General features: G+C 42.3%; 4 protein-coding genes across 4 annotated transcripts; 3 read left to right on the forward strand and 1 right to left on the reverse strand.

The window, feature by feature from the left end:
* The first annotated feature begins 407 nt into the window (after positions 1-407).
* On the forward strand, positions 408-11531 carry ldlra (low density lipoprotein receptor a). The gene is made up of 18 exons (XM_083977588.1): positions 408-636; positions 3815-3940; positions 4055-4177; positions 4283-4663; positions 4752-4874; positions 5002-5124; positions 5248-5367; positions 5618-5743; positions 6078-6249; positions 6346-6573; positions 6666-6784; positions 6918-7057; positions 7228-7369; positions 8062-8205; positions 8322-8675; positions 8919-8993; positions 9121-9284; positions 9399-11531. Exons 1-18 carry the CDS (start codon positions 534-536, stop codon positions 9453-9455), a joined length of 2820 nt encoding a protein of 939 aa, XP_083833714.1. The 5' UTR covers positions 408-533; the 3' UTR covers positions 9456-11531.
* Positions 11532-16451: 4920 nt separating this feature from the next.
* On the forward strand, positions 16452-24639 carry kri1 (KRI1 homolog). Its single transcript, XM_083976629.1, has 18 exons — positions 16452-16631; positions 16769-16845; positions 16951-17053; positions 17146-17245; positions 18163-18217; positions 18297-18346; positions 18427-18529; positions 18612-18689; positions 18779-18888; positions 19543-19771; positions 19868-20038; positions 21237-21312; positions 21688-21803; positions 21916-22078; positions 22194-22324; positions 23431-23495; positions 23587-23682; positions 23770-24639. Exons 1-18 carry the CDS (start codon positions 16547-16549, stop codon positions 24269-24271), a joined length of 2310 nt encoding a protein of 769 aa, XP_083832755.1. The 5' UTR covers positions 16452-16546; the 3' UTR covers positions 24272-24639.
* Positions 24640-25619: 980 nt separating this feature from the next.
* spc24 (SPC24 component of NDC80 kinetochore complex) lies at positions 25620-28521 on the forward strand. Its single transcript, XM_083976666.1, has 6 exons — positions 25620-25651; positions 26392-26574; positions 26705-26849; positions 26953-27057; positions 28073-28149; positions 28261-28521. Exons 2-6 carry the CDS (start codon positions 26409-26411, stop codon positions 28365-28367), a joined length of 600 nt encoding a protein of 199 aa, XP_083832792.1. The 5' UTR covers positions 25620-25651; positions 26392-26408; the 3' UTR covers positions 28368-28521.
* A 1947-nt stretch (positions 28522-30468) lies between these two features.
* On the reverse strand, positions 30469-33935 carry s1pr5a (sphingosine-1-phosphate receptor 5a). The gene is made up of 2 exons (XM_083976602.1): positions 33830-33935; positions 30469-33067 (listed from the first exon to the last, which is right to left on the reverse strand). Exon 2 carries the CDS (start codon positions 32785-32787, stop codon positions 31582-31584), a length of 1206 nt encoding a protein of 401 aa, XP_083832728.1. The 5' UTR covers positions 32788-33067; positions 33830-33935; the 3' UTR covers positions 30469-31581.
* Positions 33936-71432: the final 37497 nt, after the last annotated feature.

The raw sequence follows: 71432 nt of genomic DNA on the forward strand, positions 1-71432 counted from the left end.
ATATTCCTTTGAATATTCTCCATATCTCTGATGTTTCTCTCCTTGTCAGAGATTCTGTTGTGGGGCCCCTGAGGTTGCCCTAACTGGGGGCAACGCCCCTGCGCAGTCATGTTGTGCTGTAGCTGTAAGGTCAGAGACTCTGCCTTCAGGGAATGAAACCAACGTACATATCCATACCTTACACGTGCGTGTATGTGAGTCCGCCTGTCTCGCTGAAAGGGTTAAACTCATAGTAAAATCCATCTCCTCGGAGCTCCGCCTCCACATTGTTGAGGTTGTGCGCCTCAGAAATCACACCACTCCTGGTCCCGCCTTCCCCCTCCTGGGCCTCTCTCGGCCCCACCCACCCCTGGACCACATTGAAATGGGTCTGATGTTGTTGTCAAACATTACAGTGTGCAGAGCATCCCTCCTCAGACCCTCCAGCAGGAGCTTTTCTAACACACAAGAGGGCAACAACCAGATCCTCTGATACTACAGGTGTTGCTGCTGTGTAGAAACACACCTCAGAGCCAACAGTGTATCTCCAGTGTATGTCCAGTTCAGCGTGTATGCATCTTCCAGTGCGGCTGAAAACCATGGGACTGTGTTACCCGTCCGTGCTGCTGCTGCTGCTCTGCTCCCTGCTTCACACAAGTAAGTTCACATTTCTTGCCTCTCCAATTAGCTAATTATATCATTAATTAGCTCAATTTGTTGACTTGACATCTGTCAAATGCTTGAAAATACTACAATACTGCCGTGCTTAGCTGGATATTATTGAATTAAACCTGTTTCTTTTCTTTTTCTTTTTTTTTTTAAGACTTGGACTTTATTATTGCCATTGCACAAGTACAACGGAATTGGTTGCAATCCCAAAGAATAAATATTAAATTAAAAACTCTAAATAATGATAATGAAAATAATTGTTATCATTATTATCATACAAGCACACACATAAAGAACTGTAGCCTACAGTAGCGTTCGGGGCGGAGTAGCCATATATTCAGTGTGTAGGGTTTAAATTGCCCACTCCTCTGACAGCACCGGATGCAAGGTGATGGGGGGAGGGCGCACTGATTCACAGAATGTAGGTCAAATTTCTCCTACTCTCCCTTTTCTCTCACAATAAAAATGTCGAGGAAAACGTGTTGCACATCGTCTCTGCCTCAGACTCGGCCTTGAGTGTATCAGTTAAAATCCTCCGTCCTTTAAGCATGGTGCTCTTTGTTCTGCTTTACACTCATCCGCTTTTTTTTCTCTAACCGGCTTTTTTGAATGAAGCTGCGCGTTTTGTGCTTTTCATTTAGTGGCGCTCAGCTCGCAGCAGGTCCAGCAGCCAATGAGGTGTGAGCAGTGTGTGTGTGTGTGTGTGTACGTGTGTGTGTAAAGGATGTCAAGCCGGGTTTGTGAAAAGCCACTTTTTGAAGCTGCTGCCATTCATAATGTGGGAAAGGCGCCAGTTGCATTTAAATCACTGCTAAGATTGACACACTATAGAAACCCCCATCATGGGAGCATTTGGATGAATTTGGTTTTGCCACTGTTACACATATTCTCCCTATATGATGCAATATCCAGCCTGTTTGCAGGAGCCCCCCCCCACACACACACACACGCCACCATCATGAGTCCCTCAAACCTGAAACTCCCCATTCTGTGGAAATGAGTGGACGTCCTCCAACTCATCCTCCAAGACAAACACCCACATTGTCTTGAGGCAGCATTCCTTTGGTTTTGGTTGTAAGCGCTGTTAGATGTGAAGTCACTGCCAGACCAGTTCCCGGTGTGCTGGTTCTTAGAAACGGTGTGTGTGATGAAACGTGTTGGGACTGGCTGACACCTGGCCACAAAGATGTCTCATTTGTGTCCCCTCTATTGTGAAATAGTTGTCTGTCAACTATACGTGCAAGGAGAAATCCATCAAGGTGTTTCATTGGAATTTGGTTCAACTCAGGATCAAGGCTGGGCAGTTTCTAGTCATTCGTTTTTCTCCTTCAGATGAGAGTGGGCAACAAACAGTATAAGTGCATTGATTATCTTCCCGGCACTGATATTCACCCAATCAATAATGCTGCCATCTAGTCCAGTTTGTCTTTCACGGCCTGAACTTTAAGCCCTTTGAGTAAATAACCAGCATGAACCTGTGGGTTTGAGTGTTGTGTCCTCAGGTTCAGAGAATCAGAGCTGATGTGTAATAAAGTGAAGGGATCCACAGCTCTGTTGCGAAATGGAAAAGTCTTTTGTTCTGTATATTTTTGCTTTTAAGCACCAGGATATCCTCCAGATAAGTCAGAGTTGGTAAACATTACATTAATCATTATCTTCATGACAAGGGCAGTTATGGACAGCCCTTCACGTGAAGTCATAAAGAAGAACCTGGCTGTTCATTCACCTATAATGTGATCATGGAGTCATATAAAATACTACAACAGAAGCCACTTCCTCGACCTGCAGGACCTCGGAGAAACACGGCCTCCGCCTGTTTAACTGCTGCTAAAGCACCAAGCATGACTGATAGCACCAGATGTTTGACTTAACCCAGAGGCAGTTCTTATTTACTATGCTGGAGCACGTGATGGGATACATCATGTATTACTGATCTTTTTTCCATCCAGGACCGTAGGGCATATAGTCAGGAAAATTTAATAACTTGAGCATTAATATTTAAATGTAAATCTGTGGTCAAACACAATATGTTATGAAGACGCAGAACGTGCCAAGCTTCTGGTGGTCTAATTGTTAGACCCCTCCCTCCGGCCCCTGTCAGAAACAGGTGGCCATTCGAGGTTTTGAGCCCCTGGGGCCAAAGGGAGGAATGGCCTTGAGTACCTTTTCATAAAACGCTGTCTGTCTGATGTACAGTCTAATTGGTTCTTCCAGTTCAGTGGCTTCATTGGGTCCATTAAAGGAGGGGGGTTGGGTGGGCGACTCTGTATCTTCAGTGATTTTGCTGCCAGCGACCATAAATGCTGGAAAATTAGAGTTTTATTGTGGTTATGAACTCGTGGTATCAGCGGCTCTGTGCTGATAAATACAGGTTGGACTGCTTGCATAGGCGCAGTATCTGTGTTTGACTTGTCGTTCAGCAATTTATCTGCCCTGTTTAAACATGTAGAAACGTGCACATGTGAGTTTGTTCATGTGTGTGTCATGCCAGATTACATACCTCTCAGAGCTTTGCTCGTCCGGCAGCAAATTTATCATCATCTCTGCCTTTGAAGAAGACATAGTCCCCTCCCATACTGTAATGAAACCCAACTGGGGATGCCAAAAATGCCTGAAGAGCAAAAAAAACCTAAGCTAACTGGTTCAGACTGAAATGTGTTTACAACCATTGATGGATTTTTGTAAAATTTCATACGGACATTCATGGTCCACCGAGGATGAATCCCAGTGATTTTTCCTGTAGTGCCTTCAGTAGGTTCACACTGGTGTGCTGCTATAATTAATTACAATGACATTTATTATCATTTCACTTTTCTGGCTTGCATCATCATCAGATCAAAATCTTAAATAATATGACAAGAAAAAATAAAATATTAGTGACAAATGCTCAACTGTGATGGCTAATATGGTAAACATTTAACGCCTGCTGTTAGCATTGTCCTTGAAAGCCTCTTCCCATGTTAGCATTAGCACCGCTAAAGTCTCACGGGGCTGTTGGCACGGCTGTACATTTTTTTGTCTTGTTTGAAATTCAATGTTACTTTTCTCTCATTCGCAGCCACAGCTGTGTTTATAATGAGTCTTCCTGTATTGGCTCTTGGTCGTCACCAACCAAAACAATCGCTGTCGTATCTGAAGTGTGTGTTTTTCTCTCTGTCTGTCACAGATGCATTAACAACATGTGGAACAAAACAGTTTGAGTGCGGGAATGGAAGATGCATCACGCTCAGATGGGTGTGTGACGGCTCAGATGACTGCGGAGACGGCACAGATGAACTTCCCGGGACCTGTTGTGAGTATCACGTGTCGCTCGAAATGAGAATGGACCTGCTGAACCAGTCTATAACCCATCAGCTTCATTATGACGTATTGTCAGATACAGTTTTCTGTGTGTTTTTCCTTCCAGCTGCTAAAACGTGCAGGCCCACTGAATTCAGCTGCCAGGACCATCTGAACCAGTGTATCCCCAGTACCTGGCGCTGTGATGGAGAAGCTGACTGTGAGAATGGAGCTGATGAGGAAACCTGTGGTGAGTGAATCTGAATTAAAGGTCCACATCTCACTCCTCATTTCCTTATAATGTCTCCCAGTTCAGTCATTACTCTGACCGCCCTGTCTCGTATTACTCTCCCAGCACCGAAGCAGTGCACAGACAACGAGTTCCGCTGCAGGAACGGTCAGTGTGTGTCCGCCTCCTTCGTGTGCGACGACGAGGCGGACTGCGAGGACGGCAGCGACGAGGCCAGCTGCCCGCCCATCACCTGCAGCTCTTCGGCCTTCCAGTGCAACAACAGCGCCTGTGTCCCGCGCCTGTGGGCCTGCGACGGCGACGGCGACTGCACCGACGGCTCCGACGAGTGGCCCCAGAACTGTGGCGCGCAGGCACCCACCCAGGCCGCCCCCCAGCAGTGCCACTCCCTGGAGTTTCGCTGCGGCAGCGGGGAGTGCATCCACGGCAGCTGGAAGTGTGATGGAGGAGCCGACTGCGTCGATCGATCAGATGAAGCCGATTGTGGTACGAATGATTACAGCATCTTCTCCTTTTGATGAGGGGTGTATAAGTCATCATCTCTTTGTACTAACTCCAAATATCTGTTCCTCAGCTCATCCCACCTGTCGTCCTGATGAGTTTGAATGCGGTGATGGCACTTGTATCCATGGTAGCCGTCAGTGCAACCACCAATACGACTGCAGGGACATGAGTGATGAAATTGGCTGCGTCAATGGTACGAATCAGCTCCCTTGCCCTTCTTTTCCTGGTTATTGGCAACTAAACTAAGTAACCACTACATCTCTAGTAGTTTTTGTCCATGTTACCTGATCCCGTGATTTTTGTCCATGTCTCATGCACAGCGACCCACTGTGATGGGCCGACCAGGTTCAAGTGCCGCAGCGGGGAGTGTATTAGCATGGACAAGGTGTGTGACAAGCGCCGTGATTGCAGGGATTGGTCAGATGAGCCTCTGAGGGAATGCGGTGAGTACAGAGCCGCCTCTTTCATAACTGTCTGGGTAATTACACCCTTTATGTAGTTAATGAAGGTGTAGAAGGATGTAAATTATATCCTTAGAATAATCATTTTCTTCTTCCCTCTTGCAGGCTCCAATGAGTGTCTGTACAACAACGGCGGCTGCTCTCACATCTGCAAAGACCTGAAAATTGGCTACGAGTGCCTGTGTCCTGCCGGGTACAACCTGGTGGACAACAAACGCTGCGAAGGTAACAGTGGTTTACTATCAGAAGAGATCAAATATCCATGTACTTTTTCATGCTAATGTGAACTTCAGTCACATTAACAAATGATGCCAACTGATCTGTTTACTCTGTCGCAAACTGGGTGTCCTGTCAGATAAAGAGGGATCTCGTAATACTTGTAAAGGACACAGAGACTCAGCGTCGCTTTTGTTTCATGACACTGTTTCATTTCATTTTTGCTTCATTTTTCTTTCTCTTCTCCTTGAATCCATAGATATCGATGAGTGCGCCAACCCAGACACCTGCAGCCAGATCTGTATCAACCAGATTGGTAGTTACAAATGCGAGTGTGAGGAGGGTTACCAGGTTGACCCGACGACCAAAGCTTGCAAGGCCATCGGTAAATATAAACTGTGTCTCTGCTGGATTATTATGTAACAGTGATATATTGGATATCTTCGTGAAATATGATATTTCCTGGTACATTATAGATGTTTGAGGTTAAAGAATTGAATCCCCCCTGAGCCTGGCTGGGTACCATTGTTGGCCTGTATAGTCTATGACCATTGAAACAATTGCGTTTTCCACTTTGATTGATTATGTATTGTATTTGAAGACAAATCCAGATATCAGATCAATCAGGTTACCGGTAGGGACATAAGTCAGAAAACATCAATGATAGGCTGTTGTAATTGTATCTGAAAACAGCTAACCCATGTGCTCTTATTTTGTAGGTACAGTAGCCTACCTTTTCTTCACCAACCGTCATGAGGTTAGAAAGATGACTTTGGACAAAAGCGAATACACCAGAGTAATCCCCCGTCTGAAGAACGTTGTGGCTCTGGACATGAACATTGCCACCAAAGAGATCTACTGGTCAGACATCTCCCAGAAGAAAATCTACAGGTGAGTGAGGAAGACAGTCTCAGTGGAAACCATGGAAACCCTCTCTGTTTCCTCCTAAGTGCTGCTGTTTGACGCCCGTTTCCACTCCCTGTCTAGAGCTCAGATGGACTCGGCTGAAGACTCCACTCGTCACAGCATAGTGGTGGACTCTGACATCGATGCCCCTGAAGGTATCGCCTTTGATTGGATCCATGATAACCTGTATTGGACCGACAGCATTCGCAGCACTATCTCCGTAGCAACAGCTGATGGTAGCCATCGTAAAACTCTCTTCCATCAAGACTTATCCAAACCCCGCGCTATAGTGGTCGACCCACACAGCAAGTGAGTCTGAAAGAAATTCAGTGTTTTCTTTATTTTTGTGCTAAATTGGTGTTTTCATCAATTTGATTTACATTATTTTTTCCTCCTCCCAGCTTTATTTACTGGACAGACTGGGGAAATCCTGCTAAGATTGAGAAGGCGGGTCTTAACGGAGGGGACCGCACCGCTCTGGTCACTGACAACATTGAGTGGCCTAATGGCATCACACTGGGTAAACTAAACTACGTCAATCATCTCTCTCTGGTTTCAAGTTTGTCTTTTTCCATTCATGTGAATGGCAGTGGCCCCTCTGGTCTGACCTGTTGACCCCCCTCCCCCTCCTCCACCCACTTCCACCTCCACAGACCTGTTGAACCAGCGGCTTTACTGGGTGGACTCTAAGCTGCACACCCTCTCCAGTATCGACGTGCAGGGCGGTGGCCGGCGCACCATCATCATTGACGAAGAGAGGCTGGCTCACCCACTGGGACTCACAGTGTTTGAGGTGCGTATTTACCATCTGATAAACTCTGTTACACATAAACCCACAGTCTGTCAGATACACCGGCGTGTCATAAACCCCTTTGTACATGTGCCAACAGTGTTATTCCTCAGTGCTACTGCTCTGGCCTCGATTTTTTTAAATTATGCTCTTTTATTTTGTCGTGCTTCCAGGAGAAAGTTTTCTGGACAGACGTTAGTAACAGCGCCGTCCTCAGTGCAAACAGGCTGACAGGCGGTGACATCACACCAGTGGCCGAACACCTTTCATCACCAGAAGACATTGTTCTCTACCACAACCTCAAACAGCCTGCTGGTAAGAGGTCTTCCACCAGTAATACACTTCTACTGAAAACTATAGCGCAAATAAGACCTATGTATGTGCAACCATGGTAACAAGTGTTGTTCATTTTCACATCAGATTAGTATTCACCTTTTTTTTCATATTGACAAAATTGTTTAGGGTTGATCTAACATAAAGGCTTCTAAATCCTGACTGGCCCTATGAGCATTTAGTTTACTATGCAAAAGTAAAAGTTGACTAACTACATTGGTTATTACCGACTTTTTTTGCTTAGGGTGGTTGTCAGAGCTGAAGTCCAAATAAAGACTGGAGATTAGGTCAGGGTTAGGATTAGATTTTTTTAATGTAGGTATTAAAATACTCACACAAAAGGGTCCAAATAGCAGACTTTAAAAGAATAGTTTAAAGTTTTGAGAAATACTATATATATATAGATAGTTTTCTTGCCAACGGTTGGTGTTTGTACTGTAAATTTGTCACTAGCTAGACTGAGTATGGTCAACTTAAATTAGATGTACAGTAATTAAAGACTGGAAACAGGGAGGGAAAGCTGAGGTAGCTGTTTCCAACCTTACTTGAATTTAGCGTACAGACATGAGGGTGGCATCAGTCTTCAGTGATTAATGTTCCAAAATATTACTTAATGATGGCTTATGTAAAACTGTTTAACTCTTAACTAATATTTTGTCCCCTTCTTCTTACAGGGAGGGATTGGTGCCATGCGTCCAATGGTGGCTGTGAATTCATGTGCCTGGCTGCTCCTCAAGTGGGCAGACATCCCCCCAAATACACCTGTGTCTGTCAAGATAACATGATGCTAGCCGCAGATATGAGATCATGCGTACCTGGTGTGTAAATCATCAAAGAGAAAATATATAATAATAATTGACAACATGTAGAATATTTTCATTATGTCAATGAGACCCTTTACTGACTCTCTCCCCATGTTGTTCTACTCAACCAGCTGTGCCAACACCTGCAGCTTCTGTAAGGCCTCATGTCCCATCAACCAACGCCCCTCATCTGCCACCAGCGCATCCTAGGACCACCCTCAGACCCACACCCAGTCTCACACCCAGGACCACCCCTCCCAGGACCACCCCTCCCAGGACCACCGCTCCCAGGACCACACCCAGACCCCAAGTCCATACCACCATCACAGAGCCCAATGTCATCACAAGCACTGCAGGCAAGCCAGTACAACGCACCACCCAGCCTCCGGTTAAGACCACCACAGCTCAACCCAGGACCCCCTCAACCCAGCCCATGAAGCCTAAAACCTTCCAGACCACCACAGATACTCCAGCCACCTCCACAGGCAAGTTCCAACATGGTGTTTTTAGTGTATTTCAGATGACTGCAGTCAAATAGCATAGACACGGCACATACCTGGTGACCTCGTTTTGAAGAACTCTACCTGCATGACTGTGTGACAGTAATTTCAAAAGGTTTATGATAAATATCCATGTTGTTGCATGTTGACTTTAACAATACACTGGTCTGGTTTGTACCTAGTTACAGTCTCAGTAGTTGTGTTAACTGTTAATTGTGTTTCCTTCAGATATTCGACATGAATTTGCTGCAGCCATACCTGCCTCCTCCACTCCCATAGCTCTGTACATCGTCTTACCTCTGGGTGAGTAGTTTTAGCAGCTGCCACGAAAGCACTTTCTGTTATTATTTGAAACAATAACAGCCACCTCCCATCATCATCATGTCTGTCATCGTGTCTCATCTCTCTCTCGATCTCTTCCCCCGTGTAGCTATTGTTTGTCTCGTGGCTATTGGTGGCCTGCTGCTCTGGAAGAACTACAGAATGAAGAACACCAACACGATTCACTTTGACAACCCCGTCTACCAGAAAACCACTGAGGACCAGGTGCACATCTGGAGGAGCCACAGCCCTGATGGTTACTCCTACCCAAAGGTGAGTCTTAACAGGGGTTACTTCAATTAAGCAGTTTAAATTTTACTAGAGATAGCAAAAAAAAAAAAAAATGCTTAGAGCAAATCTCTGATGTAATTTTTTCTGTGCTTTCAGAGACAGGTTGTGAGCTTGGATGAGGAGGCAGACAATCCAGCATTCACAGAAAACTGAAAAATGTCGGCGCACAGGAGAGAAGAGCCTTGATGATAAGCTACCTTGGACGTCCTTTTGTATTTTTACCTCACTCAGCACAAAGATAATGGAAGTCAAAGCCAGTCTCAGGCAAACTTGAACCACTATATCCTCACAGGTGAATAAGTGCTCTACAGTGGAAAAAAACAGGGTGAAACATTCAGGTTGCACAATCTTTTTTATTCCGTCCACCAAATCATACCAAATCATCAGCCGCTGGATTCCTCAATATCAAGTTATCTTTTTTTGCCTATTTTTCGTAACTGTGATCCTGAGGATATGACTGGAGAACTTTTAAAGACACATCATGACTTGCTGCATGCATCAATTTGACTGAATCTATTTGATGCAGCTCAAAAAATTCGGATTCTCCTCCAACATGTTGTGTTACATCATGTTACGAGTTTGCAAAAGAGTGTTGTAAATATCACTGTTTAGTATTTTTGTCTTCCAGTGGCACATTATCATATCTGAAACCATTTACGGTAACAAGCAATAGCAAACATTTTGGGAAATATGCATATAGTCACTTTCTTGGCTCAGAATCAAACAGCAGTTAGCCTACTTAGCATAATTACAGGAAACATGGAGGTTGCCAGACTGCACCTCAAAAGCTCTGACGCTCACTAACATGTTTTTGCTTTTGTTTTATCTGCTCACAACCAGAAATGTAAAAATGAAGTTGTGGACTTAAGTTCTTTGAAGTTACTGTGAGGTTGACAGAAACAGAAATCACAGAAAGTAACTTTCTCTAAAACTGCATAACTTTCATTTTCACATATTGGACAGATTAAACAAATGATGTTAATATGTTTTTGAGGGTAAGGGTAACAATTGAAAAGGGCAAGGCAAAAAAACGTAGGCTAGCTGTGTTCCTGTTTTCAGTCCCAATGCTAAACTAAGCTAAGCTAAGCAGCTGCCCTCTGTCCCCTGTAATCTACATGAAAATGTTTTTTCCCGTAATGTGAAACTGCTCTGCTGTTTGTTCACTAGAAACAAGAAAATATGACCAGGTTTTATCCCAAGACAAACACTGACACTAGAGCTGACCATTCAGTAGCTGAATGTAAAACAAATTCCGCATGTGCCGGTTTCAACCAGTGTGACCTCAGTAAGTCTCAATAGTGATTTCTTACACCAACAATACGCCTCAGTAGTCAAAGGAAATATCATCTATAGGAGACCTAGAGTCACTGGTGTAGGTAACCTCAGTGAAAACACACTGTGCCTTGTACACTGTACTCTCTGTTAGCCTTCAGATTTCACTTTTCACCATATGTGTTTGGGTTGAACCAGTTGTTCACGGCGTCCTTCAGCAGCTGTTGGTAGTTTCACAGCTTCTCAGACACTTTTTTTCTGCTCCATTCTCCTGATTTGTGATCGGTTGTCTGTGCACGGGAGAGCCATCTTTAAATTTTCCTTCCCCATGACCCCCCCAAGGAGAACCAGTGCATTCCTCAAAGTCAGAAAAGCTTTGAAGCAGCCACGTGTGAGCAGGGGGGCCTTGTCCAGTGCTCTGTACCATGGCACGTGTATATATTCACATCCTCCCCTTGGACCAGAACTTCAGTTTGCCTTATTCCAGCATTCCTGGCGAAACAAAGCCATGTGCCCCTGTCGCTGTTTTAAAAACGGCTGTTTGAGCTCATTTATTTGTATTTCTGATAAACGTGTGCCTTTTGTAATTACACGATTTTTATCAGATGTTCTCTTTGGTGCTATTGAACTCTGTACAAAATCAATGTGTCTGCCTGTTTACAATGACGTGTTTGAGGGACGAGGCAGCGTTACATGCGGGTGAGGTTACACCTAACAAAGATGTTGTCGTGCAGTTGGCTGATGAGTCGAGAGAAACTAATCCATAAGTGCTAGTGAAGCTGCACATACATTCAAATCCACTAATGTGCAGGTTAAGTGTGTACATATAATGTTCATAAATGTAAATACTATTTGTTCTTTATGTTGTTGTTGTTGTTTTTTTGGTAATAATGTCCATGTTAGCCTTTGTTGTGGACTTCTACTGTACATAAATAAATGCTTCTATTTATTATAGAATCCTATCTCTGAGTTCATTTTTTGGAAAGTTGTGTCTGAATCTACTTTTATGCACAAGTTGTTTCTACTCACATCAGACTCTTAACAGTTTATTCAGTGTTTTATTAATTAATGTGCTTTGTTTGCTCTCTACTTTTCCCATCAAGTGATGCAGCAGAAAATAGAAACTGAATACTGACAAAATAAAAAGAAAACAGAGGAAAACTCAAAATAAGTCTTTAAAAAAAAAATCAATTACTACCAACTATAATTATTAATTATTAAACTACAATTAAGTTAATTAAGTAATTTATTACTTTTTAATTAGTTTAGTTGAGCTTGTATTAGCTCTCCACATAGCTTGCCTTTGGTTAAGAATCTCTTCCTGTACTACAGTACTACATTAGACATGTTTTTTTTCTTCCAAATCTAGTTATTGAGAAATATTAATCCTAAATGATTTGAAAGTTTTTGCCCTACTCTTCCCTTTCCTTCAATCCTACCTGGTGCAGAGTTCAGTTCAGAAAAATGTTAAAACCTCACTTCCCTTTTCCATGTTGCTATACCTACAGTATATGTTGCTGTATAATGCTATATGGGGGCTAAAAAGCTAGTTGACATACGTGGCGGATGAAAACCATTGGAAACTGTACAGTGTTGTGTTTTGCTGTCAAAGGCTTTTTGGTATGCAGAACTGGCCGAAAACGTGAGTCTTTTTTTTCTCCCTCTTTTTTTCTGGGGGGCCTGGCTGCGCTCTTGTTGTTCTTAAAGGGAATATAAGAGCAGTTTCCTAGAAAGTCCAGACGTCACGGTGAAACGCAAAACCACAGTTTCTAAGAAATCATGAACACAGCATCGTGTGACCACCACATGTAGGAAAAATAACAACACTGTCCTTTGTTTTCATTCATTTTCACATAAAATAAAAAGATAGAATAGGACTTGTGATTTTTGTCTAATATGTTCACCAATATCTCATATTGTTTGGTAATATTCACAGTTTTTTCACATTTTGAACAAGTTATTTCATCATTCACATATTGACAGGAGTTAACTTAAATAACAAAATAAACTGATGGCTGAACAGTAGCTACAGAGAGAGAGGTTGGTGGAAACACTGATGACGAGTTTGCGACGTGTTTGTTCATGTTTTGCTGCATCATGGTGAGTTTAGTGGACTCCACAACAACAGCTCTCGGGGAGAGGAGAGGGAAACAAAACAGCTCTGTGACCCTAAAGATCCGTGGTCAAACCAACCAGTAGGTATGTCATGAGCAAAGATCAAGGCCGAGTGAGAGCGGAAGTATTGAGGCGATAACACAAGTCAGGGAAAAGATGCAGTGACACATCTACAGAAGTGTGTACAAAACACAAAGATAAGAAAAGAGCGATTCCTGCTGACTTTCCATTCCACAGGGAAATCGTAAACACTGCTATAATCATTAATACACACATATACATCATGAGCAGGGATGAATCTCTCCTGATCCTGCATTAATACTCGCTGTCTGACTTCCTCTTTTTTTTAACCTACAGTAAAAAAAAAAGAAAAAAAAAAAGAAAATCTGTTTTTCAGACAAATGTTTCCTCTGAATCCTTTGACATGATTAATCATTAACATAAACACAAAAAGTCATGTGCGGTGGGTTGGATCTTTCCAGATACTTCCACAGAAGAAGAGAATAAATACTACTGAGGTCACCTGCAGCACGTTTTTCTGTTTGGAAGAAGACCACAACACATCCCAGTTTTTTCAAAGTCAGGTCTATAACTCCATTTGATGCAAACAGTTATAGCTTCCACAACTTTAGCTGACTTGGCATCTGTGATCAAGTTCAAATTTAGGTGTAGAATACACATGACAAGATATTTTCTGTTTAAAACGTGATCTCCCAGTGGGTGACGATATCACACTGGTGCTCACCTGATCCTACGTAAACAAAACTACTAAAGCTGGGCATCCAGTTCCTGGACCATCACTGACCTTTGACTATGTTTTGATGGAGAGACAGTGTCTCATTCACTCATCAGACAACTTCACAAGTGGTTCCACCGGTAATATTCAATAAAAGTTCAGAGGATAAGGACTATGATTAATTGATCAATTTATAGGAGGTATTTTATGGCTTTTAGAGATGGGACAATATGCAAAAATGTCAAATATTGTTACACAGTAGATACAAAGTTAAGTTTAAACTCTCAAATCAAATCACTCAGAGAATGTTGACATCAGCATGTTACATACTGGTTTTAGAAAAGAGACACAGCTACCTTTGTTTGCTGGGATAGGATAGGATTGTTGTTGTCTGCAGTTGAGGTTAGGGTTGATGAACCAACCTCTCTGCCAGTAGAGACTGGGGGTATTTTTTTTCAGTGTCTGTATACAACAGTGTCATTGGCATACATTTGCAGCTCCTTCCATTAATATGGATATCATGTTTCCCTGATGGCTTCACTGGTGGGTGTGGTGGAGAGATGCACACTGAAGATGTTTGAGGTCATTCTGGACAACTGGGATCATCCACTTCATGACACCTTGATGGACAAAAAAACAACAACAACAGTGGTGGATGGAGAGATATAGAGGATCCTCCACACAGCCATCAGGGTTTTTAATTCTTTTGTTAATGGTAGATGAGCTGACAGGCAAATGGATTTCCCTTTGGTAACTCTTATCTAATCTAATCTTAATAGTGGAAGCTCATAGACATTGTCAGTGTTTTTGGCCCATATTGAGTCACATCAGAGTCACGCCAGTCTGATCCGGTTTGTTCTGGAAACTCTGCCAACAGATCTTGTATGTGCCATGAAGAAACCTGATGTCACAAAGTGTTTTTTTGTGTGTGTTTTTTTTGTACGTCATGCGATTTCGCCACCTCTGCTCTTCCCATGTTGAACAAACATCCGGTCCTATAATCTACCAGATTGGGGATCCTCCAACAGACTCACTTTATTGATCAGTAGGGGGGACCGGGGATGGTTGTAACACTTTTTGTCTCAGCTCCCATAACTTGCAGACTGTTCATGGTAGGGCTCTCAGATTCAAATTTTGACACAGAGTATCCTCATTTGTCCTCTAGCAATGCCCTAAACTTCTCAAAGTATATCACAGAATTCACTATTTGATGTCAAATGCAAGGAGTGCCACTGTTACAACCTATACCCCACTACCAGGGTAGGTTGTAACACAACCTGGGGTAAATTGTAACAGTGAGATTAAAAACTAAAAACTGTGACCAAACCAAAAAAACATGCATCTATGTAAGTTTATTGTGCATGTTCCAACACTAAAGCATCTTCCTATGGTTCAGTATGAACAATAAGAATTCATGACTGACGGCTAAATGAAGAACAGTGACAGTGGTGTGGAGGTCAGAAGAAGATCATACAATTCCAGGAAAGATGGTGACACTTAATGTCATTACAGTAATAAAACAATGAAGGTAAAGGTGTAACAACCATCCCTACTATGCCAGCTATTGTTTGACTAGCTGTACCACCATGGTGGTTTAAATTAAACATTGATGAAATTACTCATATTTTACCTAGGAACCTGCTCCTTCATCTTATACAAGTTACCTAATTCAAACTTCAACGGTATCGATACTAATCAAAATTTAGGCTTGGTCCAAAATATTAGTTTTTGTCCTAAAAAAGTGTTTTTTGGCTGCAAAACCTACACACTTATTGACACAGCCATGCAAATTCACTTGCAATGTCAGGGAGTGAGTGGGTACACATGATATTGATCACATAACTCTAATGTTATCCCTTATTGGTGAAAGTGATGCTGTTACAACCATCCCTTTGTTACAACCATCCCCGGTCTCTTATTTACTGTGGGAGTGGGATATGTTATTCACACACTCACTGTTGCTGGTTCATTGATGAACTCACTGTTTTCCATCAATCAGGAGATAAACATGTGTCTATTCTTATTGAAAATAAAAACCCCACATGCAGTTATAACTCTTGTAATGAGAAGTCACATTGTTGCATTCAAACATTTAGTTCAGTCCTTAAATGTCAATAATCTGCTAATAACACAACACTAAAAAGTGTTGGCTATTAACCCGATTTGAAATGACCATTACTGTTCACAGGAAATGTTTGCATATTTAAATACAGCCAACATTTGATCTGCCCGACCATCTGGCTCTTTGTTCCTCTGTCGGCCATGAAACTGGCAGGTTATTCTGTGAGCAGATCATGGAACTTCACAGATACACGGGAAGGTACCTGAGTATACTGAACCATATAAATAACATTTAATAGCTGATAACTCTAACCACACATTGTTCATCAAACTGTAGCAAATTAATCAGAAACAATTAGTTGTTGGCCCTTCCCTCTCTCTCTCTCTCTCTCTTTTTTTTTTTTTTTTTTTTTTTAACAAAACAGAGCGTGCTCTGCCAGATACAAAACAAATATAGGCTACAATAAAAATGCAATGATAAACATTATACATGAATTCATTTTTCATTAATTTCTAGTAGGCTACATTTGAAGTTTAAATGTCTCTGAGAGCAAAAACGATAGGCTACTGCTTCTTTATGACAACTACTGCTGCTTTGAAATAAAAATAATTAACACAATAATAATAATTAACTGAATTCTATCTAATACCATCGAATTAAAAATCTGAAGGTAGCTCCAGATAATCAGTAAAAGAACCAAAAGTGTTGTGAAAGTTTGTGAATGAATCTTTTTTCCCCAAATAAAATAAACAGTCATCAAATACTATGACAATATGCTGAAGTCACGGTAAAAAAAAAAAAAAAAAGGAAAAAAAGGGAAAAGTGTTGAGTTGAGAAACATCAAAACCTGCGCTGAGAGAGAAAGCCGTGGTGAGCGGCGCGCGCCCCCTGCAGGACACCGTCTGTAACCTCTGACCTGTGCACCGGAAACCACGTGATCCAGCTCCACAGCTCCACACATGCGTGTGGTGTTGAGCAGCAGCAGCTGGGATGAACTCTCTCCACTAGTGTCTGTAGTTTAATATCAGTTTAAAGTTTGTTTTTTCTCTCCGTTCAAACATGTCGGGCAAACCCGAGCTGAAGATCAACTCCCAGTTCGCGCAGAAATATGAGAAATACCGACAGAGAGAGGAGTTACAGAGACGTAAGTGTTGCTGCCGGTTAGCTAGCCACCGTGCTAACCAGCCAACGTGGGGCAGAGCAGCTCGGTGGACGTTGTTTCCTCTGCTCCGTCGTGTCTGTGACTGTAACCTCTCTGTGTCCTGTGTTGTTGTGGTGCAGTGAAGGACCGCTATGGAGACAGGGCCGGGGACAGCGACTCTGAGACGTCCGAGTCCAGCTCTGACGACAGTGAAGTGGTTAGCATCGCTGCTCCTCTCCTCCTCCTTCTCCTCCTCTCCTCCTCTCATCCCTCTGTCACTAGATAAACAGTCTGAGGTCTCATCTCTCCTTTACTCCTCCAGGAGCTCGACCCTGAGGTTGAGAGGGATTTCTACAGAACACTGTCGCTGCTCAAGAAGAGAGACCCCAAGATCTATCAGCAGGACGCCAGGTTTTACTCTGAAGGTGATGGATACACACATTGGTGGTGCTTTTACAGGTAGTAGGACATCTCAGTTTTCTGTGGTGAACAAATGATTTAACTCTCTCTCTTTCAGATGCATCAACCAGTGATGAGAAGCCATCGACGTCAAAGACAGCAGTGAAGCCCATGTACCTCAAGGACTATGAGCGGAAAGTCATCCTGGAGAGAGAGGGGTGAGTGACTGCATCACACTCACACCTCTGGGCCTGATTCATCCAGTCTCTAAAAGTCAAACTAACTAGCCTAAAATTATGCGACTGACAATGTCACATACCAGTGCTTCAGTAATTTATTTTTACTAAGAAATTCACTCTAATCTGATACTCAGAGTTGTCCCTGGCTGATAGTCAGTGGCAGGAGATGGTGCTAAGGCAGAGATCTATCAATACATATACCAATTAGTGCGTTTCCCATAAAATTAGGGTTGCAATGTAATGTCAACAGTGATGCTGTGGGTATTTCACATCAACACCTTTTCAAAATATTTTCCTCAGACAGTTCATGTGTTAACTGTAGAGCTGAAATGAAGGCAATTAATGAATTAGCAGAACATAATAGTGACAATCAAGTAACAAATTCAGTCATTTATTAGTCATTTATCAGGGAACAAACACTGGTTTCAGTTAGCTGGGCTTCTTGTGTTGCTGGGAGTTGCTGCTTTTTTTTATTATAAGTAAAACTTAACTAATATGTACTTACAAAACAATAACTTTGAAGTCAACACAGTTGGAAACAGTTGGAAATGATAGTGGGTGTTTTCACTTTCAAAGTAATTGAGAAACTAACAAGCAGAGCAGTTGTTAGTTTCAGCTCTCATTCATTAATTCCCTGGTCACTCGGCATGTAGCTGTGAAAAAACAATGATTCACATATGTTACACACCCGAGTCTGTATGTTTTTATTCTGAAAACCTCACACGAGTGTTGAGTTAAGCAGTGGAAGGCATCATTGTTAATATTGTTTATCCACATAGCCACCATAGTTATTTCATTACACCCTACATATAAACATGAAAGCAGCTTCCCTGGTTAACTTTCAGTGTGAATCTTAAGAGTGACTCTGAAACTAAAATCTTTATTTTGTTCTGCAGCAAATACGAAGATGATGACGACAGCGATGACGAGGAGGCCGCCATGAGAAGAGAGGTAGATGAAGTTCTCTAATGATTTTGTTCCCTCAGGGGTTCAGAGTTCCATAGTAACTGTCACTGTTCTGCCTTTTCAGCGAGCCGCCTCTCCGAGCTACATCCAAGAGCAGAAGGAGCTGAAAGAGAGGTAAGACTCAAACCACCCGAAGGTTGTGCGGCGCTGTCGCTCACAGACTATTATTCACACACACTGAAACTTCTCCTCAGCTTCCGGAAGTTCATCCAGGACAGCGATGATGAGGATGCAGCCAATGAGGAGGCTGAAGAGTCTCAGCTGCTGACCAGGAGGGTCAAAACTCAGGAGGAGAAGGTCAGAATCTGCTCCTCCTCTTGGTATGGATTTGTTCAAAAGCAGAGCAGATCAGGATGAAGTGGACTTTGTCTGTTTGCAGGATAAAGAGGAGGCAGACTACGTGGAGTGGCTGAAGGGCCAGGCCGAGCTGGAGGGTCCGGAGGAGGTGAAGGACATGGTAGGTGTGTGTGTGTGTCGTTAAATGGGGGAGAGAGTATCAAAGCAGGTGGGAACATTTATTCTAATGGTGGTTTGTGTCGGGGACAGAAATACCTGAGGGACTACTGGAACGACCCACAGCTGGATGAGAGGGAGCGCTTCCTCAGAGACTACGTCCTCAACAAGGGATACCTCGAGGAAGGCCAGGGCGACGATCGGTACGTTACCACACTCGCCTGCGTGTCAGGTTCACTCTCTCGTGGCCCGTGAAATGAAACTGTACAATAAACTCCCGCAAGGCAAGGCATCTTTATTTATATAGCGCATTTTATACCAAGGCAACTCAGTGTGCTTTACATAAAGACAAAACTTTTTTTTTTTTTTTTTTAAAGAACACCATAAAGCATAAAAACAAAAAACAAAAAAAACACACAGTTAAAAGCAGGAGCAAAGAAGAATAAAAAAGTAAAATAAAATAAAATTTTAAGTTTAAAGTTCTTACAAAGAGCTCAGCTATAAGCGCATGAAAAGAGAAATGTTTTTAACCTGGATTTAAAAGTGCTTACAGTTGGGGCTGATCTCAGTTCTGCTGGTAGTTTGTTCCACTTGAGTGCAGCATCACAGCTAAATGCTGCTTCACCATGTCTAGTTTGAACTCTGTGCTCCACTATCTGACCTGAGTCAGTAGATCTCAGAGCTCTACTGGTTTTATACTCTACTAACATGTCATTAATGTATTCTGGACCTAAACCATTCAGTGATTTGTAAACCAGTAGCAGAACTTATTCTGTAGCTGACTGGGAGCCAGTGTAAGGTCTTCAGAACTGGGGTGATGTGATCTGATCTCTTTGTTCTGGACGCGATGCGTTCAGGATCCCAACCTATGACGAGATCGTCCAGGATGACGTGGAGGACTCCGAGGAGGAAGGGGAGAGCTTCTTGGAGAAGCAGGAGGACTTTGAGAGAAGCTACAACTTCCGCTTCGAGGAGCCCGACGCTCAGCGGGTCAAGACCTACCCACGCAACATCGCCACCTCGGTGCGCTCCAAAGACGACAGCAGGAAACGCAAGAGGGAGGAAGTGAAAGAAAGGAAGGACAAGGTATGTTAAAACACTGATACCTGAATATAAACGTATTACTCTCTCTCTGCTTCGTAACAGTGAATCACACAAACCTCTGTCCCGTGACTATTTCAGGAAAAGGAGCAGAAGCGGGAGCAGCTGAAGCAGTTGAAGAACTTGAAGCGCAACGAGATCATGGAGAAGCTGAAGAAGCTTCAGGAGCTCACCGGCAACGAGCAGCTCGCCTTCAACGATGTAGACCTGGAGGGAGACTTTGATCCACAGCAACACGACCAGCTAATGCAGGTCAGTGAATACACACACTCCTACACAACACACACACGCGACAAAGTATACTTGTAGGACTGTCGGGATTGAATTGATTTGTTGTATATGATTTTGGTGCAACTTAATCCTGACTCTCTGATATGTCACAGGATGAAAAGGCAGCCGCAGTTTTTAGAGCCAGGTGCTGCAGCTGCTCCCCAAAAAACTGCCAAACTTCAAGGCATGATGGGAAATGTGTGGCTTTGATTGATATTAAATGTTGGCCCAACAACAAGCTTTTATAAGAGATTTAGATTTAGATTACATACAGATGGTTCTCACAGGCTGTACACAACATAAGATAGTTGTACAGTAGTCAACAATAGAAACATGAGTGACATAAAACTTTGGATAGGTTGTACATCTGTACAGACCATTAATAAACTATTGTGCCATTTTTTTCTGCTTTCCTCTCCCTGTGTGTTTTCATTATTGATCAATGTGTTTGCATATATTCATGTAGTTTGAGAGGTCCACTCACATCTGGGCAGCTGCTCATACATAAATTCAAAAAGCCTCAAGCACACACTAGAGCATAGGATAGACCAGATTTATTATCAAAAGTTAAAAAGAGACACTTTCTGTTTTTAACTTTTGATAATAAATCTATGCTATCTATCCTATGCTCTAGTGGTTTAATAAATTAAATCAAATTCTCATGTACAATTAACAGTCAGGACATTAAAAGCCTGTGGAGCAGGCATGGGCAAACCATTCCTCAAAGGGCTGATGTGGCTGCAGGTTTTTGTTCCATCCAATGAAGAGTATCAGCTGTCTGAAGTCTGAGATCAGTTAGCCACACAGGCCTTTGTGGAATAGGGTTGCCCATTACTGGTCTGGAGTAATTGAGCTGGTTATCCTGCCATAGAGAAGAATGGAGTCCAAACAGCTACTGGAGATCGATGTGTTTGAGTCATTAAGTCTCAGCTCTAACAGGATCCAACAGTCTGTGTCAGGTTTGATGCCCAGCCAGCCTGGCAGCTCCTAGCACAGACCAAGACGTGCTAAATAACCAGGAGCAATTGAACACATCTTCCTGCTCACACAGGTGTCTGCTGTTTGGCTAATTAGATGTCATTAAGAGCAGCTGCTTCCTCCCCAGAGGCTCAGTCATCACAGCAGACTCACTGAGAGCTACTCACTCTTCTCCACTGACGTTTACCTCCTTGTGTTGCAGAAAGTCTTTGGAGATGAATATTACGGAGATGAAGAGGGCGAAAAGCCTCAGTTTGATGACGACGAGGAACTCGAAGGTAAGCTTGTGTTTCCTTCATATCAGCAGGTGCAGTGTTTTTAAGATGCAGGTGCAGGTTTTATTTGCATGTAGGGGTAAACCCATGTCCTTACACTTCATACTGGCACATTGCTACATGAATGGTCACTCAGATTAGGTCCAATTCATTTAATTCAACACAGCTGGAGTCCAATGAAGGTGTAAAACCATCTAAAAGATTATTTAAAAAATTGATGCCACCTGAATAACTTCCATGAGATTACATCCAGTTAGGATTCTTGTGCAGCGCCATGATCAATCTGTTTATTAAACCTGTTTTGACACTCGGTGGTAGCTTGAAAATTCTTTTGAAGATGTTAATTTATTTGCGTGAACTGTCTTTGTTGTGCCACAGAGCACTGGAACTGGGACACATGGACGGGAGAGAGAGGAGAGGGCGACGATGGTGAGGAGTACAACGAAGAAGAATATGAGGACGCTGGTCCACACTGTGATGACGAAGGCTTCGTTGTGAGTTGAAATGAACCTGAATGAAATGATATGATCCTCACCTGCATGGTGCAGAGGAACACCCTGTTGTAAAGAGACAGTGACTGACCAGAGTTGAACCTGTTTGAAACAGATGGATTCAGACTACGACCCCACGCAGCACACGGCCTCCAAGAAGCAGAAGAAAAAGGAGAGGAAGAAGATGAAGAAGGAGGATATGCCGCAGATGGGCAAAAGGAGGAAGAAGTCTCACTTTGCAGAGGCCATCACCCAAAACAAGCCTGTGTTTGATCCTCGTAAGTGTCTGTAAACCTGAAACCTGCCTCTGAGCAGCAGCCGCCCCGTGTCGTCTGACACACACACACCCATGTGTTGTAGTTGTTCTCTAACTGAAAGCTGTTTGTGTTTCAGAGGAGAAAAGCTTTGAGCAGTACTTGGATGAGTACTACAAGCTGGACTATGAGGACATCATAGACGACATCCCGTGCAGGTTTCGCTACAGACAGGTGCTGGCCAACGACTTTGGCCTGAGCACCAATGAGGTGAGAACAGCAGCATTTTTAACTCCGAACAACCGACTGTTCACCAAACCCTGCAGCTTAGTGTTGTCACGTCTGCCCGGCTTTCCTCTGCACGTACAGTACAGGTCAAAAGTTTGGACACACTCAATGCATTCCCTTTATTTTCATGACTATTTACATTGTAGATTCTCACTGAAATTCCACTAATGAACCCTGACAAGGCACACCTGTAAAGTGAAAACCATTTTCAGGTCAGGTTCACCTCTTGAAGCTCATCAAGAGAATGCCAAGAGTGTGCATAGCAGGAATCAGAGCAAAGGGTGGCTACTTTGAAGAAACTAGAATTGGTGGGGGCAGAGATAGAGGAGAAAGAGGAAGAAGAAAGAGAAGACAAAGAAGAAAAGATGTGTTTTCAGTTATTTCACACTTTTTTGTTAATTCCACATGTGTTTATTCATAGTTTTGGTGCCTTCAGTGAGAATAAAGGAAACACATTGATTGAGAAGGTGTGTCCAAACTTTTGGCCTGTACTGTATGTGTGAGTTACAATGGCAGCAGGTTCACTGCTCAGGTTTTTGTAATGGCCACTTGATTTTGGCAACATAGACAAAAGCAGGTAACAGACTTTTTTTTTTTTTTCTGGCTGACTTTTAACCAGCTGTTGACTAAATAAACTAAAATCCAAATGTTACCACTTAACACCAGGACAGGGCTGTCTTTAAAAAAGGAGCATGAAACAACTTTGTATGTAGAAGAAATAAACACTTACAAATCTCATTGCGGCCTGATGAGGTAAAGAGAACCGAAGTTTACTGTACCTGCTGTACCTATGGATGGTGACTGAGCAGTTTAGGGTTCTGTGGACAGACAGTTATAATATGGTGAGCATGGGGCAGTGGGTTTAATGTTAGCTGGCTGGATGTGGTTATTGATGCTGCAGTGATGAGCTTTGAGATGACTGATCTGGTATTGCTTCCCTCTGGGGAAAGCTCTGACCAGGGAATGATCTCAACTTAATCTTCTCTCTGAGCAGACCACAGTGACCGGACAAAACAGCTCACACAATCTCTGACAAAAAAAAAAAGAACATTTAGTTTGAACTAATTAATGCCTTTTTTCCCCCACAGATTTTAACGGCCGACGACAAGGAGCTGAACCGGTGGTGCTCTTTGAAGAAGACCTGCATGTTCAGGTACGGTGGCTCTTATTGTTGTTTACATCTGTTCTCTAAACTCGGGTTAGTTGCTGCACTTTAACACCTTTCTCTTTTTTTTCCCCCTCAGGTCTGAAAAGGAAGAGGCGTGTGATGTGAAAAACTATCAAATCAAGGCCAAGAATGAAAAGAAGAAGAAGGAAATCCTTGGCTCCATATATACAGAGTGAGTACGAGTCAGTGCACTAAGTAGTAATGAATCCACCTTTACTGCAGCAGTGTGTGACCGTGTTCATCTGACTTGAATCCACAGGGAAGACGAGTCGGAGGCTAAATCCAAGGTGGGGAAGAAGAGGAGAGATCGTATGAAGAATGCTGAGCAGCAGGACAAAGAAGCAGAAGACGCTGACGCAGCCTCAAATATGGACTCTACAGACAAGACAACTGTCCAGGCTCTTACAGAGGCAGGGGACGACATGGAAGAGGAGGAGGTCCTGATACCCAAGAAAAAGATGAGGCAGGAAGAGGTGGAGGAGCCCCAGGTTACTCCTGAGGAAGCAGCAGATAAAGCAGCAGATAAAGCTGGTGAGGTGACAAACAGGACTGAGAGGCCAAAATGGCCCAAGAAGAAGCACAAGCCACAAGGTAGACGTCTCTTATCAGCAGGCTTCGGGGTTAAAATAGGCGGCCGTGAGTTCAGCAGACAGAGACTGAAGGCCTACGGTCTGAACCCCAAGAGACTGTACTTCAGACAGGTGGGCCGACAGAGACGAAAAGAACAGGAGAAGAGAGAGAAGCAGAAAAACAAGGAGTGAAGACGGCCTCGTCTGACACTCCCATCTAAGTACAATCTATAGACTTTTATTAAGACCTGATGAGAGACTGGTTCACTTTGCTGTTTTTATGGCCTCACACTGATCTGTACATTGTGACAAATGGTGAATTTAGCTCTTGCAAATAAAATTGAATATATAAATGTTTCTCACAGACAATGGGACCAGTAGAAAATGGAACTTATTTTCTTTTGATACATTGATTTGTATGAATTAAGATTTCACTAACTGTAATAAACAGTTTAACTTTGATCTCTCCACATTTTTGCCTGTATGACACAATTCAGTGATTTAAGAACGTGTGATAAGTTTTATTAGAGGTTTCATATGTAATTGCTGGGTGTTAGCATCCTCCCACACGTCATTCAAGCAGATGCTTGAACCACAGATAAAATGGTTGCCACATGGTTTGAACCAGTAATATAAGCACATTCTACATGGTGATTTGGCAGCTCTCAAAGTTTAGAGTGCACATACAGTGATTCTATGCTGTTATTGGCAAGACATTACAGATTTGGTTGCTATTTATAAAATGTAGAAATTCAAATGTGTGGAAGAAATAAAATGTAATTATTTTTTTCCTAAATCCAGTGCTTCATAAAGGTCGTAACATTTTTCCCACATTGTTTGGCATTTTGGAGCTGTTAAGACAGACGCATCTGTCCAAATGCGATTTGAAACTACCTACCGGAGGTGGTTTCGATCCGTTTTGCAAAAATCGAATCTCATGTGATTTGGGACTGTTCAGACTTCAAAAGAGTCATTCGGTTCCAATCTGGATGGGGTAAAAATCGGATTTTGGCTGGCAGTCTTAACGCGGCCTTAGATTAAATGGTTTAGCGATGATCTGCAATTTATCTCTTACAGTAATTTTTCAATATGCAGCAACATTGAAGGAAGTTGGACACTTTAAAGTTTGTTTTCTTTGAGTCCTAACAATTTAACGTGTTTGAATAGTGAACTTTGACTTTTTAAAAAGATTTTATCTTGCTCAAAAACAAACCAAACATGTTTAGATGTTATGATAGAAATGCACTGTCACTAATTCTGTGTTGGCTTATGCATGTCCAGATGGAAACCATTCAAACAACTTGTACTTTTTTCTGTATAACACGAACCAGAAATTAAACATACGATTCAGATGCACACACAGGACAGTTTAATTGTCACACTGAACATCATATAAGATTTAAAACCATTGTAGGAAAAGTGTTTGTAGGAAACAGCGACACCCAGTGATTGATGTTATCATGACGTCACCCTCCCGTCCAGCAGGCGGCGCTGCGGCGCGCGAGGCCGCAGGAAGAGGAAACTAAAGGGCGCGCGCAGCGACAGGATTTGAATCACGGAGGGAGCAGCTCAGTATGTGTTTTCTCTGCTTTAATTTCACCAATAATTGTCTTATGTCTCTTAAAAAACATTCTTACTTATTAGACATGGTGTCAATTATATACTTGTAACGTGTAATGTACGGCAGGATGATTTTTATCACTGTAGCTGGCTACGTAACTAACGTCTGTCGTAGTTACCGATGTGAACGGAGTAAACAAAACAACGAGACTAAAAACTGTGTTGTTGTACCTGCTCAGCTGTAAATCTTTCAGACACTGACGCACTGTTATTAGAGTGAGTTAATGTTACTGAAGTTTACGTTTGAGGTGACAATGGTCAAAGTATTCACAGCGTTTACTTTAACAAAGCAGCAGCAGTAAATAGACCGCAACGTAAAAGTAACGTTACCTAATTTAAAGTCAACATGATATAATGAGTACAGTGCATTGTCAATCAAAGAGTCACATATAACTTTATATGGCTTCTTTTTATACTTGACTACAGCAACAACAATACTGTTTGTAAACTGCTGTGCTGGGTTGAGAGCCCAAAAATGTGCCAGGAATGGACCACTAATAATGATTGATTATGCACTACGTTACACTGTACGGTGCTTCTACCTCTCCTGCTGAATGTTTCCTCCCCTGCTGAGCATGGGGATGTATATGTTTAAGTGTTTATTGTCATAAATGTGAAGCTTAACCAGCCTGGATGAGCTCTCACTCTTTGCCTCTTCCACCCAATACCCAAAATGTTTCATCTTTTGTCAGCTGTCAGTGCCAACACAATGGCTCAGGGTCATAAGTTTCAAGACTTGGAGGAGACGGGCGAGGCGCTGCTGTCCTTCATCAACAGCAGCCAAACTGAGAACCTGAGGCGAATGAAAGATGAACACGGGGCCCTTTTTGACCAGCACATAGAAACTAAAAGGCTTGTGACACAGATTCTAAAAGGCGAGTAATCAGATATTTAATGGTCTCCTTTTCCCCCCTCCTTTTTTTTAAGCTGTCAATGTTTTCCATTATTCCTTTTTTTTCTGTATTTATGTTGAATGTATATTTCATCGCTGTCCTTCACCTGCAGAAGCGGCTCAGATCGAGGAGAGTGTGGGTCAGAGGCTGCTGAACATGGAGGAGGAGAAAAAGCAAAGAGAGAGGGAGCTGGAGAGTCTGGATGAGCAGCTGAGGCAGTGCACAGCCAAGAGCCAGATCACCGACTCAGAGTTACAGTATCCTTTTATTTGTCTGCGTGCAATGAAGAGTGAGGTCTTCTCTCTGGACCTCCTGCTGCATTCACTGTTTCCTCCAATAGCAACCTTAACCCTCACCCAGGTTCCTGAAGGGAGAGTTGGAGAGTCTGAAAAACGCAGAAGAAGAGCTTGATACTCTCCAGAGCGAGGTGGATGAAGACACCACAGAGGTTATTCCCTCAGCAGTGTGAGTATCAGATATGCAATGATGGAATTGCTGTGCTTACCTTACAATTCACTCTGAAAAAATCTACAATTTGGTGTAGATTTGACTTGTATTGTGCAGTAGTCCCCGACCAGATACTTTGCTTTCTGAAGGTTCAGTAGTGTCTATGCAGTAGTTCAGAAATGCATTGCTTAATGTGTACATAATATGGATTATTGGGTTCAACCTCTTTATTAAAAAATGGCTAGAAATAATTATCACTTCAGAGTGTTTAGCCTACATCAGTATTTTTGGACTGCCGCCTTTTTGAGTAGTTCACAGATCTCCACATTTCTGCCAACCAGTGTGATTGCAGATGATGATTGCAATAAGCTATGAACCAAAAAAAGTTAAATCCTGTAACCTGATTATCTGAATAAGATGTTTTTGCATGCATTTGATAAAATGGCATAAAGTGCAGCAGAATGTATTTTGGTAATTGATCATTTTAAATGAAAAAAAAAGCCAAATACTCGCTCATTTGATTCTTTTTTTTTTTAATGTGAGAATTCACTCCTTTCTTCTGTTTCATCAGTTTAAATTAAATATAAATTGAATATCTTTGTTCTGGTCGGACCAAGCAGGACGTTTGAACACTTCACCTTGGGCCCTGATGAACCTATAATGGGCATATCTCCCAATTTTTTGACAATTAACAGACAAATGATTGATTGATTTATAAGACTAGAAATAGTCAATCGATTAGATAGATATAGATAATTAGTTTACAGTAGTATAGTTAGTTACAGCATGTGCTGTCAAATCAAGAAGGCATCACTACACTTTTGTTGAAATCAGAGGAAAACTGAACCTGCATTTAACACAAAAAACTATTATTCTCTTTCAAATGAGAAAAAAACTCATTAAACATTATTCAGTTTGAAAAAATCCAGATGTTTACATTTCTGCTGCTTTCAGGTTCCAGTGGCTGCGTTTAGGACTTGAACAGCATGTGATGTGACGTTTTCACCTGTTTTTTAAAATCTTTTCACCACAGGTACGTGGCTCAGGTTTACTACGTAATCACTAGGATCAAGTGGGAATATGATACACCACCCAACGTCTTAAAAGGAGGTACAGCTTTGCTTTCTGTGGTTATTTTGTGCACTAGCTTGTTTGTTGTGTTGTGAACAAGTCTGATGACTCAAATGTGACTTTGGTTTCTTGTTTGTTGTCTTCTTGCAGTGCACTACGGTGCAGACCTGGCAACCCCCATCAACGTCGACACGTCTGCTCGATCTCGGAGTGACGTGAGCGACCAGCTGTGGGACTTTGTCAGCACTGACTGGTAGATGAAGGAAGGACACAGATGTTGTGTACATTATGTATTTGTTTGTTTGTTCATGTGTTTGCTGTTTTTTCCGTGTCCTATGTAACATTTATACCGCTCTAAAATTAAATGTCTCAGACCAGTGGCTTAGCAGTTATTGTCTAATGTATTTCAGCACCATAGATTCACCAGAGCAGATGTAGCGAGAGGGCAGGTCGGTCACTAGGTGTCACTGCAGAGCTGTGTGTGTGTGTGTGTAAATGCCCACATGCTTTCCCTTTAGATAAACTTTAATTCAGTTTCTTCTATAGTTTTTGCCTCTTGATGAATTGACAGCTGTCTCTGTGACAACACACAAAAAAATGTTTCCTGAGGGAAACCTTGGAGATGTCTTTAGGTGGATTAGTCAGACTGTTGTTGTTGTTTCATGGGCATTTTTGTGTGATGAACCATCACAGCTGCATCATGAGATGAAGTGTCACTGCATCTCATTAACAGACAATACGCTGAGTCATAATTAACTCTACTACTAATTTAAATGTGGACATCTTTATACTAAATTTCTATATAATTAAAACATCAGTTTTGAGGTTGCGTTGACCTTGGCCCTGATGATACTACTAGAAGCAAAAATGAACTATTTCAACTGTACGTCCATCACTCTGTCACTGTGTTACCAAATACATTTTACTTAAACTATTTAAGCCTTTTCATCCCCATTGTAAGAAGCCAGTCGTTCATTCTTGGTTTAAATTTTCTGATTTAATAATCTAGTGAACCACTCAGCTTTTCTGCTCGGATACTAAATAGTTTTGCACTGACAGTCACAACATGTGGTGACAGCCGACATTATATCAATTTGAAATCCTGGGTTGCTCTATTAGTTTTCCAGCTCTTACCATAAATATCCAACACATGTTTTAATGAAATCACAATGGCTTCCTCTGGTTGAGTTTTGCTCAGTAGCTCATCTTTTGATGTGGCCTCTGCGTCATAGATATTCAACTGTTTATAATTAAACACTGTAAACAGAGTTTGTTGTTTGACATTGTCTTTCACTGATGTGTTTAGAGCTCGCCGGCTTCTAGTGGGATAATGTGCATCAGCATCTGTAAACGTCGCTGTGTCGTGTGGGGAAATTCAGACACGATACCGATGAAAACAGTAGTGTCACACCGATGCATCAGCAATCAGACCAAGAAGCCGAAGTGTAAACTTATATCCATGCGACATTTCCAGTGCCCACACACAGTTTCTGCTGTGAAAGGCATGTGTGGTAAATTATTATATACCCCATACTCACTGTTTAAGATGTGAAACTTATTCTCTGAAAAAGAGCCACGGCTGAAAACCACCACGCAGCTCATACACCCCAACTTGTAAGACCCACGCACCCGTGTGTGGTTTCCTTACGATAAACAGACTCAACTTTCTGCAACTTCATCTGTTTGTTGGCCCGTGTATTTTTACGTGGTTTGACAGGTGGTTTTAAGATCGAGCTTATGCTAGTGTCACACCTTTTACTGCTCTAACCTTTGTTTTGAGTCGGCAACTGAGGTTTCAATTTTGTCGTTCGATATTAATACTAAACATATTTATCTGCTGTTGCTCGGATTTTACTCGCACTTTATCTCTCGTAAGGATACAATTTATTACAGAATGGCTGGAGATTTGATTTTCAGTGGTTTGTGTTATCTGATCACACTTATGCTTTAAATAGTGCAGTTACTGGTACATGGTAACCCTAAATAAATGAGTGTGCAGAAAAGAAAATAGTTGTTAATTAAATGTGTGACAAAAAAAGATGAACAAGTTAATATACATAGAAATAAAATTAATTCAGTTTTTGCTGCAAGTTTTGATAACATAGTTATGTTACTGTGCTTTGTGATGTTTTGTATTATGTATTTATTTTAGTTGGGTGGTGAGGGAACCGTCCGGATGTTGATCAGTGAGCGTTATGAAACTGTCAGATTATAAGAGTGAGAACTGAGAAGGTGACTAAAGAATATACAAACCTCTATGTAAACACCATTCACATGTTTATTCAGTGCACATATAAAACTGACATTATAACTTAAATGAGGTTTTTACAATACAAAAATGCAGCTCAGAGAAGGCTATAGATATTTACAAAGTATACTAAAAAAAACATTCAGGAAATATATTTATATATTTTTCTCTTTACATTAATGTACAATATTACAGTCAAGAAAGTGTCCGTGTTTGTGTCACATCACCACAATGAAATTTCCCACTACTTGAAGCCCCCGCACTCCTGATGTGTGCAGATTCCTCTTTGATCTGTCTCGTTCCCCAGAACATAGATTATCATCTTTCCCTGGAATGATGAAGTTGATCCCAACAAGAAGGCTCGTTTTTTTTTTTGTCCACAAGGTCGGTCAAGTATATAACTGCAATATTCTAGTTTGTTCAACCAAAAAAGGCATCAACAAACCTCCACTGTCAGCTTTTACTGCGTCGAGTCATTCATCATTTGTGGCTACATATGTAGAGGGGACCTCCAAAGCTGCAAACCGCCCTGCACATCTCTCCATATGGCGTCTCTTCAGTGCGTCTCTAGGCCTCCGAGCCTCTGATGTCGGCGGAGGGGGATCTCTACCCGGCGTTGCTGCTGACCAAGACTCACATGGCAGAAATTACATGGTTTTGGCAGCAGGGTTTGGGTGTGGATGCTCTGTGTTTGTAACAACATATCATTATATGTTACACAGGGAGAGGAGATAAGGATAAATCTCACGGCTGTGCCTCGGGCCTGGTCTATCAGATGTACAGCATAATTGGCTGTCTTTATGTAAAACATCTGCACACAGTCTTTGATTTCAAAGAATGAAATGACATCTTAGCAGAAGGAATATCCTCTGTCGAATACTGGCCCTGTTTTGTCTCACAGACAAAAATGTAATGTTGGTTTTTTTTCACAAGAAACATCTGGCTACTGTTCTAAGGCTTGGACAGTAATGTTTTTCATGATCACACTCTTATAGAAATATGCACAGATAATGTTTAAGAAGTTCATGACTTTCTCCCAATGTGGACAGTTTTCACATACACCAAGCTTTTGCTTCTGGTGAAGATTAATAATACTGAAACCGTGGCAAACTTCAGCTCTTGTAATGCATCTATTGTTCGGAGCGAAGCGGGCTGCCTGTTTCAGTGGTCCAGTTCTTACTCTGAAAGCTTCTCTCAGGGCAGAGTCACATAGAGTCACTGTGTCATGTCTTACACATCCTGGGGTAAATGGCTTTGATAGTAGATGGTGTAAAGTTCCCGGAGGACACTGTGGTCTCCAGCCCCTCCAGCCGGTGCGAGGCGGCATCAGTCTTGCTGGTGCTGCACTCCAGGAAGGGTATCCCGATCTTCTTCATATGTCCGTCTTTTGTCAACAGGCAGGGTCGGCAGAGCAGCCTGAGGATGGCCCTCCTCATGTCCTTGCTGGTCAGGGTGTAGATGATGGGATTCAGAAGGGAGTTGAACATGGCGATGCCCAGGAAGTAGTCGGCCTTGTAGAGCACCTTGCACTCCTTGGCTGCACAGCAGAAGTCCAGCAGCAGGAGGATGAAGAGGGGCAGCCAACACGCGATGAAGACGACCACAACTATGGTGACGGTCTTCAGCAGGGCCAAGTACTTCTGGGACTTGCGGTAGAGGCCTTTGCGGTGTGGGACCGAGGCCAGGCGCTGGGTGTTGGACTTGACGATGCGGAAGATGCGGACATAGAGCACCACGATGGACAAGAGGATGGCGCTGAAGATGGTGATGCAGAACAGGATGTAGCTCTTGGCGTAGAGCGGCAGGACTGTGGAGCACTGGGGCAGCTGTCCCATACAGTTCCAGCCCAGGACGGGCAACACCCCCAGCAGCACAGACAGCACCCAGCTCGCCCCGATCAGAGCAAACATCCGGCCCTGTTTGTCCCCCTGGTACGGCTTCATCCTGACCATGGTGACATGGCGCTCTATGGCGATGGCCAGCAGACTGATGACAGAGGCAGCCAGCATGATGAACACGCCCCCCTCCCTCAGGAACCACAGCACCGGGGTCATGTTTAACGTGTTGGCGCCGGATGTTATGATGTTTACCATGTAGGTGAAGCCTGCCAGCAGGTCAGAGAGAGTCAGGTTGCCCAGTAAATAGTACATGGGCAGATGGAACTTCTTGTTCTTCCATATGGCCACCAGCACCACAGCATTTTCTACAACGATGAGCAGGCAGACAAGCAGAAAAGCGATGGCCTCTGGTTTGAGTCCTTCCTTGTACTTGTCCCCCTTCAGCTTGCCTGTGAAGTTGTAATGCTCTATGATGACGGCGTTGCTTTGGTACTCACGAAACATCCTCAGCAGGTTTCCTGTTGACGGGGACTCGGGGATCGCAGATGGGGCTACAGCGGCATAGGCAGCATGGAAAGAATCTGTGGCCATTCTTTTGTTATTTCCCACAGGTACCTGCTTTCTCTCCCCTTATATCTTTCTTTTGTGTTTTTGAAAGTAGATCCACAGATGAGTTGTCACTTAGTCCTTTGACTGTGCATCCTTTTTTGCGTTCTTTTGTATTGAAACCAGACAGATGTTGTAGGGGAAAAGTGTTTCTTTTGAAGTTATTGAGTAGGATTTCCTGTGGTTTTAGAATTTTCCTCCCAAGAAAAAAAAAATCAAAATTTTCAGTGCCCTGGCTGTGCACTAGGAGGCGATGAGAGCCAGCCTGCCCAAAACAAGAGGAGAGGAAAAAGTTAGAATTAGTGACAAGAAATAACACGATAAATAACGTCAGGAAATAAAGTAACTAGAGATAACTACAGGAAACCGCACCGATAACCAGCGTGCATAGAGAAAATAACACATAATAGCGATCACATCAAGATAATTAATGAGAGGGGAAGCTTCTAATACGGGAAATTACCACTCACAGTAATAACTTATTTTTTTGTGACTTTTTCATAAGGTTAAATGTTCGAGTTTGAGTGTGAATTTGAAAAAAAAGAAGAAAAAAAAGAAGAAGAAGGTTCAACGTTGCCAAAGTTTTAACTGGACATTTTCTGTAGTATATTGATCATGTTGACTCTGTCTTATTGCCACTCAACATTTAAATACATGTTTTCTTACATTAATAAGCGTTTGGGACACCAAAAATAGGCGCGTGTGTGTGTTTTTGTGTGTGATTTGTGCGTGATTGCGCGTATGTTATGTGCGTAAATACGCAACAAGTATCCAAACCTGCTTAATTTCTTTACGTGCAGTTGTAACTGGCACACAGACGTTAAATGGTTGAGCGAATCTGAGCCTTTGCACAGTCCAATGTTAGGATATTTTTTTCTTAAAAAATTACAACAACAACAAAAAAGCGTTTACACAGTAAATCGCAATAAAGGCATCACGGAGCAGCACAGACGCGCTCCACGAGTCTGTGTGCACACAGTCAGACCAACGCGTTAAAACTACAGCCGTATAAAAGTTTACCACTGACCTGTAAAAGCGTGTAAATGTCCAGTGAAACTGTGGAGCAGTTGAAGTTGTCCAAGGTCCGGAGCAGAGGACGCAGACTGTGTCGATCAGCGCGCACCGCAGCGACATGAGAGTGTGATGTGGGAACAGCGCGAGGCAGGACTCAACAAGCAGAGAGGGTTGGTCTATAATGTGTATGCCCTTCAGCGAGTCTCTCCCTCTGACCCCATCTTTTTTTTTTCTTTTTTTTTCTTCCAGATTTGGCCTGAGGAGGAACTGGAGCTCAGTGACACATTCTGAAAGTGAGATTTTCACCTTGTTGCTCTGCCCTCAGGTACTTTTAACTTATGTTAATGTACGTTTGAAAAATCACACACATACCGTGCCAAGTGCATTTTCCCTCTTCGTCCGTTTGCTCTATTTATTGTGCTGCTTTGAAAGATAATTGTGGCACGAGATCAACGGAGTTCTGATGTTGCTCTGCAGGTTTGACAGCTCATGAAGAAATCTTTCTCACACACACACACACACACACACACACACACACACACACACACACACACACACACACACACACACACACACACACACACACACACACACACAGTAATAAGACTTGACGGTAGAAAAATAGTAAATTTGTGGGTGTGGTGTGACTGGGACAGTTTGACACTAGAAACCCCAGATATATACACGTATATATATATAAAGCTCATATGGGCTTCATCTTTAATTATGTTAAACTCACACATCAAAACAACTCATTCTGCAGACATGACATTCATGGGCCATGTTTATTTATTCTAGAGGGCCCCTTCAGACATGCCAAAGATAGAAATTCTCTGTTTTGAATAATAATCTGTGGACAGAAAGTTCAGTTACATCAGTCAGTTATTAAAATGAAACCTACTGAGAGGAGACGCTTCCCCACCGGTCAATGAAAACAGATTTCCAGTGTTGAACTTACATCAATGATGATCAATCCAAATCTTAAAGCTCTGGATCAATGCTATTTGCCTTGTGTTGTGAGGAGTGTTAAATAAATTAAGATTACTAATGTTCTTCCTGACTGGGATTAATGAGTCTAATGACCACTGCAGCCTCACTCTGCATTCACTGTCACAATAGCAAACACAGCTGGAGAGCCAGCAGCCATTAACATGTTCTCTTTGGTGGTTAATAGGTTGACCTTTATTATAATCAATTTAAGTGTAAATCCAAAACATTTCCTGTTGTTTTTAATGAACTTTTCTCTTTAACAACCAAGCCTAGCATCTGGACTTTCAATTTCCACTTTTTTTTTTCTTTTTGGTACACACATTGAAGAAAGGAACACAAACAGATATGGAGACTTTCTGTTTCATTTTATTGGAAATCATTGGAATTTGGAAATGACCCCCTGGATTTAGGAAAACCATGTGATGGGAATTTCCCACAATTGTTGATAAAATGATTAATCCATCAATGGAAAGATAATGGGTACTGAAATTAATGACTAATCAAACATGTAGATCCTATTGTTTGTGAGCTCAACTGATGAAGTTAAGACAAAAACATTAATTTCATATACTACACAGGATGCGTCATTATGAACAGTTGTACAGATAAATGGCAGGTCTTCTGTTATTTAGTTATTTGCTGTAGTAGGAATGATTTTTTTTATTTTTTTCATGAAACAATAGTACCGGTCACAACAACAGGGACCGTCTCAAACCGCTGCGGTGACATGCCAGGGACACTGCCCGAACAAGGGGGAAATTACGTAATGTGAGGCTGGGTGAGTGAAGGCTGGCCTGGGCCTTCTCTAAACAGGAAGCTGCCTCATTGTGCCTAGAAAGGAGAGGGATATCCTTGAGAAAAGCACAGATGAAGTCACCGGTCAGAGCTTACACACAAAGAGGGGGAGCTGTGACTACAGAGTGACGTGCAACCTGCACTTAACGCACATAATTGGCAGCTTACTCATTTCCACACTTGTCATTAATGGAAGATTTTACAAAAACTATTTACAGTAGGAAATGAAGCCTCGGCCTCTCGGCTCAGAGACTTGTTCTTGCCTGGTGGTCTTGGCTTTTGTGGCTTGTAGGTTCCAATTTGAAGCTCTATAAATAGTTATTTTCTTTCTCTGTGCATCAACAAAATTGTTCTTGTTTTAGCTCCCCTCTTTTCTGCACCTGCTCATCTGGGAGCAGCTTTTCCCTCTTCCTCCTGTTTAAGTAAGTGATTTCCAGTTGGTGCCCCCTGACTCATCTCGTTCTGTCTTTTCCTCTGTGTCCTGTGACGCCCACCCAGGAGATAACTAAAGTGGAACCGCTCCCCTCTTCTTGAGCAGTGTCAGCCGAGTGGCAGTTAACCCCCTGCAGAGACACAGTGACAAGCTCCCAGTGTGTTGCCTCTGATTAGTTAACACACAAAGACGTGACAGCAGGACTCTCTGCTCTGTCTTTTCCCCCCTCCCCTCCCCACAGTAGGGATCTGCTCCATCACTGCTTCTTTCCCCCTCAGGCCACAAACAAACTTTTCGCACACACAGAAAGAGTGAGAGAGAGAGCAGTCTGGACCCACCCAGTCGTCTCACTGCTGAGGGGGGGCGGAGGGGCCTTTCTGTATTCACTATGTTCTGTCCAGCTCTCCCGGCCCTGGCTGATTTTTTCCTGTGACGTTAATGCGCTTGCAGAAAGGAAGTCAGTCAGTCCTGCTTTTGTCATGACAACCCGCCTTAGATTTACTGCTGTTTGCGCAGAGCATTAGTGTTGTCTTCTTTACTTGTCCGGCTGCTGTTTGTCAATGCCTGACCAGATGTTTGAGTAAATAATCTTTTATAATCTTCATAATAATCTTTTAGGAGCGCAGGTGACAGGTCATGTGCCTCTTGTTCCCATAGCTTTATAATTAGAGCCCATGTGGGTTCAATTCACACGCTGAGAACGCCTCTGTCTTAGGCCCCCCGTCACACACTGAGACCTGTTGCATGTCTCAGTTCTGGGGTGTTAGTGGAGGCCCATATCATGCAAAATTACACCTCAAAATGTAATTCTCGCCTTTTGCTTACAGCGTAAATACACACACCTTCGCTATAATGTTTTTTCACAAAGACAATAGAAAGCATTCACACCTCAGTGGAAACAATCAGTTGTTACACAGATATGTAGCCTGTGTTAAGAATGCAGAGCCAGGGGACTGATACTGTGCAAACTGCTCAGCAGAGCGGACAATGTTGTTAAAAGGAAATTCTTGAAGGAGGAAATTCAGGATGAGGTGCCAAATGGACGCAATTTGCATTTTGGGAAATATTGATTTCTTGCGGAGAGTTTGATGAAAACTTGATATAAAGAGACTGAAAACAGCAGGAAAGCAGCTTCCAAAGTATCATGTTTAAAATATCTTAAAAAATTTTTTTTATCTGCACAAAAACTATGTGTAGAAACTTTTATTTGCTGTTTTATGGGCTGTTAGTTTGACTTTAGTTCATTGCACTTTAAAGTCCCTGAAGGAAATTCTATTGCACATCACAGACAAGACCAGCACTGCACTTCACACACATCATCGCACCACGAGAGGCTGAAATACATAATGTACAGCACAACAACACATAACAGCAACATGCAGAAACATGAAAACAAGACGCATAGTTCTCTCTGTGAGTCACGCCGCGTCGCGTAGGGCTGCTGCAGCTGCAAGTATAGCAGGCTTCCTCTGAAACAAACCTCTCTGAACTCCAGGGACCCAGAGGGCAGTACAGTGAAGGGGCGGCTGAGTAGGTGTGTGCAAATGTCAAATTGTTGATCAACCAGAAGTAATGCGTTCATGGAGACTTGAGGTTAAAAAAACAAAAACAATTGAACTAGATCTAACTAGAAAATGCAACTCCAGAGGACAGGGTGGGATCGTTGGCTTCTGGGAAAAGCTGACACTTAACTGTGTCGTTGGCTGCCGAAACACACACAGCTGAACTGTGTGTTGACATTGTTGTTTTGAGTGTTGTTTACATCCACGAAGCTCTGTTGCAAGTTCCTGTTATTTTTTAAGGCTTTTAGTATGAAAGTCCAACCTACCCCGGGACCACCCTGTGCGCGCTTGTTATGTTCTAAGGCTTTTATTTTGAAAATCTCGTTTCCAAGCTGCCTGATGACTTCACACATAATAGAGATAAACATGAAAGGCAGGTCTCCAGCTGTGAGGAGCAGAAATAGCATGTTCAATTAAAACCTGTGTGTTGTATGGTGAGATAGAGGGAGTAACAGGAGATCGACAGTTATGGTCTATTATACTATAATTAAAGGTTGTCACGGCTGGGTAGATCTCTCAAACCCTTATAACTCAAACAGCATTATGCATATTACACAAATGTCAATGTTGTTAGAGAGAAGGAGCTCTAAAGTAAAATAAGTATTGTTGGGGATGTGGGAAAGTTCTTCAGTTAACAATGGAGTCCATGGGGCAGCTGTATAGACTACTCCTGTCACTCTGAGGTTCATTGTGTAAAATGTGTATGTCAACTTGTTAGTCGTATTGTGTGAAAGAGGACAAACATGTCTGTGTGTGAATGAAAACATGTGTTAAGGGTAAAGCCTGTGGGAGTGTTTTTGGAGAAGCTGAACATCTAATGTGATGTAACGCACCACCCAGTCATTGAAAAGGGGAAATTAGCTTTAAAACCTTTAATGGAATTGCTGTTTCCATCAATTACTGACCTTTAGCTGATGCGAGACAGATTTAATTACCTTTGGTGAGAACAAAGCTGTTTCCACCTGTTTTTAGGTCGACTAAGCCAACTGACTGCTATAGCATCAGCGACATCCTTAGCAACAGATCCATCTTCTCATCTAAGTCTCCATAGTGTGAGTATGTGTATTTCCCTCCATGTCAAACTACCCAATAGTCACTGAAGTCTTATTCAGTTTTCATTCGGAAAGTGATGTATTAGATGTATTTCTGAAGTTGAGGTCATGAATTTTTTTCGTCCCTCATGTGTCTATTTGTTTTTCTTAACTTGAAGGGATCCATGGTGATTAGGGGGGGGGGAAGCAACAACGGAGCCAAGTGAAAAGTGAGAAAATACAGAAACTCATATTGTATATAAACTCTAATGTACTGTCCAGTTCTGTTGTGGCTGCCAGAGATTTATGGGAATCCTAGAAATAGCCTGCCTTTGTCAAAGTCCAGCTTTTCTTTCTGTTTCATGTGCAGCTGTGTGGGTCAGCTGCCTCACTGTGAGCCCCTAATAAGAGGAAATGGGAACAACATATGTAAATGTTTCCATTGCTTTCTATGCTGTCCAGTGTATTTCTGTCTGACAGGCTCCTGTACCTGCCCGTCCCCTCCAGTCTCCAGTCTCCTGCTGCTCTGTCTGCATATTTGTTGCCCTTTCTTTTCTTAGCCATCACCACTTAATGCCTCACATTCGAAATTCAGATCAGACTGCATCTACAACCTCAAACTCAGACCTGAGCGCGGCCTCAGCACAGTCTGCTCAGCCAATTCTGCTGCTTCTCATTTAATTGTGTTTTCTCTATCATGCAAACTGATGCAAATCTTTGAAACTGGCCTGTGACCGTTGTAAAAAATGACATTTACATACAGTGTGCTTTAAGTAGTGGGTCTGGGGAATGTGTCAATTCTTTCACCAGAGCTGACTGTCAAATGGGGTTTTGCTCTGAACCAAGCCTCATGTTTTTACAAGGAAAACACACTTGAAGTTGTTCGTTTGTGTTGAAGCCAGATAGCTGTTAGACAAAGCCTCAGCACAGTAAAATGCACTCATTTATTCCCCAGACTTAAACAAAGTTGTTGTTTTTCAAAAAACAAAACAAAAAAAATCTATTCCCAAGTAGATATTCGGGTTCGTCAAGAGGCGGAAAATGCTTTGTTGGTTGAAGTTTCTGAAGTCAGTGGGGATTTTCTGGTACAAATAAACACAGGAAGAGGCTGCCATTCGGGACCGTTTTGATTAGACATAAACCCGGCATATGTGAATGTCAGTTGTGTCTATATGCAAACACAAACATCCTCATTTCCTATGTAAACCATCACCAGTTCTCACCCTTAAGCTGGCAAGTTGATGTTATTGAGCTCAGGCTCCTGCCACACACTTTCCATACTGTGGATAAGTGATTGTTTAGTCATTTTCTGCTTATTCATGAATTTGCCTCCGCTCACTTTCAGCTGTGTTTATAACAGTCCCCGATGGCATCACTGAAACTGAATCCCACGAGCTCTCCGGAGCTATGTTTTGGGTTTACCACCAAGACTTCTCGGCCTACGAAGAGAAGAAATCAACTTTGTATTTATTTTTGAAGGGAGATAGCTCAGTCAGCACTGTTGACACCAAGTGTTCTACCTCATTAGCCAAAAAGCCACTGGTTCTCCTGTTTGAATTTTCACTTAATTGCTTTAGTCACATTCACCAGCATGACGTAGTGACGTGTCTTTGTATTTTGTTTCATTTGTGGTTGCATTTTGTGAGGCCCTCATGTGCTTTTCTTTTTTGTTAAGGGCTGGCTCAACGTGGTTACTTACTTACTCTTGTTCTTTCCGAGAGTTAGAGGAGAGGGTTAATACCACTCTCATGTCTGTTCAATACATATTAAATGTTGGTTAAGCATAAAGAAACAGCTGAGTTTCTCCACCCAAAGTTAATAACATCCTCCTCCAATGAAGCTTACACATTAATAGGCTACATGGCATCTTGTTCGTTTAATCTGTATAAAAACTGTCCATGACAATTAAGTTTGAAGGGACTGTTTACTGCACTTCTTTGATCAGCTGTACAAACCCACCCAAGTCTACACTGGTTGGTTGCCCAAGCAGCTTCTTCCAGGAGATCTGTTATATGTTACATTTGTTTTGTATTCTGTTAGCTGCTATTAGACAAAGGCAGGCTGACTGTGTCCTCTGCGTCCAGTCTTCATGCTAAGATAAGCTAACCAGCTGCTCCTCATCTTGACAAGAGAAAAAGTGTCTTCCCTGCAGTGTCTTATAATTCCTTACAGATGTAGCTACAGTGTTTCTGCCATGTAGCTTCCCACTGTCCACCACACTGACAACTTCTTTACAGTTAAGTACATAAAATATGTACAATAACATGATTTGTGAGCTTTAGAGCCATCATGTTTTGTTTTTTCCAACCCATAACCATATCCACGCTGTTAAACTTCTTTTCTTTTCTTTTTTTTTTAGTTTTCACGCTAAGCTAGGCTAACTGGCTGCTGGCTGTATTGTACAGGCGTGAGAGTGGTATCAATCTTCTCATTGAGCTCTCAGCAAGAAATAAGTAGGCTACATTTAATATTTTCAATCTATAGTCTTTCAAAGTCCGCAGTTCTTCAACCATGCTTCTTTTTTCTTCTACAAACCATGGATGCTTTGTTTTACGTTATGTTGGATTTTTTTTTCCCTCTTTAGGTTTTTTCCTTCATATTCCCACATTGTAACATTTAACCCTTCACCCTTCACCCTCTCCCTGTCCTACATGCTCTGATAAGCCCCAAAAATGTCAGCCTTGATAAAGAGGCATTCTTTCCTAATGGGGTTTCTTTGTGAGAAAAGAAACTTTCTAACTCCACTTATGGTGATTTTCATGTGTTAACTTGCTTCAGAGAATGATGCTACGGATGCTATGTTAAACACTCAAGTGGTAAAGCCACAGATGTGCGATGGTTTATCTGAAAATATTTCCTTGTTCCTTAGAAATTGACATTTTTTTACAGTGACAACATCCCTCACGGGAACCGTTAACTATGATACATGTAGTGGTCACTCGTGCCATAATACACATGTATTTTTTTCCACATTAGCTGTTCGTGGGGTGAGATGTGAATGGGCAGCTTCATGAAAGCTTGTTTTGTTCGCAAAGCAGCGGTTTGGGATGAGTTCATCTTGGAGGACAGAGTGGAAGAAAGAGCAAAGGAGCATTCCCACATTGGGGAAGGGGGAGAAAAGGGTGGGTGTGGGCAGGGGTGGGATGCATGACGGGCTACATTGTGGGAGTGAGTCATGAGAATTAGTAAGCGGCCACTGTGAGATTTATTCAAACTTCTTCAGTTACTGACACACCAACAGCCCACCAGCGCTCTCAGTCGGGGGTCAGATTCTGGGAAGAGCTCTTTTCTCCTCCACAGAGCGAGAGCGTGGGCATGCTACACTCGGGAATTAGGCCATAAACAATTTCATTGTATGATGATGTTGCTGGGAAAATCCAGCGTTAGTTCCTAGGCCTGATCCTTGGTCTTTATCTGAGCTTCAGGTGCCCCCCAATAAAAGTTATAGAAGACTAAACATGAGGATTATTATGCTGAAGATGTCCTGTGTTGAGTCTGTAGCACTGTATAGTGTGTTCTTTAGGGCACAAAAACTTCATTCGCTGGGTTTTAATTGCTGCTTTTCCTCTGACAAAGTGAAGTATTACTTCCACCAGGGTGTTAGTCAGTGAATGAAAGCCTCCATGGCTGTATGTAAAGGAAGCCAGGCGGCAAACAGGTAGGGGCAGATTAGTAATACAATAGCCAATCTAATATGTATTCAGGAAATGTCACAGATATTAGCCAGACGGAAAGATTATAAATCGAGTCTATCACTTCCATAGCAACTGAGGTAACAGTGACTTTAGGGTACTTAGCGTGATGGTTAAAAATACCCAATTACAACACTCCATTGTCTACATTGAATAGGTGTACCTTTCAGCATGCACCCTCGCCAGCCAATCGCAACACACGCCTGCTCACCAAACTATTGTATAAGCATTTCGCTTCCAACGAAAATAAGGCAGTAAATTTCACAAGCCAGACTAAAGGGGCTGATTTCCTGACAGGAAGGGGTTTCTATAAAAAATTATGTGAAATACAAGGAGGGTGATAAGGTGAAAGGCACAGCAGTAGCCCAGGGAGAGTGATTACACTTACTCACGTTCTTTTAAAGCAACCTTTTTTTGTCTTGTTATCTTTAAAATGATGCTTTGTCTGTGTCGTTGTCTTGTCACAAAGTTGCCTGTGCCTGTAGGTTTTGAGATTACTCAGCAAAAAGCAAATATGCTGGGAGAGTGGGAAACAGGAAGTTTCAGGGTTAACTCCTGTCCTTGGAAATGGCAACAGACTCACCTCAAGGTCCATTTAGTAGCTTTCCTGTAAATGTAGAAAAATTTCCATGACAACTGAGCAAACTCAAACTGCGTGCTGATAAAGATCATTTGATGTAATCAAAAGTTCTGTTACAGCTATTAAATGGACCTTGAGGAGAGACTGTTAGGTGGTGTGGCGTAAAACATAGTTTTTGGTTTCCTGTTCTGTTCATTTTCTCGCAGCCCCTTGCGACCCCTCGGTGGTTCCCGACCCCCAGGTGACTGTCTGCTGTGTTTCTCGAGGAGTGGTGGAAATGGGGCTGTGGTAATAGTGATACACAACATTTAAATACTTTGCTGTGTAGTACCTTTTTTTAAAAGCTTTCTCAAAACCAAAGAGAGGAAAATAGTGTGTTTATCTCTGCCCTAGTGTAATTTGCAGTCATTAGCATGTCCTGCTAACTAGCACACAGTTGTGACTGATTATTTCTTCCACGTGATTAGGTAACAGTAGTTTGTGAGTTTACAGGTTGTAACAAAATGCTGAATTCCTGACCAACAGTGGTGGAGGCAGGGGGGAGGCAATAAACTGTGAAACTGAACTTTATTAGATGAAAGTAAGAACAGGAACAAAGGAAGCAAAGCCTAAAGAAAGAGCAAATATTTGGATATAAGCTCCAAATAAAAACTGTTGATGAAGTTATAGGCTGCCTGCACCACACAGATATAGGCTACTGAACAAGAGATGAAGATAATTTTCGTGAAAGCCAATACAGACCTTCACCTACACCACCTGAGTTTCTGGCTCCACTGCTGACAATTAGTTCATCAACTGTTTATTAGGGTTAGTCGTCCACTTCATCCTGCACTTTATTTAATTGAGGAAGGTTTACACTCCAGAAGACCCATCCAACATTACCTGAGATGGTTTCATGTTTGCTTCTAAATATTTCAGTGAGTTTAAATGTTGTTGGTTAGAGATGAAAAAGCAGCTTTTTGTCTGTGCCCAGAGTTACGTAAATCTGTCTCATTGTTTTCTGCCTCATGTGCAGCGTGTGAACAGAAATGTGGACAGGCATAGCAACAGCAGCTGAGGACGACAGAGCTCAGAGAGTGGTCAGCTGAACTTTCTTCATCCTGGAGTAACAGTGGATGAACTTGCCAAGTTGTTCGTGGCTCAGCCCACTGGCTCGTTGTGTGTGAGTTTGTATTAAACTTGGCTCTTTTTGCCCGAAACTGTGGTGAAATCACTTCCCGTGGTCATTTAAAGTGCAGCTTGGGATTTCTGAGAGCTGCGCACCAGGTAAATATACACAAACACGACCACAGTATACACCACTTTCATATTCAGAGTTATTGCATTGAATTATATCTGTTTACTTGGTGCCAATTGGCAAATGCTGTAGTGAATGATATTCAAATGATTATTCATCACTGCATGACCGGATTCTTCTGGGTCTCTTTTCACATTTCTACACTCTTACTGCAGAAAAACAATTTTTATTGCTTTGACTGACATAAAAGACCTACAAAGGAAAGTAACCACACCAAAAAAAGTACCGTAGCCTACTGCAGGAACTCATACAGACACACCATACAGTCCGACCTCCTCCCCCTTTGCCCGTGTCTCTGTGCATATATGTGAGACGCGTTTTTTTGAAGTAAATATAATCTGTACATTGTTCCGTAGTGGTTCCAAAAAAAGCGCAGCAGAAACCCTTCATTACGAGCGTGCTCCGTGAGTGTGGTGTGGGCCCACGCAGGGGAAACCAGCAGGCTGTTTGGCTCACCCAGACCATCACAGAGGCCAGGCCGGGTATGTTTCACTGATCCTGTACTTAACTGACACCAAAAGTATTGTTATTCCCTCTCTGGTTTCATGTGCGTCTGTCATGAGAAGAGGAGAGGGAACGGGAAGACTGGAGGCGCTTTGGATGGATTCAAACATTTCTGTGTGCGTCAGAAGCATGTGAAGTGTTTCATCAAACTAATCTCTGTAATAAGTAGAAGATAAGGCTGATTTTTTAATTACTAGGTTGTATCTGGGCCTCTCTCTCTCTCTCTCTCTCTCTTTCTCCCCCTCTCTCTCTGGTAGCTTGGTTTTGGATCAGAGGTCATTTTTAGCAGTGCGGGTTTTGTTGCTCTTTCCTATGTCATTTCCTGCGGCTGGAGCAAGAAAAGTGTGTGAAAGTATAAAATGGCGATACAATAAAGCCGGTGCACACAACCAGCAGAACAGGTCATCTGTCTTTTGGCACCGGCAGCGCTGATAAACCCACCGCTACAGGAAGTGAATTGCTCAACATTTTGTAGGTTCTTGTGCTTTTATTGGCTGACACATTTCAACCTCTGGAACCTATTAAAACCAGCTCAGCCTGGCGTGGCGTACACACACGCGCACAGACACTCACACTCACACTCACACATATAATCATAAATGCTCACACGATCACACATACTGTACCAAAACACACCATGTGTCACGGTGTTAGGACCCACTCGCCGAACTTGTCTCCAGGCTGCTTGATTCATGCCCACGTGTGATCACCGAAACACTCGTACAGCTGCAGTCTGAACCAACTCAGATCACACACCCACACACTTACACCTCGACACACGCAGACAAGGCTGATCGTGTAACCAGTACCTACTAATTTGTATACAAAAGGGAAAATTCGCATTGTGCCAATAGTTTATGATTCATAAACAGGCCGTGTGAACCAAAATGTGTGGATGAACCATGACTCAAAACTTTGCAGACACAACCCTACATTTAAATCTGTCTAGCTCAAGCCTGATATCTCTTATTCCTCTCAGCCACACACTCAGCTGACAGCTTTATGCGCTACACCGAGCTAAGACTGATGTAGTCAAATTCTTCAGGCCGGCAGTAAATCCGTCCTTTATGACGGTTGTAATGTTCAGTTTGTGTTGAAACTCTTTTGGAAGCCACACTTTGTGGTGAAGGTGTTGCTCTTATTTTGTCCTCCATAGGGAAGGTGAATTAACTTGTGCCTTTACAATGTGACAAGAGCAACACAGGCTCCATTCTCCAAAATGATGAAGAACCAAAGGGCCGAGACTGAGACAAGCTATGGAGGTCAGACTTGTTTATTTCTTCTTGTCTGTAAGTTTAAAAAAGTGTTATTGTAATACTATAACAGTCACCTGTTCATAGCAACGTGTGTCTGAAATGATGATGTCATGAGTACATGTGGGGCTTTAGTTTGTTGGTTTAGCTTGGTCGCTGACAGTATGAGACATACAGTGGGGAAAATAAGTATGATCCCCTGCTGATTTTTAAGTTTGCTCCCCCACAAAGAAATCAACGGTCTATAGTTTTTATGGTAGGTTTATTTTAACAGAAAGAGACAGAATATCAGCAAAAAAAACCAAAATAATATCATAATATAAAGGTTATCAATTAATTTACATTTGATCAAGCGAAATAAGGGCAAAAATCAGCAGGGGATCAAATACTTATTTTTCCCACTGTATTTGTAAAGCACATACACATATATTTATTATTTGTAACAAATGACATAATGTGATTTTAGGTCATTTGAAGTGATTTGCGACATCTTTATCAGCCAACTGACTGTCGCGGCTGTCGGCCTGATGCTCTCTGATGAATGATTGGTGGCGTACTGAGTTATGGAGCAGTTGCACAGTTGCTGTGACTGATGGCGTGTTGACTCTGAGCGGGGACGGTGACAGGGCCTGGCACATGGCGACTCGAGGACCCTGGCGCCCCGCTGAGTTACTGTGAGCTGTGAATGTGCGGTATTCAGCTGTGAAACCTTACCAGGAGACAAGGCGTGCATTCTCCCCCAGCCTAATGTCTGACCCTCGGGGGGCTGAGTAACCGTATACACTTTCATGAGAACGCTCGCAGCCGTACGCACCTTTCTGTTCCCATGGGACCGAGAGTCTCCAAAATCCCCCTCATCTGGACACTCTCACAGCTCCGAGCAATCATATTGTGCGTGTTTTGTTGATATTCCTTGGAAACTGACAACTTTCTGAACAGTCTCGTCCATGCTTCACTGTTTATTATGATGAGCTGCCCACAGTGAAAGAAGAGCTGTGTCATCAGCGAAGAAGGTAATTTATTTAAACACATGGTTGCTGTTATGATTATCATGATTAGCCTTTTGAGATTTATCCTTCTTTAGTCTGATCGCATTTGGAAGCGGCTCCACTGTCCTCGTCTTGTATCAATTCGAGCCAATTATCCCCGAGTCTCTTTCCCACTGTCCTCGCTCTGAGTCACATGGTTCTCTCACCACTTTTCGGCAGATGCCGCCGCTTAATCGCTATAAACAGATCGTTGGAGTGTTCGAGAGTGAGTGAGGTTTGAAGATCATATGGGATGGGTTTTGTTTAAATACGAGGTTTTATTGCAGAGCTTAGGAGGGAAATGATTGAGGAGAGCAGGAAGGATGGGGAGCTGGGTTTTTAGTTCTGTTTGGATACCAGAACAATGAGATGATCCTGCTTCCAGCTAACTCAGTCAGTCAGGGGCCCTGCCGCCATGTGTGCGTTGTTAGGAGTTAAGTAGTGTGGTCCACAACAGAGAGCGTCTGGACGGCACATGTTCTCCTGGAGGAAACCAGCGAGTCCACTGTATTTTAGGTTGTACAAACCGAGCCTTGATCGGGAACTCTTCCCTTCAAAGTGGGCAGGTCATCGGTCATGATTCTCCCATATCTGTGTCCCACACACAGATGCTGCTCCCCAGTGAGCTCTTCCTCTCCGTCCAGCTCTATAAATACTTGACCCATTAACTTTGCACGCTCCGTAGATTATACATCGCTGCCACATTACGGTATATGTGGGAGGACATGAGCAGCTCCGTAATAAATGTCATAGGCCAACACTGTGGCTTGTCAGATGAGTCAACAAATCCATAAATCAAGAGTGACTGGGTGATTGTAGGTGAAGCAGGGGATAAAGGGGTGCGTCCCTGCTGCTGTGTGTGTCAGGCTGATCTTCAATTGATATTTAATGGGTTTAGAAGATGATATGACTTTTAAATGCAGCCAGTATCCGCGGGCGGTTTTCTACTATTACCACAATATGTCTTCAGGTATGTTTTAAACTCCGTAAAACCATACTCTGCTATGATTGATCATTTGTTTTTAACGTGGTTTTCTCATATAAAGTTGGAAAAAAAATGGACGAGGAAGTGAGCACATATGCTGACTTATTTGTTAAAAAATACTGGATGAGGCCTTGTGCCCCACCCACCACTGCTATGTGCTCGAGTTTGGCAGGTTAAAAAGCAAAGAGCAGCAAAATGTTACAAGAAAAAGGAAACATAAGGAGGACTCAGTCTTATGTTTGAGTCATCGCTAACAAGAAATACTGACACACGCATTGAGAGCCAAAAAGTCATTAGCATGGTTTGCAGGGTGCTTAGCAACTTTTATTTGCTAATGCTGTTTGCCAACTTGTTACTGACAGTGACTGACGCAGTGTCAGTGATGTGTTAATGCAAACTCTCACTCTTTGTATTACGTGTACGAGGTGAAGCTTTGTCGATGGTTTATTTAGCCCCCCCGTTTGCACATATTGATTATACTTACTCTCTTAGTTATATGACTGTATGAATCTATTTCTTTAAGGCATTGGTCGTTGGTTTTTTCTGCAGTTTAAGATGGAAATACTGAAAGAGATTGTGGAGTTGATTTATTATTTCTCTCATGATATATCTTGTATTTTAAAAAACATCCTATGGACATAAACAGGGTTGAACTTGATTATTTTTTATAAAAGGGGGCTTTAAAATGCAGATATCTGATCTAAATATGTACATCACCTGCGTCACTTGTGTGTTCGTGGGTGTAGAATTCAGCATGTTGAGCTATAGAAAACCATCTTAACCCTTGCCCTACCTTCTGTGATGAGGAAGCAGTGAACTCTCTGGCCTCAGACCTGTGTAACGTTTGAGGTATAGCAATATTACGAGTATTTCTCCAGGAAGCTGTGGTGGAGAAAGTCTGAGGTGGCTCATGTCTGTAAATGGTGGTTTTACACCTGTATTCCTGTGACTAGAAGGAAATGCAGAACGTGCCTATGCACACCACATACAGTATTTACCAACAGTTTTGCAGGGAAAATTGCTTTCACACATTTAACATCTTCTTCTGAGAAAATACCAGAAACACATTTTTCACACCTTCCTCAGATGGATGAATCAATATGATGATTGCCTCTGTCATTCCCTTCTGGTAAACAGCTACTTTATTGCGCACACACATAAATACACTTGCACATATGAAAAAACTTTTTATCCCCAGACCGTCCATTAATTTCCCCCTGAGTCACAAACTGGTGTCAGTGCCAGTGCAGTGAGCAATAGCACAGTGACAAATATTGGGCTGACATGTCTAATGGCAGCCACACCTGTGAAATGAAAAGAGCTGAGAGCGATGTGAACCGGGCCGCTGAGTGAACACAAAGAGAGGATTTGTTTTTTCAGACTTTCGGCTCGTCTTTGTGCCAGTAATAAAGAAAGGGAGAGTATTTCGATGACGGGTGAAATATTTACACTGTACAGCTGTGGTGGGCCGCTCCACACCGTGCACACCAGACTGGGCCCACTGACTGCAGTGCTGCTGTTAGTTACCATCTGTAACAAGCAGACAACTGTCAGGTCTCCTCCCTGTGGTGTGGGTGCTCATTCACAAAGGTTAAGCTGCCCTCACGGCACTAATCAGTGATTGCACTTCATGGTTTCCACACGCTGGGCCAGAGTCAAATAAAAAAAACAGGTAGAAACACATCAGCTGTAGAACATGTGCAAAAAGAGGAAGGTTGATTGAGCTCCTATATGAGTCATGATGACAGAATGGATCAAGAAAATATATTTAATCCAACAGAAATACATTCATGCAGACCAGATGCTTCACTTGCACGCATTAGTTCAGTAGCTTTAAATTGAATGGCTTGAAATAGAAATGGCAACGTAAATGACATTACGTTGTTCTCACTCCTTGCCCAGTGCCCTTCCATTCTGAGTATTCTTTAGGATTTCTCATTTCTTTTTGCAAGTGCATCACTATAGTGTATGCACTGTGTTTAAAAAAAACTCATGCACACCAGTGTTTCTTTGAAAATAATTGAACTAGACAGAGCTCGTCAGTGTTTCTGGGTGGGGCAGGTGTTTGATGTTGCACACCACAAAACATCACACTTAGGCCTGCATTTGTTTTCTCACTTGTGCATATAAAAATGTGTGAATTCCAAGTGCCTGCTCGAGACATCAGAAGTAGAAGCGCAAGAGTCGCCATGCAGCTGCAGCAACCTAGATAATAATGAGCGTCTCTGAGTCAGACATCGCAGGTGGTTAAAACTAATTACTGCCTCTGCTTATTACTTTATTCATGACGCTCAGACAACCAGGTTGATCCTAAAGAAACTGTGAGAAATTTTTTGAGTGAAGTGCCACTTTTTCCCCTCAGGGTCCCTGCATATCTTGTGTTAGATAAGCCAGTATCAGCTGCTAATCTCACCAGAATGTAAGGCCACACATCTCTCCTAACCTCCTAATGCATACAGGTCACTTCACACACTCTGCATTATCAGGTCAAGGTTTCCTGTTTTTTCCCCCCCATCTGATGCATTTCCTCTGTGCCAATCGTGTTTGGACTTTTTTTTTTTTTTTTTTTTCACATGAAAACCAGCTTCCTTCCGACAACAGTAAATTGTGATTCAGGTCCTTAATTGAGCTGTTTTGTCTCCAAATAAGGACTCCATCAGGGACATTGTTTCTACAAACTCTACTCAAAGTATCTGACAATACACTTAGTTTCATGAGTTGTGACTTTTTACTTATGTAAAAAACATGGAAACCTAATTGTTGACTGTTAATTTCTTTATGTGATCAGTTTCCTAATAATAAACATATTTGAAACAGTTTCATGAGTTGTTAAATCACCCGAAAAAGAACAACTTACATGCTGCAGATATGATGATTTTTAATGTTTTCAGTTGTCACACTACTGTGCATCCAAAATACAACCCTAAACTTCAGAAAGGGAACCGGGTGCAGCAGGTTTCTGTTTTATGGGCTGAAAAACTCCAGAGTAGAGTGAACCTCAGGCACGAGTGAAGCAGAAGAGATGTGGTTTAAACGTAGTGTTAAAGTAGCGCCAGAACCACAAATGAGAACCAGCCAAAAAAACCTATGCCTCAATTGAGTGATTTTTTTTCGCGATACTATATGTGCATAAAGATAACACACACACAAAGAGAGAGAGTGAGAAACAGAGAGAGAGAGAGCGAGAAAGAGACTGCACATTTTACTTTGCTCCTTAAAAAGAAAACAAACCACAGACACAGGAGAGAAACAAACAAGAGAAAGAAACAAAGCCAGAGGCCTCACCTCTTACAGCTCTTTGTTTCTGACAAGCCTCACAGTGGTTTCAGTCCAAACACAAAATGTGCAAAATATAGCACATACAGTTTCGCTGTACTTGTACAGTGACAATAAAGGCTGATTGAATGAAGAGCAGCACAAAACAGGTACCCGAAACACTGCTAACTGTGGGTTTCAGAGTTGAGTAAGTGAACATAACTCCTGGAATTAAAGATGCTTAAATTTATCGTTTTGTATTAAATAGGACATTGTGTTTAGAGATGCTGCCCCATTCAATGCGCACAGAACATCCCATGCGGCCACCATGCTAAAACAGTCCAGGTGGGGCCGTGCAGAGCTCAGTGATGACTCTGCAGATGTCGAATGTGTAAGAGCCCCAAGGAAATATAGTGCAATCAAAGAGAAAACCTGCAGGAACAGTGCCAGACATCAATAGATCAGTGTGGTGACAGGTTGATCCTTCTCATGTCTTACTGATGCCTGGCACAAAGTTTTGTTCTGTAAACAGCACAAAAACAGGAATTATCAGGGCGACTGATGGTCATTGGAGAGTGATATGAATTGTAAACATTGTACCACAATAACAGAGCTCCACCACTAACACCGCCTTATTAAAGCACAGGCAGAGACACAAAGCAAAGATAACACACTGACCAGTGCAGCAGCAGCAGCAGCAGCAGCAGCTTTATTGCACTAGAAATAGTTTTCACATCTTGAACATATTGATTATTTTAATATGGCAGGCCAAATCCCCAAACGTCTCAGACTTTAAAGGCAGAAAGAAGCTGAGAGAACTGGACCCTCCTCCATGTTTGTTCAGGTTGTCCTAAAAAAAACTATTTAAAGGCTGTGTGATTCTGGCCGTTTTTGGCCATCTCAAACACAACATGCTTTTCTTTTCTTCTGTTCTTTTTCTTTTTTCCCGGCAAATGACGTAGGTCACAACCTCACAGACTTTCCAGTCTCACAGTTTGACAGAGAAGGGGGGATACGTCAACCTTTTTCCTTAATTTTCCATTGCACAACATGGGATTTATTAACCTTACATGACAACCATGAGCGCACAGTGCTTGAACCTTTTTCATGTGGCCTCTCTCTCTTTCCCGTATTTCCTTTCACTGCCTTTCATTCTCTGACGAAACATAAATACTACAAAAATGAAAAGGTTAGTAAACACCTCGCTCTCTGTCATTTTCACAGCAGGATCTCTCGTGCCTGTTTTTCACCGTGCAGTGCTGAGGCTACATGAGAGGTCTTCCTGGCCCTGCATGCCTGTCTAATGAAGGAATGGAGATGTTAATGGCATCACTCTGCCACCGCCGCTGCTGCTGCTGCCGCTGCTGCTGCTGCTGCTGCTCGTCTCCACTCTGAGGTGGGTGTGCCTGTTTTTTTTTCCCACGGCTTCACTGTTTACAGTCGTTGCTGTGCTGTTCTGTCAAGTTGCATCACAAAGGAAATTTGGCTGTACTCCAAGACTATATATGTGGATGATTGATAGATATCCCTCAGCGTTGTTTACTTATATAAGATTTACTATGCAGGGGGCATGAAACTAAATGGGGAATCACTATATATATATACATATATACAGTATATTATAATGACTAGATAACCTGATAAATAATTTATGAATAAGGGGTGGGAGTAAATAAGTTTTACTTCTTCCCACTCCTTTTCGGATATGAAACAAACAAAACAAAACAAAACAAAAACAAAAAAATCAAATTACCTTTATTTTTCTTTTCTTTTCTTTTCTTTTTTTTTTATTATATATATATATATTTCTTTTTTTGTTCATGTTCAAGTTTTTATATGTTATGTCTGTCCATTTCTGTATTATGTTTTATTTCTTTTAACATGTCCGAAATAAACTTAAACTAACTAACTAACTAACTATACACTCTATATATACACTTACTTGTAACTCAGTATTGTGGTTTAAGGGGCTTTTGCGTTTCGCTCTGAGCAATTTCCTATTCATTGCCAATGCTAATTCTGCATCTGTTGCAACCATGATGGTTGACACCTGACTGCTCTTGCATGTTAAGAGCCTCACACTGGTTTGTTTTTATTATGACTATCTTTGCATACTTGTCATCCACCACAATCACTCAAGCTGTTTTTCAAATGAGAAAGAATTCAAATGAGAAATCTTCACATATGTTTGAATATTCATATATAATTTTGCCTTAAAGCCAGACTTTCATTTCCCTCTCCTATCAGCTGGTTTGTGTTACGAGCAGCAACAGCAGATGGATGCTAATGGGTGGTTAACCACATAAGAGTTCTCACTTTGCAAAAGATTACAGCTAAACACTCGATCTTAGAATTACTCACTCTGCACAACACGACTAGAAAACAACAATTCCTCACAGAGGACGCTCTTTTAACCCCCTCCACCCACACCGCCTTTTCCTGCCCTCTTCTCTCCTTCAACGTCCTTCTGCTGCGTGGGTCCGGTCACAAGGGTTCAACCAATTACAACCGAAAACACAGATCGGCTCAGGATTTTGGACACTGTCCATTGGGATTTTTTACAAGTCGACATGAGAGATGAGACGGGAAATGAAAGGAAGTGGTAACAATTCTTGCAATGCATTTTCACAGGAAGTCATTATCTACTAGTTTTGCTCTGACTGTAAAGGTCTGGAATCCCGTGGGTGTCTCTTGACCTGGCAGATTTAAGTGCTGATACATTTGATCCCAAAAATCCCCTCATGACGGAAGCTGGCACCCAGAACAGCGAGGTTCCTATTTCCTCTGTTCTATTCATTAGAATATGTAAATGTTTTACCTTCTACAAAGACAACCGGGTTCAGATCTCAAGCACACAAGACGGTACACACACCGGTAATCAGAGGTTTCATCTGCAAATCCTCTTAAACAATGTTCAAATTCCTCATTCCTGCTTAGTGTTTGTTGTCTTGCCCAGAGTCTCCCTAATAGCAATTAACACTGCATTGTCTCAACAAGTGATACCACTGACATGCCTCGTGTGTCTAGACAGAGAGATACAGCTATCTAAATTACTACCTGGCCTCTTGTCCAGCAGAGAGTGGGATTCCACAGCCCATTGTTTGGAGGACAGTCCAGGCCTTGATGTGGGCTCTGGGAGCAGATAAATGCCTGCAGAAGGATATGTGTTTGCTCATTATTGAAAGCAGATCAGGAAACACATGGCCTCGCTGACCACAGATGAGTCCTCTTCATTTCCTCTGATTGCAAAGGAAACGGGGCAGGTACATACCGTAAACTGTCCACCATTCCCAAAGGCTTTTTTTTTTTTTTTTTTGTCACAGCGACACACACATTTTCACAAATCATGAGAACTGGTCTGTAATTTGATTCGTAGAGTATGGGTGAACACGTAGAAGCCACATAGCATGTGAGTGTAAACAGTTTGCAACTCTGCGGCCTGAGGTCAACCAGCCACATGAGCCGTCCTTAAAAAGCTCTTTAACAGTCAGTATTCCAGCGTGTTTTTAGTTCATGTTGAAACAACAGATTAGGAACCGGCTTTGATTGCTCAGTCCTGTGACGCTATCCAGCTCTGACAAGTCAGCTCTCAAACTGTTGGGCGAGTTTGATATTCGTCATTACAGAGAAAGAGATGATTATTTTCAGTGTCAGAGAGGACAGAGAGTATATACGGGCTCAACGAAACAGGAAACAGTTTATTCCTTCACATTCAGCTGGGTGACCTGCACTATTTCTGTCACTGTTTGTTGTCTCAGCCCTCAAAGGTCAGTCTGGCTGACAGCTACAAAGCCTGAGCTCATCCTCCTACTGGTTCAGTAACAACTGAAGACCCCAGTTTACTGAAGTGATCACCAGTGGGTTAAAGTTGATTTCTAACTTGGGTTGTAGCCACGTAGGCAGCACAGATCTAACCAGTTCAGACAGTTTGGTTGTAGGATGAAGTATCTCATCCAACTTGACATTTCTTGTAGACGCCGTGGTCCCCAGAGGATGAACCCTAGCCTACTGACTTTCGTGGTCCCCTGACTTTCCAACTAACACCCAACGAGACAGACGTCTTTGTCTGAATATGGAATATGAATCAAGCAGTGCAATATTCTCTCTATTTGTATTATTTTCTTTTGCACTAATGTTTTTTCATCATTGTAAGATAAGGACTATTTATTTATTTATCTATCCTGACTAGTTAAAGCCCCTACAAGGAACTTTTAACTGGATATGCAAAAGTCTCTTGTTTCTGCTAATGTCTCTGTGTGACCTGCAACAACAAATGAGCCCATCGGTGTGAAGATAAGCTATTTCTAAATAGTGAAACCGGGAAGCAGTGGTCGGGTCGGACCACGGACGAAACCATTTACGGCACTCAGACCGGAGAAGACCGACCCCGTAAAATATGTTTTTTTTTAAAAGTTTTTTTCACTGAAAATGATATCACTGTCACTACACAGATGGTGCTCAACTTCTTGCAGCAAGAGACTCCCTAACCTCGGCGGTCCTGGTGCTCCACAGACCAAGTCTGTCTTGGCCGATCGGAGCTCACACTCCACAGTGGGGGGCCGTGGGACGAGGCTCCTCTGAAGTATTTTAAAAACATTTCCAAAGTAATTTGCCTAAAACTGCTCACGAAAAAGTTATCGTCCCTGGACCGCGAGCCAGACAAGCGTCTTTATGACAATACGCGTTAGAGCTCATGGGAAATGCAGTCTTCATTCTGGCAAAACGCTACTGCTTTTGTCCACAGGGACCGCCAAAATCAACACAAACTGAAAGTTCCTTGTATAGGGGCTTTAATTTAAATGTTTTAAATCCTTTTAGGTCATTTTAATACACTTCGCAACAAGCCATCACTCATGCTGCTATGGAGGGATTTCATCGTATTGTTTCACCAGTAGCCTACGATGATAATAAAAGTACCTTGAATCTCAAATCTTTTACTGACAGACTTCAAAGGGTATTTGAAGAAAAGTCTATATTGCAATGAAATTTGGCACAAAAAAAAGATAAATCCAAATGACTATGGTGATGATCTAGCCATCATCAAATCAATATTTCAGTTTTTCCTGATAATACATTGTTTTTTGATCACATAGCATCAAAACTTATGATATTTTCTTCAGTCTGTGCTTTTGTGTTTGCTGCTAATTTGCAAGTGTTAGCATTATGCATAAGGTCAAACAGAATTGAACTGAATGGAAACACACTGACAAATTGTACGGGCTCAACATCAGTAATAACATCTTTTCTTTATCAGCATGCTAACATTAGCATCTAGTATTTGCTAGTAGGCCACAGCTGTAAAATCCTTGTCTTGGTATTTTTCCAGTGTCAGGCATCAGCTCCATTGTTTTGGTGACAATAAGCACCAAAGTGTTTCCTGAAATCTCGAAACATTCTGGCATCATGATATAAAATATATTTATAACATGTCTAAATGGCCCTCTGGAGCAACAGGCCGTGACAAACACTGAGGATAATAAAAATGTCTTTGTTACGGGAAACAGACAAACAGTAGGCTAAGTGTCCTGTCTCGTTGTAACTGTTGTACGATTTCCTGGTTTAACTGTGACTCACCGTGCCATCCAGTGTGTTTTGTTGTGCACTTTCATGAATGGTGATGTGCAGGAAGTGGCAAAGATGTAACAACACGGGTTTTTTGAGGACAAAGCAGAAGAAAATACCATGAGATCACTGAGATGAAAAAAGAACAATATAAATAGTTTTGGACTGATGTAATACATCAGGAACATAAGTTATATTTGAAGTTACATTTCTATATTTACGTTGTAGTCTATCTATACCATATGAGCACAGGAACTTTACATGACAAGAGTTACACGTGCTTAAAATAGATCCCAGAAGTCGTGGCACGTGACTGTTGTCTATGGCTGTGTGAGTTCAGGGCGAGGTATAGAGTAAAACAGGAAGATAACCTCCTTTTTTGTTTTTGTTATAGCACAGGCACTCACTCATACTGTCCCATTATCAGCTGATGATTAAATACACGTAGCTATTTTTATTGGCGAAAGAGGGAGATCTCACCCACACTCTCACTGTTTCAGTTGAAAAGAAAGACTGTGGCAACAGTCTTTAGAAAAGGGGGGTGGAACGAGATTGGCTGCCCTTGTACCCATTACCCTTCACATCCCCCACACAAAAACACACACAGAGTCCCTTATCATAACTTGTCATCAAACACTCATATCCTCACATTGTCCCAGAGGAAAGCTGACCTCCCAGCTGCAGATATAAACTCCATCCAACCCTCGTGTTTCCCTCCTTCTCTACGAAGAAAGAGCCATGGGGTGACAGGGCACTCTGAGGCAAAATCAGTTTCTTTGGCTCATAACAAGTGGTCGTGAAGGTCCTCTAAATTATCTGAAAGGGGAATAAATGCCCTCCTCAGCCTTTGCTCAGACTTTTTCCTCAGAGTTGGGATGCAGCTGTGGCCTTGTGTGACATCTGGGGGATGGTGGAAGAGCCGTGAGGTCAGGGGAAGGGACAGAACGGGGTGTTTGGATAGGCACGGGGCCAGGTCTGGAGAAAACACTCCTCAGTACCATGGAGATGGAACAAGAAACTGCAACTCTTTTCAAACTATTCACTTTCACTTGCTCTGTCTGTCTTTGTTTTATCCTATCTGTCATCCTGGCTGCTCTATGTTAAGAATAAAAGAAGGAGAAGGAGAAGAAAACATGTCCTTGCTCACCTCAGGGGTCAGAGCCCTGAGGAATCATCATCAATGTTCTCATCGTTCTCTCATAGGCTCGTCCAAAAAAGTGCCATCATTACTCATCATGCTCCTTCAGGACAAAAGATATATACATATATATATATTGTAAATATGATCCTCGGCCAGAGAGATCAGATTCAAAAGCTTGAGCGACTTTTAATTATTTTCAGTTACATGAGCTTGAAGACGAACAGTTTTTTCCCCAGTGCAGCCTGTGCCACATTATCACTGCGGCTGAGACGCCTGCACATCAACATTCACGGTGGCTGAGTATTACCGAAAGTGAGTGTGTGTGTGCGTGTGTCTATGTGTTGCATTTAAATGAAGAACTGAAAAAAAAATGCTGTCACCTCTCCTCAACTTTCTATCCTTGTGAGGACCCGCGGTCTTTAAGACATCTAAAGATATGCTGAAACACACATTAACGCACTCTGCGCTGCAAGCTCTGCAGAGGCCTGTGGTAGCTGTGGGTATGGGGTCAGCTGTCAGCAGTGTCACACAATTATATTTCACTGGAAGCTGCCTCTGCTGTAATGAGGTCATTTCTTGTCAACAGCTGATGTATTTGCCACAAATGCGGACATACCAGTGTTGTGATGACGAGCACAACAAACACACATTAGCCCAACACTGGCTTTATTCCCGACAAGCAGATAGTTCACATTTCATATTTTGACATACATACAGAAGTACTGGTAGTAGTATGCCTGTAAAAAAAAATGCATGACATGGTTTTTATTTCCCAGACTGTGTTCTTGACAGGGCCGTTACTAGGAATTCTGGGCCCCCTGAAAGAATACTAAAGTGGGCCCCTGCATGTCCCCTGATTTTTCCCCTTTTTTTCTTAGACTACATTATCATTTTTCATTTACTTTGTTTTGATGCTAATGCAGCATTAGTCAGGGTCTTATGCAGAATAATTCAGTCATACAAAGATTAGACTACCAGGGTTTTTTGGGGCCCTACTGGGCACTGGGCCCCTAGAATTATCATCACCTTTCTCCCCTATACAACGGTCCTGGTTCTTGATGTGTTCAAAGTTTTCCATTAAATGAATTATACTTTAGAAGCAGGACTATGACAAGCACAATGTGAATGAAAACCATTGAACAAGGGGTTGTGCCATCACCAGCAGCCACGTTCAAAGTTAACTTTATTGTGAAGTTAGTGTTATTCAACACCATTAATAGTATAAAAAAAAGATTTTTCTCATTCAACTGAACCACTGGGATTGAGGTTAGTTTGGTCAAATTTGCATTTATATCTCCACCACCTGGAGTGACAGGAGCCAAACAGTTGAATCATTTACTGTAGAGCTGAACTAGTGAATCATAAGTGTCACCTAAACCACGTGCCCATGACAGATGTTCAAACGGCTCTGATTGGTTGGGAATCACTTTGACAGGGACTAAAATCACATTACAGCTAACAGGTATGAACATGCAGGGCTGCAGTGATCCAAAATTTACTGTAAACCTGTTTTCTCTATCCTATCTCTTGTAAGAGATACTAAACAGAGCATCTGATTCCTGATAAGATAAGTCAAGCAACTACAAACAAGTCTAGTTTCTTCTCAGACTCAACCTCCGCCTCCTCACTATCGCTTCTCCTGCCTTTTGTCATGGTTAATCACAGAACATAAGAGATGACAGGAGGAACTGGCCTTGCACTCTCAGTTTGGTAAATATGGGAATTATGTCCTTAAATAAACTGTTCTGGATTGATACTGAGTCGAACACCAGGGCCTCAGCGTGTGGGGGAAACAATGAGTTATTGGCACACCACTGAGGCAGAAACAGAACAAAGGTCTGACTGGCGTCAAAACCTGAAATCTGTGCTCTTATCTGTAGTTTCTTTTTCATAAAGTGATGTAAGCGCTCGCCTCGCTCTGTGTTTAGATTCCCATCATCTCCACTGTGATATTAACAGGCCCCATGTTTCCTCCTTAAAAACTGCCCATAAATACCTCCAGCTCGGCCTCAACGAGCTGCACTCTTGAGTCCATGCCTGGATGTTATCACAACACACTGTAGGAAGCAGAGCGTGTGAGAGCCTCAGCATCATGACCTCAGAAAAGCAGATTACTGACAGCTCCAAAGTCACACATCTATGGTCCAAGACAAAAGCGATGCTCACCCCAGAAATCATTTTAGCTGAAACCCACATACATAATAACACCAAAAACAACACGAAGCCCCTCTTGTATTGCACGCTGGTTTGCAGATACCGTGGGCACGAGCAGCATGGGCTGAGGTTTGACCCAGATTAGTGTTTCAGCTTCAGTCACATTTCAACTTTCAGCCACAATTCTCCGAGTCAGACAACAGACATTGTGCCATTTCGCTCTGTGGTTTGACTCCGAAGGTGGCAAGACTGGCACCCAATCTCATGTGTGTGTGTGTGTGTGTGTGTACGTGTGCTGCATCTCGTCTTTTTTTTTTCAATCTTTCTTTTGTCTGTGTCTGCATGGAAACCTGCCGCTGTACGTGTGCTGCGTGTGTCTGTGAGCGAGACAGAAGAGTTAACAAACAGAAGTTTCCCTTGAAATTTCCCTGCTAGATTGTATCAGAATGTAAAAATGCAGGCTTTGTAAAGACCATCCCCTTGAAAGGATAATATATCACTCTCACACAAGAGCATTCTTACATGTCATCCTCATTTCCCTTGTCATCTCCTTTAGTGTCTTTCCCACACAGCCAAGCGCAAAGAGCGTTCTTTAAAGTGTTTTGTGTGGTGTTTCTGGAGAGTATTTACTGTTTCCTATGATGTTTGAAAGCTCTGCAGCAGTGGGAGTCTGGGAACTGCTGTGGCAGGAATGTTTGGTCTAAGCGTGGGGTGTATGTTTGAATACATTGGATGTAACCAGAGCTGACTTGGTTTTCATCACATTTCAAATGTGATAGAAGCGGCCAATATTTCTCAAAAACACATATTTTTTTAAACAATAATAAGTGGGAAAATGTGTCAAGTTCTCTGGTCTATTAATCCACACTATTGTATTTTTTAGATGAACCTCACGGACTCTGGTAAAGTCAGTATCATGATATGGGTTATTTAGCCAATAACCATTTCAGAAGTCTCTTTTAAACATTGATTAAATAGTTGAATGATTGACTTTATTTAACCAGGATGAACATAATGATGTATGAGTTCCTAATAAGGAGGGAGACAACATTTTCATTTTACCAAAGACTCCCACTCACCATCAGATTTGCTATCATGAGACTACTGTTGGATTATACTGATGATAATACATGATATCCACATAATGATAAATAAAATGACTGATTTGGTTGTTTAGCAGAAGGAGAGTGAGAGAGCATTTATTATTGTTTCAAAAAAGACCGTTACAACTTTTGACTGATACTATGCCCATTTTATAACAATGTAACATTGTTTTGCTATTGTTATTGTAATAAGTTATTTTGGCTAACATGTTAGCAAACCATTTACACATCCAGGAAATATGCATTAGCATTCATTTTGATATGTACCTCTAAATGCATGATGAGTCCAATTATTCACTCTAAACATTCGATATGAGGGTCTAAAGGCAGAGGATGTTGTCATGATGCTGTGTAAAGCCCTTTGAGACAAAGTGTTTGTAAAAACGGGGGCTACACAAATCAAATTGCCTTGCCTTGCCTTGCTTTGTTTTGGCTCTGTGGCGTTTGAAATCAACATCTGCATCTTCTATGTACTCTGCACATTCACCAACTAGCTGGTAACTAGTTTCATGTTGTTGCGGAGCGGGTATAGTGGGTTTATTGCAGCTGTTGCTGAGAAAGCAGAGCCCGCTTCTCGAAACTAGGTTGATGAGATAGACCAAAAACTCTCAGCTAAAATCCTAGCAGAGCCCATGGGAACTGATTTAGCTGAGAATCAACACAACCAGCCCCTTTCATATCACACAAGTCATATCAAGTCCAGAGTAACGCAGTTTTAAAGCTTTCTAAATATTTACCAAGGCAGAATATTCTTCAACTGTGATATTTATCCATGATGGTCTAAGCTAAGAGCATATACTTAGTGTCCTGTGGTGATTCCACCATGCCTAGAGGTGAAAACCCTGCCATTTACCATGGTAATCTACTCTGACTGCAGGGGGTGAATCTGCCCCTCTGAGCTAAATAGAAACCCTGTGGTTTGATCTGCTGATGAGAAGCAGTCCTTCATTTAAATCCTCAGTAGTGCATTTTTTTTGTGTGCAAAGTTACAAATTATTGTTATCCGACAGATTGATACCATTCATAGTTGACTTCAAAAAATAAAATGACAACAAATGGCATCATAACCACTACAATTAACTCACAACGGTCAACTACTACTACTGCACATATGATGAGGGGAAATTGTGACGCAAAGCACAAGCAGAAAATGTCCAGATCAGCACTGTCAGTTCTACCACATGCATTGTTTTGTTCTGTCTGAAGCCATTCTGGTGCACTGCCAGTCCTGACTCTGTGGTTTCCAGCCCCCGCCCACCGAACGTCTCTGAATGTCTGTCTTAAAATCAAAAAGAATGGAAACTCTGCTGGTCTGAACCGTTTGTTCTGCTCGGAGAATCAGACCGCCAAGTGCAGACAGCGGGACCACATCATTGTTTGCCAGTCATTCTGCTGCAGAGTCTCTCCGCTGCCCTGCATTGTTTAAACGCTCTTTAAAGCTTAATGAACCCAGGCCTCAGACTTTCAGCTCGACGCTGTCCGCTGTGTGCATTCCACTGGCCATTTTATTGTTGTTGTTTTTTCTACTCCCTGGCTCAGATGGTTCCCTTCCTTCACAGGGTGACCCGGCCGAACAAGGCCCTGGGCTGTTTGTTTTACGGTGGTGCCTTCCTTTCAGGGTTTCTGAATGCTATGGGTGGGAAACAGGGAGGGAGAGACAGTGAGAAAAAGAGCCAGAGGAAGAGGGGGAAAAAAAGAGGGTATAAAAAGTGGGAGCGAGGGGAAGCGAGAACGCCAAAGAAAGCTCCCAAGATGTATTACTTGTGTCACCACTTGGCTTTTCTTTATCTCTTTAATTTATCTGCTTAAGTCAAAGGGAAGTGAGCCCAAATCCTTAAAGTTTTCTGGCTTGACCCTACCTCAGTGTCACCGGTTCATTGCTTTTGATGACTTCTATGAGTCCAGATGGAGGGCAGTGATGGGTACATGTGAACTGTCTCTGTCACAGCGAGGAGGAGGTTCATCAGAGGCCCTATAGGTATCGATAAGCTCCACTTTATGAGATGCACAGAGCTCTGCTGGGGGGCTGTGGAGGCCTGAGGGGCCCTGTGAACTCCAAAGTGCCCCTGCGGACACTTAAGAGGGCTGTTTGAAACGGGTGCCTCCCTCTCTCGTGGTTGTGCGTGGGAGGGAGGTCACGGACCCACCCTCCATATTGAGAGCACGGGCTGATGAGGGGAAAATAACAGGGTGAACAGGCCCAAAGGGAACACAGCAGTGCCACCCTCTAATCACAGTTTCCCCTGTGCACTGTACAGTCTCATACAATGAAACGCAGTGACGGCACATGCACTAAACACATACCCCGAAAACACACGTTTGTATCGGAAAAACATTTTAGAGACATCATGCAGGATATTTTCTATACGATGTTGAATACTCAAACTGCGGTCACTCCAGCTTTTAAACAGTGAGATTAAGCTGCAAAATTAATTAATTCCATAAGAGTTGTGGCAATTAGTGGGTTTGGATATTTAGCAACAAGCTCAAATTTAAGTTTGAGAGTAGTGTAGGAATAATTATGAGCATTTGCAGAGTGGATGAAGCTGTTTATTAGCTGAGCTGCATAACCCTCTAAACTGTTCCACACAAAAGGACTGGATTGTGGACAAGAGTCACAAGTATATAGGCCTAAATAAGATTTCTGGATAAACTCTATGACCTTTTTAGCTAACAAACTTTTTAACTGACAATTAAACTGGTTCCCAATTAAGAGGTCACATCCATCAGAGGCTAAGACGGGTCACAGTGTCGCGACTAAACTGTCTCATTTTAAAGGCTCCTTCTAATTAAGTGAAAAGTAGCCCTCTCCTCCTGGACAATGAAAGCTCCAACGGGGTGGCGGCCCAACCTTTACAAGAGTCACTGGGCACAGAGCCAGTTGTTTACACTTTTAATTGTAAGTGTTGGGTTTCGGCTCAGTTTAATGGTAACGGTGCAACTGTTAAAAACCCAAGTGCCTTAAAACCTTAAGTTTTTGTTTTGGGGAAAGTTAGTGTTGTGACGGTTTCTAAGAGCAGTGCTTTTTGACAAAAGAGTAAGAACGGACACAGCTAGTGATGCAGAGTGGACATCCTCTGTGAAACAGACTAGGCTATAGGAAGGGTGACCATCTCACCAGCTAGCCCAACATGTTGGGTCAACTTTTCTGTCCAAACTCTTGCTGCTATTCCTTATTAGCTTTTCCCCTCTTCAGTAACAACGTTTATTGACTTACACAATGTACAGCCAAAAAAAAGAAAACTAAACACAGATCAAATACAAAAAGCTCAGGAAGCTACTTGAATTGGCCAAATGATTCATGATTCGTATCATGTAAGCATACAGTACATTTTATCTCACCAACTAGCTCTTTACAGCACAGTCAATGGCCTACATCACAGAGTGTCATATGCCAGACATTTTCAAAGATGCATGGGTGAATTTAACTGTGCTACTTCAACCCTAGATGTAGATGGATACACACACGCGCACACACACACACTTCAACACATTCTTCAAAAACTTAGGGACGACAGTGTGGGCCTTTAAATAGACCACTGGGATTGAAACTTCACTTACATGTCACTGAAATGTGGTCAGAGAATATATTTTTGCATCGCCATAGGTGATTTATAGCTGCTTGTACTTCAAACAATGTTGGTTTATTTGAACTTGTAGCCTGGTTTACTTCCCTTTCACATGACTCCTCTCATAAAGTCATGGGCTTAAAAAGAGCAGACTTTTCTCAAAGCTGGAGCTGCACAAAAGAAAGAATTCAGTGGAAAATATCCTGTATAGCTGGTGCAGCGTGTGAGGGATTTTTGCATCGTGTGATTGAGGCTTTGCTGCCAGCCAGTGTGAGTATGGTTACATGTGCTTGGTGTGTGTGCGTGCGTGTGTGTGTGTGTGTTTAAAGGAGTGTATGTCTTGAGGACAGATGAAATAGAGTTGGTTTTGTTTGAACAGAGGAGCTTGGATTGATTTGCGACTCTCTCTTCACACAGCTGAGAGCTGTTTGATAAAATCCATTTCAGTCCGTGACTACTTGAACAGGCTGGACAGCCTCACACATCCAGCGCTTCATCATCCTCTTTAAGATGATTTATTGCTGCTCAGGTCCTGCCTGACATCTTTATTGTCAACATTTGTTCCAACTGTTAACATGAACATTTTCTCTCTTTTGCTCTCATGGTGCAAACTTCCAAAGACATCATCGTGAATTGGTGGCAAAATCACTTCAGTGTTTGTGTGGCTGGTGTGTGTAGGCTACATGGTTTTGTGTGTGTGCACGTCACTGTTTAAGCCCAACATGATCAGATCAGATGGGAGTGAGGTCCAGACTGTCTGCAGGAATTCTCTGGTCCGTGGGGAAGATTTATGGGCACCAGGAGTGGAGGGGGATGATGACTCCACTCAATGTCTTCATTGTGCTGTGAACACGTGTGCTGCGGTACCGGTTGAAGGAGGTATATGGGCCGATACTCAATCCCCTTCTCGAAAGGGATTAAAAGGGCAAAGCACGTAAGCCTGGAGAGCACGTCAGACAGGCAAACACAATAAAACACCCTCACACAGCAGAATCTAAACCTTTCTGTTCTCTGGTTAGTGCTGAATATTAGACTTATAGTTGTTAATATACAGTATTTCCTTTTAGACCCATGGTGAACTAACTGGTACACTCATATTTAGCTGGTAGTGGGTAGTGTTGGATGTGTAACTACTCAATATAGTGTAACTATGATGAATATGCTGAAATCTTTTTAATGAGACACCTGCTTGTTGTTATGCACTGCACAAAGCAAATACAGGAACATGCTTTAAGTAGCACAGACTAAAAAGTGACAGTAAAAAGTCATGAATGTACCTGGGATGCACTTGTATTATTGTATTATGATAAAATATGGGTATATAATAAAACATCCATGTGCACCTGTTCAATGCTCTTAACTTCAAGAGTCACAAAGTATTTATTGTGTGCTTTATATTTGGTTGTGTTGTGTGAATTTGTAGCACGAGTGTTGTCGGACTGATGATGAATGTTTTTTTAATTTGCTTGTGTATGTGGTTACTAAAGTTGCAGTGAACTCTTGGAGGGGGTTGAAAAACTCTCCAACATTATGAGATAAACACACATTTTAAAAACGCAGTGTATTATGTGAAAAATGTTTTGTTATAAACCTGGAAACAGGGTTGATTTACTATGTTACTAGAGAATGACAATGCTGCATGAAAACGTGTGTTTGGGTTAAGATCACATAAATCATCAAGAAGTAAAGCTGCATTAAGGTCACCGAGTTGTAACAGCATAATTTCTCTTCACTGAACCACTATCCTGTACTGTATGTCACCTCTGTGTAGGGTTTAGATTTTTACTTCACATGTCACCTTCTCTTTCCCTCAGGATGATCTACTGCGACGCTGCCCGACGCAGCCAAAAACAACAACGATTTTATCATTAAAAAATAGGAATCAGTTTGACTGCCAGATTGTTTCACAGCTTGGAAGAGAAAGACAAAAAAGATAAGAGGCTTTTTCTTTCATTCCTGTTTTTCTTGGCTCATCTGACGGTTGGACAGGCAACAATAAGCCTGGACACCGGAGCCTTTGGGAAAAGCACTCCTCATAATTGGCATATCTTCGGTCACTTTCATAGCCAAGTTCACAATTTTTCCCACGCACGCACGCACGCACACACACGAAAAGCTCTCAATCTCTCAAGGTAATAGACTGCTGTAATTCAGGCATCATAAATTGTTTCCTCACCAGCTGGAGACAGTTGGTCATGTTCCAGAGCTATCCTGCACAATACTAAATCATCACACCAACGTGTGGAGCATGTCAGAACCTGTCGGCCCTTTGTGTTTGAGAGATCACTGTCAGCGTGAAGGGTGGATAAAAAAAAAGTAAAAGGAGGAGGATGTTCCACAGAATTTCATAGGTCTCCAAATTCTCATGACTCCAGATGTTGTCAGCTGTTCATGCAAATTCATGCGTGTGTTTGTGCATGCCTACGTGAGTGGATGCATGGTCACATTCGTGGTCTGCGTAAGCGGCCGAGTGGGCAGGTGACCTGGATTTCCCATCATAGGACACTCATCCCCAGGAAGCAGAACGGGAAGCTGCTGTGGGCTCGTCAGCGTAGATACCCATCACTGGTCATCATCGCTGTGACCGCCCTAAACACACATCAAGTGGTTTGTTGGCAAACACACTGGACACCTGTGGTGAAAGTTCACATGCTATTTGGAGAGTGCAGTTTCCCACTGTCGGAAAAAAATGTCTACACAAGTCCATGCGCTAAAAAACAATAACAGGTTGGAAAGTTGAAAAAAAAAGTTTGTTGGTTGAGTTTGTCATGTCAGCAGAACTGACTGTTCGCCAAACCTTTTTCCCTGGACAGCGGCTGTCCAATCATAGCTTTAGCAACCTGTTGATCTTCCCGCATCAAGACATTTCATACGACATTAATGAGTTTGGTCATATTCTTAAAAAAAAAGCCCTGATCATCTTCATTGTGTAGTATCTCTCCACAGTTTGTGGGACTGCTGTGCTGTGTTTACTTTAATGTAGCTGCTCAGTCCTGTTGCACTTGATTCAGGGAAATGTTGTCTTGTTACACTCTGCAAAAATACAAAGCAAAGATAGTGATTAGATCAAAGCAGAGATTTAATCACTGTCTTTACAAGTTATGTCACTCCAGCAGCCAAGCAGGGGTAACTAACGTCTGTTTGACATGACTTCTTCCTCATCATACTTGCAAGACTAACAAGTTCTTCTCTATGGAGGATTATTAACGTCTGTTTACTTTAGACATGCAGCTTTGGCTGCTATCTCTTTTTTTGAAACTCAGATACATTACAACAATAGAGATCAGCTCATGAAGCCAAAAGGCTTAATTAGCTGATGTTAGCTGTACCTTGCTGATAAAATCTGCTATCAATAGATATTCTCCAGCAAAACATATCCCTGGTAACATGTAAAATACATACAAGATGCCTGATCTCACACTTAAACTTCACAAATACCAAGTGTTCAATCTGCTTCCATGGTATCCCTGTAAATGGCATGTGTGATCCAAAAATTAAATATATATTGATTGGCAAAGAAATAGTCTCTTAGTAAATGAATTGCTAAGTAAATTGGGTTTCATGTACGTTAAGTATAGCATTGCTCTGTGGCCTCTATATTACATGTTGCCTGTTTAAACCAAAGAGACTTTAATTGAAGCTTTTGCTGTAGAGTGAGTAAATCTTTCAGAGGAGTTGTTTCCCCTCTGTGAGAACACAGCACAGTGAATCATGTTAATCTTTCAGCAAGATGCTGTTTGGCTCAACAATTGATCAGGAGGAATACGGGCCAGTCTGTGTAAGTTACATTTGTTGCATTGTCTGTGTGTGATGTGCACATCCTGCCATGTGGTGCAGGCCTGCACATCTGAGTTTGTGTGAATGTGCCAGAGAGCAAAGCTGGAGGCAGCTGCTCTGCCTACACATTTCTAGAGAAAACAGTCTCACTCCAACAAAAATACATGCTCAAGACATTAGCTGTGTTGCTGTGTTACCAGGGGCTAAAATAGAGGGCACTTCACCTACAAATGAAACAAATATAAACTACATGTGTGTCTAAATCAATCCACTCTCCACCTGTGTTTTAGCGGCTGTCTGAAGACGTCAGGAAAGCCATCGAGTGGCAGCAGAGTCTGAGGCAGCAGCAACATGTGGAGGCTGAGAGAGAGAGACCAGGTGGGTTAGCTGATGGCATGCCAGCGTAGGAATCTGTGTCTGTCAGCGTTGAACTTGTCCGGTGGGAATCACCCCTGGAATGTGTTTAGCATCACAGCTGAGGGTGTCGGGATCAGGTGGCCGAGCAGCACTGGTGTGTGTGGGTGTGTGTATGTGTGTGTGTGGTTTGTGTTTTTAACGCTTTAACAAAACCATGCCTGCATGATTTATCTTGCAGCATGTGTTGTGTATCAGTCTGATCGTGTATCAAACAGATTTAAGATGCAAAGACATACTTTTGGTTGATAGCATGGCTTCTAGAAACTTTATTGTTATTTTAGAAGGAAAAAAAGTGTATTTATTATTTATTACTTTACAATAAGTACACACTATTAAGCATTAATAAATACTGAATTCTTCATTTATAACACATGAATACTCATTGGTATGTAGTTTATAGATACAGTAAGTGCTTATCAATGATGAGTAAAACATTTTTAACTGTATTTATAAACTACATACTAATGAGTATTCATGTGTTATAAAAGATGAATTCAGTATTTAATTCTTAACTAATGCATAATAGTGTGTACTTATTATAAAGTGTTACCAAAGTTTTTAAAAGTTTTAAAAATGAAAAAATTACATTTTTCAAATAAAGATAAAATCAAATGAAAGCTGCAGACGCTACAACAAATGCGCTTGGTCACAAGTGTGCACATGTGTCTTTCTCAGTCTCTAACATGTTGAAGGATTATGAAGGGGCCCGTGTCGGGGGAACACCAGGCCCCCAATGTTGCAGCCTGACCTCTAAATACACACCAGAGAACCCAGAGGTCGTGACCCCTAGGGCGTCCTGGGACCAGTTGCTGCGTGGGCTCTCTCTCTACTCACGAGAGAGCAGTGGGGTCAAAGCATGTGACTCAACCACTTGCTTGGGATGTCGGGGGATAATTTACTGGTGGTTCTTTTTGGTGCCGCAGCCACAGCTCCGACAAATGTTACACCTTGGAAAATTGTGCACGGTGAGAAAGTGGAGTGGGGTGAAGGTTGGCTGTCCAAAGTTTCAGAATAAGCAAACCATCCTACAGTTCTGTTTTTTAAGGTTTACCAAAACCAGGTGGTCTGTTCCCGCTGATCTCTCAGATTTCTTGCATCCAGACTTTAGGGAAAGCCTCATGAAAGAGAGTGTGTGGCTGCAGCTCTTCTGGGTGTGTTTATACTCTGGATTCAGGAGTATCACTGCCCGCACTCACTCACAACCATCTGCCCCGCTTACGTCACGCAACCCAGCAACTCACATGTTTCTGTCTGTTTTTATTTCCATTCTCTCAGGAAATCCACGGTCCAAACAAGGTTTCTTCTCTTTTTTTCTTCAAATCACTGGCATTTTTTTTTGTATAATGCCACTGATTCTGTCTTCAACAGGCTGTAACATGCTGTCAAAGTGCTGCCAGTCAGGATGATGACAGTGGGAGATTAGCATCCCATCTGAAGCAGCAGGAGGGAGTAAACAGGAAGTCGCCACAGTTTGAAATCTGTGTCATACATACACCGGCCTGCATCCCTGCAGTCAGGCTACAGTTGAGTCATTTTTATCAATCTCCATCGACCGCAGCTAGACCACGCAGGAGGAGACTGGCAGACTCTCCTCTATAACTCCTCATTACACCACATGGTTTAATAGGCTGCTTGTCACTCCTGCCGGCACCCTGACCCCCGACAATCAGTCAGCATGGTATTCACACAGCTTTACAACAATACATCTGCATTCCTTCCATCCTCAGGCCCCCGTCTGACAGCAGCTCAGGGCCGAACACGACACTGCAAACAGACCGCTGCTGTCAGCCTCAATACTAAATAATGTTGGAAATTTCTGCCGTGCATTCCACAGGCATTTGGCGCGATCGCAGTTGTAGCTCTCGACGTCGAGGCACAAGAGGAGAAAAGTGCTGAGAGAGGTCAGCAGAGCACTGATGCTGTCTGACGCTCTCACCCAAAGTGCAGTGTGTTTCTGTGTCATTCGCTCGCAGGATGATGAGTGTCACACCCAGCAGTGTGCATCAAAGCTAAAAGCTGGAAACCAACTGACGCAGGTTGAGTTCCTATTTATAGTCTCCTGTCAGTTCAAAGTTTTCAAAAGCTGAGAGACGTTATTAAATGTTTCTTTGGAAAACCAGACAGTCATTAGTGGAGTAAGAGTGCCCTCTATTGGACGGGGCGAGGATTTCTTAAAATATTTGAATCGGTAAAACCCAACATAGATAAGAGGCTGGAGAGTGTTTGATTAAACTCTTAACATACAACACTTAATAATTATAACTGTGCATCATTAACTACTTAATCATAACTGTCAGATTTAGATAATTTAACTGCTGTCAACTATTTTCATCCGTAACATAAAGCTGTTCATCCTGCTTTCAATTTAATCCATTGTCATTTTGTTGATGTAAAATTATTCATTTTTCAACATTTTTATGAGTTAAACACATAAACTGAAGCTCAGTAACTTTTTGTGTTTTTGTTTTCCTCTTATGTTTTGCAAAAC

This window comes from Trachurus trachurus, assembly GCF_905171665.1.
Source record: "Trachurus trachurus genome assembly, chromosome: 8".
NCBI classification, from domain to species: Eukaryota; Metazoa; Chordata; class Actinopteri; order Carangiformes; family Carangidae; genus Trachurus; species Trachurus trachurus.

Bases quoted from the DNA above. Each gene is read 5' to 3' on its own strand.
- s1pr5a (XM_083976602.1), bottom strand. From the start codon at position 32,787: ATGGCCACAGATTCTTTCCATGCTGCCTATGCCGCTGTAGCCCCATCT.
- spc24 (XM_083976666.1), top strand. From the start codon at position 26,409: ATGGCTCAGGGTCATAAGTTTCAAGACTTGGAGGAGACGGGCGAGGCG. The intron at 27,058-28,072 runs GTGAGTATCAGA...TTTTCACCACAG, and splicing joins GAGGTTATTCCCTCAGCAGT to GTACGTGGCTCAGGTTTACT. The intron at 28,150-28,260 runs GTACAGCTTTGC...GTCTTCTTGCAG, and splicing joins ACCCAACGTCTTAAAAGGAG to TGCACTACGGTGCAGACCTG.
- kri1 (XM_083976629.1), top strand. From the start codon at position 16,547: ATGTCGGGCAAACCCGAGCTGAAGATCAACTCCCAGTTCGCGCAGAAA. The intron at 17,246-18,162 runs GTGAGTGACTGC...TTTGTTCTGCAG, and splicing joins GTCATCCTGGAGAGAGAGGG to CAAATACGAAGATGATGACG. The intron at 22,079-22,193 runs GTAAGTGTCTGT...TTTGTGTTTCAG, and splicing joins CAAGCCTGTGTTTGATCCTC to AGGAGAAAAGCTTTGAGCAG.
- ldlra (XM_083977588.1), top strand. From the start codon at position 534: ATGTCCAGTTCAGCGTGTATGCATCTTCCAGTGCGGCTGAAAACCATG. The intron at 4,875-5,001 runs GTACGAATCAGC...TCTCATGCACAG, and splicing joins TGAAATTGGCTGCGTCAATG to CGACCCACTGTGATGGGCCG. The intron at 5,744-6,077 runs GTAAATATAAAC...CTTATTTTGTAG, and splicing joins CAAAGCTTGCAAGGCCATCG to GTACAGTAGCCTACCTTTTC.